Genomic DNA, 72,089 nt, shown 5'->3' on the forward strand with positions numbered 1-72,089 from the left:
AATTGTGAGGAAGCATGAGCAATCTCAAGGCTACAAGTCCATTTCCAAAGACCAGAATGTTCCTGTGTCTACCGTGCGCAGTGTCACTAAGAAGTTTAAAGCCCATGGCACTGTGGCTAACCTTCCTAGATGTGGACGGAAAAGAAAAATTGACAAGAGATTTCAACGCAAGATTGTGCGGATGTTGGATAAAGAACCTCGACTAACATCCAAACAAGTTCAAGCTGCCCTGCAGTCCGAGGGTACAACAGTGTCAACTCGTACTATCCGTCGGCATCTGAATGAAAAGGGACTGTATGGTAGGAGACCCAGGAAGACTCCACTTCTTACCCCGAGACATAAAAAAGCCAGGCTGGACTTTGCCAAAACTTACCTGAAAAAGCCTAAAACGTTTTGGAAGAATGTTCTCTGGTCAGATGAGACAAAAGTAGAGCTTTTTGGGCAAAGGCATCAACATAGAGTTTACAGGAGAAAGAAAGAGGCAATCAAAGAAAAGAACACGGTCCCTACAGTCAAACATGGCGGAGGTTCCTTTATATTTTGGGGATTCTTTGCTGCCTCTGGCACTGGACTGCTTGACCGTGTGCATCGCATTACGAAGTCTGAATACTACCAACAAACTTTGCATCATAATGTAGGGCCCAGTGTGAGAAAGCTGGGTCTCCCTCAGAGGTCATGGGTCTTCCAACAGGACAATGACCCAAAGCACACTTCAAAAAGCACTAGAAAATGGTTTGAGAGAAAGCACTGGAGACTTCTGAGGTGGCCAGCAATGAGTCCAGACCTGAATCCCATAGAACACCTGTGGAGAGATCTAAAAATGGCAGTTTGGAGAAGGCACCCTTCAAATATCAGACACCTGGAGCAGTTTGCCAAAGAAGAATGGTCTAAAATTCCAGCAGAGCATTTTTAAGAAACTCATTGATGGTTACCGGAAGCGGTTGGTCGCAGTTATTTTGGCTAAAGGTTGTGCAACAAAGTATTAGGCTGAGGGTGCCAATACTTTTGTCTGGCCCATTTTGGGAGTTTTGTGTGAAATGATCAATGTTTTGCTTTTTGCTTAATTCTCTTTTGTGTTTTTTCATTTAAGACAAATTAAATGAAGATAATAATACCAAAGAATTTGTGTTTGCTATCATTTTCAGGAAGAAACCGAGTATTATCTGACAGAATTGCAGGGGTGTCAATACTTTTGGCCACAACAGTATGTATATATCTATATATACCTGAGTTACGTATCCTACCCATACTGATTGGTGACACTTATAGACCCACGCTACAAGGAGAACTTTATATCTCTTATTCCAGAGGCAGACAGGTGTACTAAAATGTTGGAGGACCAGAGGGCCCTTCTTGCGGAATTATTAAAAAAATTCCCATATGAAAACGCTGACAGCAGAGGTCTCAGTTCATTGGCGAAGCAAGGAGTACAGGTGAGAGAGACACAACTCCAATCCAGCAGACGCAGTGGAATACTGGCAAAGTTCGAGGAGAGTTTTCTCAGACCATCCCATCGCCCTGACCCCGAGGCACGGGGGACTCCAACAAAGAGTGCAAAGTTTGGGAAAATGCTGAGGGAGTACCTTGCTGACCACACCAACGTCCTCTGTCATTCCTCTGTGCCTTATAATTATTGGTTATCCACGCTGAACACGTGGCATGAACTTGCTCTCTCTACTGCGCATGTGCGTGGTACTCATGGTCAAGGAACGCACAGCGCCTCGCTCTCTGGTGGTCAGTGGGCACACAGCGCCTCGCTCTCTGGCAGTATCACTTTTAGTGGCGGGAGCCAACGGGAACAGCCCTTTGCAGCGCCAGTGCTCTAAGGATGGAGCACACTGCTCAGCCTCCTATGCGCTGCTTGTCCACGCCAAAAATCTCTGCTGTCATGCCCGCTTTCTCTTAAGCTGGCCCCCTGCCTCTAGGTCACTGGGTCTGTACGTCTGCTACAGTTCGTCGCGGCGTCGGCGCTTTGGGTGCGTAGTGCACTGCCCCCCTTGCTGCTCACACGCTCACAGCTGGGGACTCACTCCTACTTTGCAATTTTTTCCTCAGCTTCCGGACAGGTTCCCTGTCTAAACATGCCCCCTCTTCCTGGGTAATGGGGTCTGTCCGTTCCCCTATTCCTTCCCCTGGGAAATAGGAGACGCAGCCTTGACAATTCTGGACCCGATGCAGCACATGTACCCGCAGCCCGGTCATCCTGACCCCGTACATATCTGGCCAATCAGTTCTTTAATGCAAGCATCATTACATCCAGAACAGTTTCATTTTGAAGGACTTTGTGGCTCATATCAATGCACAAGATGACACTAGTCATCCTAGTCTCCTAGTCTCCACCATCTATACTACCCAGTTGCACACAGTATGTTACCTGCCTCACTGAGAGACTGCTTTGAAACAACCACTAGGGAAGTGCTGCAAGATTCATATGGTGATGACATGGATGGTCTCACACACTGTATAACGGACTACATTAATTTCTGTGTAGACAACATGGTACCCACAAAAGTAGTGAGGTGCTTCTCTAACAATAAACCAGGGATCAGCCCCGGAATAAAGGCTCTTCTCAAAGAGAAGTTGGCCTTCAGATCAGGTGACAAGGGCAGGCTGAGAGAGGTGCAGAAAGATCTGAAGAATCTAATCAGGCAGGGAAAGGCTAATTATAAGACAAAGATTGAACTGAAATTGTCACAGAAAAGGATTCATGAAGTCTGGGAGGGTCTAAAGTCTATATCTGGGCATAGACAGACTGTTGCCAGGATGGTTGTAAATAAAGAGGGGCTTAATGAACTTAATCTATTCTTTAACAGATTTAATCACACACTGGCTGCTCCTGCCCCTGCATATCATTCACACCTCTCTGCTACAATAACCTCACCCCCTGCTGCAACTTGTCAACTGAGCCAGGGTCTGTTCTTCACAAGTACCCAGGTTGCAAAAGAACTGGATAAGATCAAAGTTTTGAAGGCTGCAGGTCCTGACGGTGTTGAGGTAGGGCTAAATTAACCCTTCACGGTTGAGCCAGTGATTTCCAAATTAATTCACAGGGCGTTGCTAGCAACTGGGAATGACCACACGGAGACGGGGGTCTCTGTACGGGAGGATCGAGGCAGATCACTGAGCCCCTTTACTGAATCTCACATTACATAGCATTCTGCTTAATTATGCAAAGTATACAGCTACCAATAGAATCGTAATACATGTAAGCCAATAGTATTGTAAGAGAATCAGAATATGTCCCTAGCTGCGTGACGTAGAATATAGAACAATAGCACATTCTTTTAGGGTCTCATCTCATATCTTATATCTTGTACAAGCTGGAACAGTCTGGTTTCATAACAGCCGTGAACTTTCATCTAGTTAAGTTACAAAATTTAACTCGTAAACAGCAAAATGGCGTCGCAAGCACAAAAATGGATCCCGGAGAACAAGATGTCCTGTACATCTGAATACTGTACTTCACAACCTCATCAGTGCAAGGCTAATCAAAACCTGCGGGCACCAGCTGAGTGAGATCATTACATATCTGTTCAATATGAGCCTGAGAATAGGTATAGTACCACAATTGTGGAAATTATCGTGTGTGGTACCAGTTCCGAAGAAACCTTATCCGAAAGACCTTAATGACTATAGACCTCTAGCATTGACATCACACCTGATGAAGGTACTAGAGAGATTGGTTCTCACACGTCTCCGTCCTCTAGTGAGCTCGGATATGGACCCTCTCCAGTTTGCCTACAGGCCGGGCATTGGTGTGGATGATGCCATTATCCACCTTCTAGATAGGACTCTCTCTCACCTGGAGAAACCTGGGAACACTGTGAGAATGTTCTTCGATTTCTCTAGCGCTTTTAATACCATACAGCCAGCTCTACTGAGAGACAAACTGGGCCTTGTTGGCGTGGACCTCCAACTCTCCACCTGGATCCTTAACTACCTCACGAACCGACCTCAGTTTGTAAAGGTTCAGGACAGTGTGTCAGACACAGTGATCTGCAATACAGGGGCACCTCAAGGTACAGTTCTTGCCCCTTTTCTCTTCACACTGTACACTGCGGATTTTAAGTGCAACTCATCTAGCTGCTACTTGCAGAAGTATTCTGATGACTCTGCAATAGTAGGCCTCATCTCAGGAGGAGATGAAAGAGAGTACAGAGATACTAACCAAGCTTTTGTGGAGTGGTGTGAGAGGAACCACCTTAGGATTAATTCCGTGAAGACCAAGGAATTGGTGGTGGACTTTCGCAAGGGAAAAAATCCACCAATAGTGGTGAACATTCAGGGAAATGACATTGAGATAGTCGACACCTATAAGTACCTTGGTGTGATCCTCAATAATAAGCTTGACTGGGCCCATCACTTGGATGCAGTGTACAGGAAGGGCCAAAGTAGGCTTTATCTGCTCTGAAGGCTGAGGGCCTTCGGAGTTAGAGGGGCACTCCTTGCATCCTTCTCCAACTCTGTTGTGGCATCAGTCATCTTCTTTGGTGTGGCGTGCTGGGGTAGTGGCATATCAACCAGGGACAGAAATAGGCTGGACAAACTGATTAGAAGGGTCAGCTCTGTCCTGGGATGCCCCCTTGATCCAGTTCAGGAAGTAGGCGACAGGAGGATACTGGCCAAGGTGAGCTACATGGTGCAGAATGATTCCCATCCCATGCATGAGACCGTGACAAAGATGTGCAGTACTGTCAGTGACCGGCTACTTCATCCTAAATGTGAGAGGGAGCACTATCGAAAGTCCTTCCTTCCTGCTGCAGTTAGGCTGTATAACCAGCACTGTCCAAAATGGAGAACGACCCAAACAGTGAACTGATAGATCCAAAGTTGTGATAGTCCGGTTACATCTTTTTTTTTTTTTTTTCGTATATGTACCTACCTACTGTCAGTGTAATGCCTTTATGCATCTGTATCTGTACTTGTTCCTGCCTTGCTGCTGTAATGCTCTGAATTTCCCCTTGGTGGGACGATTAAAGGATTATCTTATCTTATCTTAGTCTCATACTTCAAAATTTTGGTGGTAAATCAATTCCCCATTGTTAGGTTGTGTATGTTTTGACTTATGACTTTGGACGGCTCAGTCCACATACGCTTTCCAGACGCCAGCCATTTAACATTTCCACTGGCCATCCAGACTCTATACTTTGTCCTTCTTTTGGCTACCATTGCAAGGATTTATTTATTTCAGTAAACGAGATTTTTCTGATGAAGGTCCTATGCTGGACCGAAAACGTTTAAACCTTTCTGTCTGGATGCACAAAATAAAAGTGTCTGAATATTTCACATATTGACTGCAAAGATTTTTGTCATTTTTTGATTGATGGGTTGGATACCCGACTTGAGCACCAACAACCAAGCTATTCCTGAGTGCCGTGCTCTCTTTATAGGATTGATTTGACTTATGTAACATCAATTGGGTGATAATTATTCACACCTAATTGCTTCACAATATATTCATCTTTTTCTTCAAGGCTTCGGAATATAATGTTGTAAAAGTGAAAGCAAATTGGTGAAGAGAGTTTTAACTCAAATGTGAAACTAATTGTCATCTTTACTATTTCTCCATTCCGTGTGCGGCTAACCACCTCATTGATCTTATTGAGTTTCTTTGGCAGGAAAACAACAGTTCCATCAATACCATGTGTTTTTCCTATTAATTCATCATGCTGGTAAAGCAGAGGTGAGATTAGGGATCTAAATTACATTTGTGGACTGTAGTAAAAATGACACTGTGCAAGACCCACTAGGGTCTAGCTACCAATTTGACATACCATATATACTCGAGTATAAGCCGACCTGAGCATCACCCGAGGCCCCTAATTTCGTCACAAAAAACTAGGAAAACTTATTGACTTGAGTATAAGCCGAGGGTGGAAAATGCAGCAGCTACTGGTAAATTTCAAAAATAAAAATAGATACTAATAAAAGTAAAATGGTGGCCCCATAAGATGCTCCATATTAATATATGCCCCATATAATGCTGCACAAAGGTTAATGGTGGCCCTATAAGATGCTCCATATTAACCCCTTTCTGTCATATGATGTACTATCCCGTCCATGTGACCTGGGATTTAATTCCCATGGACGGGATAGTACGTCATAGCGATCAGCAGCGCTCACGGGGGGAGCGCCGCTGATAGTGGCCGGGTCTCAGCTGATTATCACAGCTGACACCCGGCACTATGTGCCAGAGGCGGTCACGGACTGCCCCCGGCACATTAACCCCTGGCACACTGCGATCAAACATGGGCATAGGGAAGAATCACGCAGGGAACAGTGCAGGCCCCTGGATCCAAGATGGCCGCGGGGGCCTTTGGGGTCCTGCAGGGAGGTGGATTTCTCAGTACCTGCTGAGATTAGGCGTTGAGAAAGCCTCCTGCAGTACATGTCAGATCGCTGATCTTACACAGTGCACTGCAAAGTGTCAGATCAGTGATCTGACACTTTACAGCAGAGGTCTCAAACTCGGCAGAGTAAATGTGCCGCACATAAAAAAAATTTGAGCTGGCGGGCGCCATTCCTTTCAAACTTAATACACCTCGTACACACACGGCTCCGCTCCATCCACCTCATACATACGTGGCTCCGCTCCGTACACCTCGTACACATGCGACTCCGCTCCGTACGCCTCGTTACTGTAGCCATTATAAAAGTGATCAGACCCATAGAAAACCTTGAAATAATCTTAAGCCAACCTGTTAATAATCATATCAAATTATAGATGCCGATACAGTTGAAAGCAGTAATGAAGGAGAGAGCATCATGTGATGCTCCCTCTCCCATCACTCGCCTCTGACTCAGCATGTACCAACAGGGGAGCTGATTTGAAGCTGAGAAGCTCTGCAGTATGCAGAAGCGAGAGCAGCAGGTAAGTACTGTGTGTGTGTGTCTGCTGTACTATTCTGTGTATGGGGGGACTGCACTATACTGTGTTGTGTATGTCTGCTGAACTATAGTGTGTATGGGGGGACTACACTATACTGTGTTGTGTATGTCTGCTGAACTATAGTGTGTATGGGGGGACTGCACTATACTTTGGTGTGTGTGTGTGTCTGCTGTACTATACTGTGTGTGGGGGGACTGCACTATAGTGTGTTGTCTGCACTATACTGTGTGTGGGGGGGCCTCCACTATACTGTGTTGTGTATGTCTGCTGCACTATAGTGTGTATGGAGGGACTGCACTATACTTTGGAGTGTGTATATCTGCTGTACAATACTGTGTGTGGGGTTGACTGCACTATACTGTGTTGTCTGCACTATACTGTGTGTAGGGGGCTGCACTATACTGTGTTGTGTATGTCTGCTGCACTATAATGTGTATGGGGGGACTGCACTATACTTTGGTGTGTGTTTGTCTGCTGTACTATACTGTGTGTGGGGGACTGCACTATACTGTGTTGTCTGCATTATACTGTGTGTGGGGAGAATGCACTATACTGTTTTTTTGTGTGTCTGCACTATTCTGTGTGTGTGGGGGGACTGCACTATACTGTGTGTTTGGGGGACTGCACTATACTTTGTATGTGTGGGGGCTGCATTAAACTGTGTGTGGGGGCTGCATTATACTGTGTGGGGGGCTGCATTATACTGTGTGTGGGGGCTGCACTATACTTTGTGTGTGTTTGTGGGGGGATGAATTATACTGTGTGTGTGGGGCTGCATTATACTCTGAGGGGGCTGCTTTATACTCTGGGGGTCTACATTATACTGTGTGTGTGGGGGGGCTGTATTATAATCTGAAAGGGCTGCATTATACTCTGAGGGAGCTGCATTATTCTCTGAAGGGGCTGCATAATACTGTGGGTGTGGGTTCTGCATTATACTGTGTGTGAGGGCTGCACTATGTGTGTGTGTGTGTTTGTGGGGGGCCGCATTATACTCTGAGGGGCTGCTTTATACTCTGAGGGGGGTTGCAGTATACTCTATCAAGGACCATGGGAGCGCATTTTACTATATGTACTATATGGGACCTGCATTATACAGTATCAAGGACTATCTGCACCAATCATTCTCCCTCAGCCAGAGTAAGGGTAGGTGCATACGGTCAGTAAATGATGTGGGTTGGATGCTGCGTACCTGTGCAGCATCCAGATGTTACAGCATAGCGGATGGGATTTCAAGAAACCCCATGCCTACTGTGCGTGCACCGATGCCCGCGGATCACCCAGAGATGGACATGTGGCGTGTCTCTCCAGTTCGCAGCATGTCTATTTATCTTGCAGAGACACAAGCCTCCGTAAGATAAATCTCACCCGTACAATGTATTTGATGGTTTAATTCCGCACAGTTCAATGGACACATTCAGAATCACCTGCATTCAATAGCTGGCAACACTATGGACGTAGCGGACATGCGCTGCATACAAATCGCTGCCAATTACTGAACGTGTGCAGATACCCTAAAAATTCCAGGAAACAAGCGTTGAATGACTTCAATATTGTCGATCGGGCTCGTTTAGCGGCCTGAACTCAGCGCAAGTAAATACAACAGAAATGTTTCTGAGTGATGGAGCGATATGTGAGCATTTGCAGACCCACTTTAAGCTTTTGCCAAGGGCCCCACTTTGTCTAAAACCGACCCTGCATGGCGGACGCATCCCTCAAAGATCAACCCAACCCACCTCGTCAAGGAATCTCTGAAAAGGGACATCTCATTTGGTGTAAAGTTCATTAATAAAACCTAGTTGAAAAAATGATTTTTAGCCCCAAATACATGAATTTTAAGGAAAAAATACCCATATCCCAACAGTAGAAAAGTGAAGGGTATATGTCAAAGACTGAAATAAAAAAAAAAGTTGAGAGTTAAAAAAAATTGGGGGCAATAAATATTATAATATGATTACACAGACAATATTTGTCACAGTAAGTACAGGTATAAATGTGAAACTATCACATTTTCTGCTTTTATTTTTAAGAAAGTTTTTTGCATTCAGGAAACTTTCTGATGTTCTATTCTCTTTAGATTTATTTGTGAGAATACTGACGATCTGCTGACAAAACCGTTCACTGGTGGTATTGATGATGATGGTAGTGATGACCTCACTGGTGGTAATGATGATGATGGTAGTGATGATCTCACTGGTGGTAATGATGATATTGTTGATGTTGTCCATCTTGAACTGTCCTCCCACCTCTCCTCCTGCTCCCTCTTTGACCGCTTACAATCAGGCTTCCGACTGCACCACTCAACTGAAACTGCCATAACTAAAGTCACCAACGACCTACTAACCGCCAAGAGCAAGCGACAATACTCAGTCCTTCTTCTCCTGGACCTGTCTTCTGCCTTCGACACTGTGGACCATTCCCTCCTGCTCCAGATTCTCTCATCTCTGGGCATCACAGGCTTGGCCCTATCCTGGATCTCATCATATCTAACAGACTGATCATTCTGTGTCTCCCTCTCCCACACCACCTCCTCACCTTTCCCATTCTCTGTCAGTGTTCCTCAAGGCTCAGTTCTAGGACCCCTACTCTTCTCCATCTACAACTTTGGCCTGGGACAGCTCATAGAATTCCACAGCTTGCAGTATCATCTCTATGCCGATGACACGCAGATCTACCTATCTGGACCTGACCTCACCTCCTTACTGACCAAAATCCCACAATGTCTGTCCGCTATTTCAGCTTTCTTCTCTGCTCGCTTTCTAAAACTGAACATGGACAAAACAGAATTCATAATCTTTCCCCCATCTCACTCTACCACTCCACCAGACTTATCCATCAATGTCAATGGTTGCTCACTTTCCCCAGTCCCGCATGCTCGGTGCCTCGGGGTGATCCTCGACTCTGCCCTCGCTTTCAAGCCACTTATCCAAACCCTAACCTCCTGCTGTCGCAATCTCAAAAATATTTCCCGGATCCGTGCATTCCTTGACCATGACACCGCAAAAACACTAGTGCATGCCCTTATCATCTCCGGCCTTGACTACTGCAACCTCCTACTCTCTGGCCTCCCCTCTAGCACTCTGGCACCACTCCAATCCATCCTACATTCTGCTGCACGACTAATCCACCTGTCTCCCCGTTATTCCCCAGCCTCTCCCCTATGCCAAGCCCTTCATTGGCTTCCTATTGTGCAGAGGCTCCAGTTCAAAACCCTATGATATACAAAGCCACCTACAGCCTGTCTCCTCCTTACATCTGTGACATGGTCTCCCGGTACCTACCAGCATGCAACCTTCGATCCTCTCAAGATCTCCTTCTCTACTACTCTCCTCTTATCTCTTCTTCCCACAACCGCATACAAGACTTCTCCTGTGCTTCCCCGATTCTCTGGAATTCCCTCCCCCTACACATCAGACTCTCGCCTACCATGGAAACCTTCAAAAAGAACCTGAAGACCCAGCTCTTCCGACAAACCTATAACCTGCAGTGACCCACAGTCTACTGATCCGCCGCACAACCAGCTCTACCCTCTCCTAGTGTATCCTCACCCAACCCTGTAGATTGTGAGCCCTTGCGGGCAGGGTCCTCTCTCCTTTTGTACTTATGTGTGTCTTGTACTGCTCATGTTTATTGTACTTGTCTATATTTGCCCCTTTTCACATGTAAAGCGCCATGGATAAATGGCGCTATAAATTGTATAATAATAATAATAATAATAATAATAATAATGTTGTCTATAAATCTTGATTGTATTCTTTCTTCGTCTCTTTCAGCCTTCCACTGACCTTACCCAGTCCACTATTTCCTCTTTTCTGATATTGAAGGGACGCTCTGTTTGTGAAAAACAGGAGAAGATAATGTAATTATTTCTTTGGGTGTAATGGAGGAGGCCAACTCAAAATTAGTAAAGGTACTGTCACACTAAGCGATATCGCTAGCAATATCGCTATAACTTGTGACGTTATAGCGATATTGCTAGCGATATCGCTGTGTGTGATACTTACCTACAACCCGCTCCCCCCCTGGTTATCGCTGATCGGCGAGAACGTTCAGGACCGCTTCTCGTCGTCAGCTTCCTGTTGTGATGACGAGCGACGCGTGGAGCCGGGCGGGAGGATGCAGGATCGCCTGGTGTGACAGGTAAGTAGCGACCCCCGTCCCCAGCGATGTCGCTGGTGAGATCTGCCAGTGTGGCAGCTCACTAGCGACCACTTAGCGATGCACCAGCGATCCTGACCGCGTCATATCGCTGGTCGGGATCGCTGGTACATCGCTAAGTGTGACAGTACCTTTAGGCCTCATTCAGATGTTTTGGGGTTGTTTTTGCATGCAAAGAGAAAATTTTCATCCATTTTTGGTCAATGTGTCCGCTTTTTCCATCACGGTACAATCGTTTTTTCCTCTATCCAAAAAATAAGTTCTCCTACCCTTTAAGCAGCAAAAAAAAAAATGCAGTTCATTTGCTTTTTTTTTTATAGACCCACATTATTGTACTTACCTGGGTCATCACTTATTATTTCTATCAGCTCATCTTCTTCCTGAACCTTTGTTTTGTTACTGAAAATAGGAAATAGAGAAAATCTTTAATCTCCTTATCATGCGCAGGAATTCTAGAAGGAAGCAATGTGCAGAATAATGCATTGTCCAACTCCAGGAAATGCACCCTATTAAGAGCGGTTATAGGAAGCTTCGCCCCCAGCAATTTGCCTCCAGCAGTTCGCCCCAGGTACATTTTGCCCCCAGCATTTGGCCCCCAGGATGTTTCGCCACCGCACATTTCACCCCCAGCGTTTCGCCCCTGGATGTTTTGCCCCCGGATGTTTCACCTACAGCATTTTGTCCCTGGATGGGTCGCCATCTGATGTTTCGCCCCTAGCATGTTGACCCCTGATGTTTCACCCTCAGCTTTTGGGGTCAACATGCAGGGAACAAAACATCTAGGGCTGAACATACCTGAGGGTAAAATATACAGGACCCCAATTGCTGGGGATTCCTGTGGCTGCCTTTTCAGCAGCTCACCCAGTGTCTCATCTGGCTGGCCTTAAAGGAGTATTATCACCCTAGAACACAAAAAAACTGACATACTTACCTGTCACAGCTGCAGCTCCTTGGGTATGGGGCGATATGTGCGGGGGTGAAATGTGCGGGGTCGAAACACCCTGGGGGCAAAATGCTGGGGGCGAAATGTGCGGGGGCGAACTGCTGGGGGCGAACTGCGGGGGGCGAAACATCCAAATCCCATATAACACAGTCCACATAGTATATAACACAGCCAAATAGTATATAACACAGTCCACATAGTATATAACACAGCCCACATAGTATATAACACAGCCCACATAGTAAATAACACAGCCCACATAGTAAATAACACAGCCCACATAGTATATAACAAAGCCACATAGAATATAACACAGCCCACATAATATATAACACAGCCCACATAGAATATAACACAGCCCACATAATATATAACACAGCCCACATAGTAAATAACACAGCCCACATAGTAAATAACACAGCCCACATAGTATATAACAAAGCCCACATAGTATATAACACAGCCCACATAGTATATAACAAAGCCACATAGAATATAACACAGCCCACATAATATATAACACAGCCCACATAGAATATAACACAGCCCACATAGTATATAACACAGCCCACATAGTAAATAACACAGCCCACATAGTAAATAACACAGCCCACATAGTATATAACAAAGCCACATAGAATATAACACAGCCCACATAATATATAACACAGCCCACATAGTATATAACACAGCCCACATAGTATATAACACAGCCCACATAGTATATAACACAGCCCACATAGTATATAACACAGCCCACATAGTATATAACAAAGCCACATAGAATATAACACAGCCCACATAATATATAACACAGCCCACATAGAATATAACACAGCCCACATAATATATAACACAGCCCACATAGTATATAACACAGCCCACATAGTATATAACACAGCCACATAGAATATAACACAGCCCACATAATATATAACACAGTCCACATCCCCCCCCCCCCCCCCGAGAATGGCCCCACAGTCCAGAACTCACTGATATATTAAAAAACTCCACAATTTTCACCTCTCCTCGTGCCATGCGCTGCTCCCGTCTGGCTCCTACATAAACATAAAAAGTACCAGCACAAAGTCAAGAAAATTTCATGTATATAAACTCAGATACATATCAGAAAATACAGAGAAAAAAATGAGTTTACCATATACAACGAAAAATAAGTATTTATTAATACAGAAGTTCATCAATTACATAAATAGTAAAATGTACAATAAAATATATCATATGTCAATTAGTATGTATGAATACACATGATCCACAAGACTGATGGCCACAGACTATGAGCAGAACATAATAGCAGGACAGAGCAAAAAATAACCTATGTCAAACCAATAGTAATAGAAAGAGTTAATGTAAACATCAGGCAGCTGATTCACTCAGTATCAGGAGGCTCATATAGCCAACCATGCAGTGCAATGGTATGCTGAACAAGTGCCCCTAAATCATAAACATCACCATGGTAGTGTGGGAGGAATGGCCCCCGTCGAGTGTCCGGACCGGAACCAAGGGAGCCGTCATCTGGGTTCCGGGGGAAACTGTCCCCGGGGCACAGAGTTCGAGGACAAGCTGTTGTGACAGACAGATGGGCTGGAGGAGGGAACAATATAAAGGAGGCGGGGAATCCCCGGGACGATGAGTGAGCAGACTGTGACAGAGGCAGCAGGAGACTGTGGGAGCGACTGCAAGATAGAGCGACCTACCAGTGCCAGGGAAGATGCCGACTGAGGACTCCAGAGGGACGGTGGCAGGGCGATCATCCGAGATTTGCTGCCCCGCTCCAGCCCGCGGATGCAGCCTACCCGCGGTCGCCCGCGGCCGCTGCCATCTCGCTCCACCCCGCGGCAGCGACCTGTTACCCGCCACCCGCAGTCGCCCTGCTCTCACCAGTGTTCGCGGCAAGTACAGTGCCGCCGCCGGCCACCACTGTCCCGCAGCGGTTCGCAGCAGGGGCCGAGCCTCTGCTGGCCGTGGACTCCCCGTCGCAGCTGTTAGCTGCGTGGGTGGTCTGTGATTCGCCACCCTACGTCGCTGCCACTTGCCCCAGTCTGGGAACTGCGGCCCATCCGTCCAAGGACTCAGCCGGGGCCTGTGGGGCTCCAGTGTCATCAGAGCGCTGGAGCGTGCGAAGACTACGCCAACGCCTCAGCAACTGGGCCCAGCGACTACTACGCCGAAAGACCACCATCCCGAATGGCGAGGGACGCCTGGACGGCTAAGTTGACTATATATTTACGGACCCGTAGTCAGCCATACCGCAGCCCGATAGTGACCGGCTATTGCCGGAAGTAGTCGTGTTCTACCCGTTTGTGTTTGCTTGTTTTAGAGCCCCTGCGAGGGCAACCCGTGTTACTGTGGCACCCCGGAGGCTTCAGTCGCCACAGAGGTACTGCACCTCCTCCTGAGGTGTGGTGCCCCACCATCCAGGTAAGGTGAGAACTCCTGACCACGCTGCAACACTCGCATCCCACACAACATGGTAGTTCAGCAAAGCCACATTGCGGCTCCTTGCTTAGAGGGTAGCAGAGCACCTTTGGTGGTTCCCTGCTTGGAACACGAAACGTGCTGGGAGGCGGGTGGAGTTTAGACTACATAAAGAGCAGGAAGAGTTAGTTAGTCAGTCAGTCAGTGAGAGAGAGAGTCACTCGGAGAGGAGTGAGGATTCCTGGAAGAGGGATGGAGGAAGGAGTGCTGCAGCTGCCTCAGTGATCTGAGCCAGCTGGCACAGGAAAGGAAAGAAGGAGAAAGACATTGGACTGAAACCTGACCTTCTATGAGAGAGAGGGATTAGTACAGAATGAAGGAGAAAAATGGAACAGAGAGGACGTTGGTTAGAGAAGAACCCTGCCTAGAAGTTCTAAACGCAAGGCCGGGGCCCGGTCCCCGAGGTTGTATGGATACTGAAGGCTCTGCAGCAGACACCGGTGGAGTAGTGAGCTACTCCCATCTAAGACTTGGGGGCACAACAGCAACTTGGATAGTGAGCTGGGACTCAGGAGTAAGGCGTCCCCGAAGCAGGCTACAGCTGTCTGCTGTACAAGTAGAGTTCTTGGGAACATCTGTCAGGAGGCACTCCAGTGTAACTCAGTACTAGGAGTACTTCAGTAAAAGGCGCTATAGAGGAGACATTCAGAAAGGTACATGTTGGCGGAGTGTTCGAAGGGAGCATCCTATCTTGCCTGGAGGTTGACTGAGCCCAGGACCCGGAGGACACAGCACGGAGGCAGGCATCTGTGTGAACTGCAGACTGTGAGTAAAGCTTTGGAACTACATGCCCTGGTGTCCTCCACTTATTCCCGCATCACTACACCCTGCAAAGCTACATCTGGGCAACGGCCTCTACACCGCCTGTGCCTCTCCTCCATTGCTACATCTACACTGCCCTGGGACTACGGCTCCACCTGTGGGGAGCTTCACCATCTTGGCTGCAACCCACCACCAGTCCCAGAGGATCTGCATGCAGCGTCGGTCTAACACCTCACTTGCCGAACACCACAGGTGGCGTCACAAACTATTCATAAACTTTATTTCATTGTTCATTCACCCCCTTTTTTGCCATGGAGCCCCAGGGCCACGGACCGGGTCACAGCTTCCGTGACACTCCCATTGAGATCAACGGGCCCGATACCGAGTACCCCGCTAGGCCCTGGTGTCGGCGCTCCATTACCGCTTTTGGTGATCAAGCCGTGACTGAGGAAAGTTCCCTCTAGTCTTATAAAAGTTATTATAGAAAGCACCAAATTGTCTCGCGACTCGTCACTGCATCCTGCGTACCTGCAATTACCACAGTATCAACAATAAATATATTTATGTATACATTACGTATGCAAAGACCGCTACATGACTAAGTAAAGAATGAAGAGGTTAATTACCCATAATGACTGCCCGTGCTGTGACCACGTTCCCCAACGCACGTTTCGCTTGATATTTCGTCGCTTCCTCAGGGGGCTCCTGTCTCAACGGCTGCACTGCCTGGCACACAGTGAGTGCGCGATGACGTCATCACACACCCGCAGTGTCAGAGGCAGAGGGGAATGATGGGAGAGGAGGCATCAGCTGACGCTCTCTCCTCCATCATTGCTTTGAACCGGAACCACCATGAGCACCGCAGGAAAGGCTATTAAATGCAAGGCCGCTATTGCCTGGGAACCATGCAAGCCCCTCAGCATTGAAGATATTGAAGTAGCTCCTCCAAAGGCTCATGAAGTCAGAATAAATCGTGCAGAGCTTGCGATGGCCAACACAGTAACATCTGCAAAAAATTAGAGTTTGCATTTGGAGCTCAATCAGGACTGATGGATGATGGTACAAGCAGATTTACCTGTAAAGGCAAAGCGATTTATCATTACGCATGCACAAGTACATTCACTGAATACACTGTGGTGTCTGACATTTACGTTGCCAAAGTGGATGCCCGTGCCCTTGTTGAAGTTTGTCTTATAGGCTGTGGATTTTCTACTGGATATGGTGCAGCTGTCAACACTGCTAAGGTGACCAAGCGCTCTAGTTGTGCTGTTTTTGGCTTGGGAGGAGTTGGTTTTTCATCAATTGTAGGATGCAAGGATGCAAGCGCTACACGAATCATTGGAGTAGGTTCACATAAGGATAAGTATCCAAAAGCCTTACAACTGGGAGCCACTGAGTGCCTAAACCCAAAGGTTTACGATAAACCCATTCATGAGGTCATTACTGAGCTAACTAATGGAGGAGTGGATTTTGCCGTTGAATGTGCAGGACGCACTGAAACCATGCTGACTGCTCTCCAGTGTACTTACTGTGGAAATGGTGTTGCTTGTTTGCTCATGAAGTCAAAAGAAATCGTGCAGAGCTTGCGATGGCCCACACAGTAACATCTGCAAAAAATTAGAGTTTGCATTTGGAGCTCAATCAGGACTGATGGATGATGGTACAAGCAGATTTACCTGTAAAGGGAAAGCGATTTATCATTACTAGTGTTGAGCTTTCCGATACCGCAAGTATTGGGTATCGGCCGATATTAGCTGTATCGGAATTCCGATACTGACTTCCGATACTTTTTTCGTATCGGATAACGGAATGGGAAGTTCCCATAATGCTATCAGCCCGCTCGCTTTGATTCAGCCAATGGGAATCCTCAGAAGTGTGGGCACATCCTGTTAGGCATGTAAACTATTGGCATGGCTGTGATTGGCTGCTGAAATGATGTCATGATGCACTATAAAAGCCGCCGCCATTTCTGGTCACTCGGCTGTGAATTCAGTTAGGGACAGGCTGCTGTTGAAGACTGTGAGGGACAGTTAGAAATAGCGATTCTCAAAACAATATTGTGCTTTACCCAGGCTACATAAACCACCACTGTAGCTTTCTTTTCCCTAGCAGCAGTGTTCACAGCTGTCTGCAAGGGCTGTGTGAGTGCAGCTCACGCTGTGGAGTGGGTCCTGCAGCCACGTCTGGTTGTAGGCCGCCCAGCGTGCCTCACTGCTGCCTCATACATATTTTTCTTTTTGAGCTGCTTATTTTTTAAAAATTCTATCTAGTGTGCTTCCATCCGTATCAATATACGTTGGTTGCAAACACTAGTAGTAGACAGCGGAGCCTTTCTGCAGCCTTTCAGTGCTAGTGCCCACTTAGCTGCACTATTCACGGCTGTCTGAGAGGTCTCTGACTGTGTGTGAGTGCAGCTCACGCAGAGTAGTGTGTCCTGCAGCTACGTCTGGTTGTAGGCTGCTCAGCGTGTCACTGCCTCACACATTTTTCTTTTATTGCAGCTCATTTTTTCTCCTATTAGTGTGCATCCATCCGTATCCATATATGGTGGTTGCAAACACTCTAGGAGTACACAGCGGAGCCTTTCTGCAGCCTGTCAGTGCTAGTGCCCACTTAGCTGCACTGTTCACGGCTGTCTGAGAGGTCTCTGACTGTGTGTGAGTGCAGCTCACGCTGAGTGGTGTGTCCGGCAGCTACGTCTGGTTGTAGGCTGCTCAGCGTGCGTCACTGCCTCGCACATATTTTTCTTTAATTGCAGCTCATTTTTTCTTCTCCTATTAGTGTGCATCCATCCATATCCATCTACATTGGTTGGTTGCGAACACTATATAGGAGTAGAGGAGCCTTTTTTCTGGCTTGTGCCCTTCAGCTGCAGCCAGATTAGTATTACCCAAATTTTTTGGAGCCTCATCTTTTGCATTGTAGGTTACCTGCCTGCATTGTAATAGCTCCAGAAAGTTGGTGATACTCTCACTTTCAAATCTTTGATCACATCATTTTAGTTTTTTTTCCCCCCAAAAAAAACAGCAAAGTTCACCAAACACTACAGTTGAAAGTTGTGTAGGCCACATTAGCTCCCATTAAAGTGTAGTCGATACACACACTTCATAAAATTAGTGTTTCTTATACCTGTAAACAGCTGTTCAGGAATAAGCACACTAAGGCCCCCCTTTGTACTTTTCTGCCTATCTTTCTCAGTCTAGCAAGATGAAGAAGGCAGGGAGTAAGGCACGTGGGCGTGGAGTTTCAGCAGGGAGAGGACGTGGGGATTCTGCAGGGAGAGGACGTGGGGATTCTGCAGGGAGAGGACGTGGGGAGTCTGTGCCTGCTGTTGGCACCAGTGAGTCAGCATCCCCCAGTTTTAGCAGGCAACAGTCCTTTAAGCGCAGCTTTGTAGGACCTCACCGTACCCCACTGCTGCGGGAGGAACAAATTGAAGCCGTTGTGGGATGGATGCCAGCTAACGCATCGACTTCAATTACTTCCACATCCTCTCAGGGCCAGAGCACCGAAGAGCAACCATCTGTCTCTTCACCACCTGCCAAAGTGCCCAGGCAGTCAGAGAGCACTGGACAGGAGCCATCACAGTCTCTACTTCTGTTCTTGGAATCTGTTGGTTTGGAAAGAGGGGACCAGCCAAGCAGCATTCCAGATTGTGAAGAAGAGGGAGTATGCAGTGATGCGCAACTTCTTTGTCCCTCTGAATCTGAAGAGGCGGGTGGGCCAGTGCCTATGGTCAGCACACCTCAGTACGCATCAGATGATGACGAGACACAGTTGCCACTTTCTGTTGCGTACGGTGCTGGCGAGACAACCCAGGAGAAGCAGGTGTTTGAAGAGGGGAGTGTAGATGATGAGGTCCTTGACCCATCATGGCGTGAGGAACAGGAAGGTGGTGGGAGCAACTCTGAGGAAGAGATTCCCCGAACGGCCAAAACCGGAGGGAGAGGGAGAGGGGCAGACTTGGTTGCCTGTAGCCTCCACTTCGGCACACGTTAGGAGCATTCCACTTTCAAAAGGCAAAACGGGCGCTCCCAAGACTTGCAGTGCGTGGTCCTTTTTTGACACAGTTGCAGATGACATTTGCTTTGTCAAATGCAAGCTGTGTCATCAGAGAGTCAAAAGAGGGAAAAATGTCAGCAACCTCAATACCACTAATATGTGGAAACATGTGCGGACCAAGCACGAGGTGGAGTTACACAGACACACTGAAGACGTAGGCCAACGTACAGCACCACCTACCACCTCTTCAGCTCGTGTTGGGGCCTCTTCCTCCAGCTCACACACAGCTGGTTCGGCTTCCTCACAGGATCGCCAAGGAAGAACCTCTGGCACTGTTGTCCGGAGACCCTGTGACATTCCACCCACAGCACCACATTCCAAGTCATCCTCACACTCCCAGGCCACTCGACAGCCATCGGTAGCACAGGCATGGGAGAAAGGTGACCATACTCGGCAAACCATCCCCGAGCACAGGCTATGAATGCTGGCATTGCCAAACTACTGGCACTTGAAATGCTGTCATTCATGCTGGTTTTGACTGACACCTTCCGGGACTTCATGGCATTGGCGGTCCCACAATACACCGTGCCCAGCCGCTTTTATTTCAGCAGGCGAGCCGTCCCTGACCTGCCGAAACATGTGGAGGCAAACATAAAATATGCGCTACTAAACGCCGTCAGTAGCAAGGTCCACCTGACCACCGATGCGTGGACCAGTAACCATGGACAGGGACACGATACCTTTCCCTCACTGCCCATTGGGTCAATGTTGCTGAGCCGGGTACAGATCTGGAGAGTGGCGCTGTACGTGTTCTGCCAACTCCATGGATTGCAGGAATCCAGTCTGTACACATTGACTCCTCCTCCTACTCAAGTTCCTCTGAAACAGCGCAGCAGGAGCCTGTTATGACTGATATGACCACAGCCGTCGCCAAACGTCAACAGGCCGTACTGAAATTAATTTCTTTGGGGAATCGAAGCCACACAGCGCAGGAGCTCTGGAATGCCATCAAGCAGGAGAGCGACGTGTGGTTTCTGCCAGCGAATCTCCAGCCGGGCTTGGTAGTGTGTGACAATGGCCGAAATCTGGTGGCAGCTCTTGGCCTTTGCAACCTCACTCACATCCCATGTCTGGCACATGTGCTCAACTTGGTCGTGCAGAGCTTTCTGAGCGACTATCCGGATCTTGATGCACTGCTGCACAAGGTCCGCATAGAGTGCGCTCACTTGCAGCGTTCCAGCACGGCAAGGTCGCGCCTTGCTGCTCTGCAGCGCCGATTACGCCTTCCGGAACATCGCATCATATGTGACTTACCCACCAGGTGGAATTCTACGTTACATATGTTGGAGCGGTTGTGTGAGCAGCAGGCAGCAGTCATAGAGTACCAGCTGCATCAGGCGAAAACAAGTCGCACTGTGCGCCGGTCACACTTCAGCACCACTGACTGGGCCTCTATGAAGGACATCTGCCTCGTTTTGCGTGCCTTCGATGATTCCACGCGGATGGCGAGTGCAGATGATGCACTAGTCAGCATGACTGTCCCCCTTATCTGTCTACTTCAAAAAACACTGCAAGCACTAAGGGATGAGGTTTTGGAAGAGGTGGAGGATAAGGAGTCCCAAATGCCATCTGCTACTGGACAGTCTGCGCTACGTGCTTCCTCACAAAGGCCTAGGCAGGGGACACTTTGTGAGGCGGATGAGGAGGATTCGATGGAGGAGGAAGACATCTCTCCAGAGGAGGGAGGTACACAAAGCTCTAGTCAGTATGTACAGCGAGGGTGGGGTGATGCAGAGCAGGCAGAGATCACGCCTCAAGCAGGGGACAGCGGTTCTTTGGCAGTTGGGAGTCTTCAGCACATGGTTGACTTCATGCTGCAGTGCCTGAGAAACGACCGTCGCATCGCCCACATTCTCTATACGGCTGATTATTGGGTGTACACCCTCCTAGATCCTCGCTACCGGGACAACTTGCAAACCCTCACACCAACGTTGAACCGGGAGTGTAAACTGCGGGAGTACCAAGACACACTGGTGCAGTCCATCATGTTTTCCATTCCACCCGACAGCAGTGGTGCTAGTGCTTTACAAAGCACCTCTGTGCGTCGAGCCAGTGGAGGAAACTCGGCACAAAGAGGGAGCAGAGGCAGCGCCTCAGCACAAGGCAAGACCACTATTGCCCAAATGTGGCAAAGTTTTGTGTGTCCGCCACAATTGTCTACACCATCACTGACGGCTCCAGTCAGCAGGAGGCAACGTTTCCATCAGATGGTGACAGACTACATGTCTTGCCCTGTGAGTGTACTCCCAGATGGCTCTTCCCCCTTCAAGTTTTGGGTCTCTAAGCTGGATACATGGCCAGAGCTTAGCCAGTATGCATTGGAGGTGCTGGCTTGCCCTGCTGCCAGTGTATTATCGGAACGCGTCTTTAGTGCCGCAGGTGGTGTACTAACAGACCGTCGCACGCGACTTTCTTCCGATAACGTTGACCGGCTTACTTTTCTGAAAATGAACAAGGCCTGGATATCCCCAGAATTTGCCAGTCCTCTTCCCGACTAAATAATTGGTTGGCAACTGTATCCAGGTCTCCTGTTGTGTTCATGTTTCTACCACCTGAACTATAATCCCTGGGCTTCAACACAGCCAGTTGTCGCTCAGATGTGTCGTCTGCACAGAGAAAAACACTAGCTCCTGTGTTATTGGGGTTCAGTAATGCCAGCTGCTCCCCTGCTGTGTGGACTGCAAAGTCTCCTGCTCCATCCACATTCAAACTACTACTGATTTTTAACCGTGCTTCACTTAGGCCTCTGGCTCCACTGTCTCTAGTATTTCCCCTGGCCTCCAACCCCGCCAGTTGCTGCTCTGAAGTGGCGTCTGCACAATCCACACTTCTTCCTGAATTACTGGGGCTCAGTCACGTCAGTTGATCCCCTGATGTGTGTCCGGCAAGGTCTCCTGGTCTGTCCACATTCCCATTACTAGTAGTATGAATGAGGACAGAGCAGGAGACCTTGCCGGACACACATCAGGGGATCAACTGACAGGACTGAGCCCAAGTAACACAGGAACAAGTGTGGATTGTGCAGACGCCACTTCAGAGCTGTCACTGGTGGGGTTGGAGGCCAGGGGAAATACTAGACACAGTGGAGCCTGAGGCCTAAGTGGAGCACGGTTACAATCAGTAGTAGTCTACAACCTCTATAAAACGTGCTGCAAGTTGGCCTCAGCCTGCTCCATGCTTCATCCTGGGCTCCAACAACGCCAGTTGGTGTTCAGAAGTGCCGTCTTCACAGAACAAAACACACTAGCTCCTGTGTTAGTGGGATTCAGTAATGCCAGCTGTTCCCCTGCTGTGTAGACGGCAAAGTCTCCTGCTCCATCCACATGCCAACAACATCAGACCTCAGCCTGCTCCATGCCTCATCCTGTGCTCCAACAACGCCAGTTGGTGTTCAGAAGTGCCGTTTTCACAGAGCAAAACACACTAGCTCCTGTGTTAGTGGGGTTCAGTAATGCCAGCTGTTCCCCTGCTGTGTAGACGGCAAAGTCTCCTGCTTCATCCACATGCCAACAACATCAGACCTCAGCCTGCTCCATGCCTCATCCTGTGCTCCAACAACGCCAGTTGGTGTTCAGAAGTGCCGTCTTCACAGAGCAAAACACACTAGCTCCTGTGTTAGTGGGGTTCAGTAATGCCAGCTGTTCCCCTGCTGTGTAGACGGCAAAGTCTCCTGCTCCATCCACATGCCAACAACATCAGACCTCAGCCTGCTCCATGCCTCATCCTGTGCTCCTACAACGCCAGTTGGTGTTCAGAAGTGCCGTCTTCACAGAGCAAAACACACTAGCTCCTGTGTTAGTGGGGTTCAGTAATGCCAGCTGTTCCCCTGCTGTGTGAATGGCAATGTCTCCTGCTGCCTCCAAACTCACACTGCAACGCATTTTCTCCTCGCTCCAAGTAGGCCTCAGCCTGCTCGGAGCATTGATCCTGGGCTACAACACAGCCAGTTGTAGCTTGGAAGTGCTGTCCGCACAGATTCAAACACTCGCTCCTGTGTCTGTGGTGTTCAGTAACGCCTGCTGTTCCCCTGCTATGTGGATGGCAAAGTCTCCTGCTGCCTCCAAAATCACACTACTACTGATTTTCCACCGTGCTCCACTTAGGCCTCTGGCTCTACTGTCTCTAGTATTTCCCCTGGCCTCCAACCCCGCCAGTCGCTGCTCTGAAGTGGCGTGTGCACAATCCACACTTGTTCCTGTGTTACTGTGGCTCAGGCACGTCAGTTGATTCACTGATGTGTGTCCGGCAATGTCTGCCGCTCTGTCCCCATTCCCATTACTAGTAGTCGGAATGTGGACAGAGCAGGAGACCTTGCCGGACACACATCAGTGGATCAACTGACGTGACTGAGCCCCAGTCACACAGGAACAAGTGTGGATTGTGCACACGCCACTTCAGAGCGGCGACTGGCGGGGTTGTAGGCCAGGGGAAATACTAGAGACAGTAGAACCAGAGGCCCAAGTAGAGCCCGGTTAAAATCAGTAGTTGTGTACAACCAATATAAAACTAGCTCGAAGTAGGCCTCAGCCTGCTGCATGATTGACCCCTGGGCTCCAACATCGCCAGTTGCAGCTCAGAAGTGTCTTTGGCACGGGTACTCCCTCCTGCTCAGCCTGGTTCCAGCACCGTCAGCTGGTTCCCGGCAGAGCCTTTGGCCTAGGTGCCTCCTTATTGGTATCCGAGTTCCAGCAACGTCTGCTGGTCCTTGGTAGTGCTTTTTAGCACAGGTACCTCCTGCTTAGAAACCGTGTTCCAGCACCGTCAGCTGGTCCACGGTTGTGCCATTGGCTCTTGTTCCTTCTGCTGCCCCTCTGAGTTCCAGCACCGTCAGCTGGTTCTCGGTAGTTCCATTGACTCTTGTAGCTTCTGCTACCCATCCGGGTTCCAGCACCGTCAGCTGGTTCTCGGCAGAGTCTTTGGCATGGGTACTCCCTCCTGCCCAGCATGGTTCCAGCACGCCTGTTTCCGGGTAGTGTCAATGTAACTTTGCCACCGATACGTTGTCCTGTCGTGTTGCGGTCGGGTTTGCCGAGTCTATGGTGCCTGCAGTTTTGGTGCTTTCTATGTTGGCTGCGGGTTCTGGTAATAAAGGCTGGTTCTGTAGTGCCAATAGGACAAGCACCCCCTGTTGGACTGTGGGTTTCGGAAACTGCGTCCTGCTCGCGGCCTTGCAACTTTGTTGATCATGGGTACCTTCTGCTACCCATCCGGGTTCCAGCACCGTCTGCTGGTTCCCGGCAGAGCCTTTGGCATTGTTGCCTCCTTGTCGGTATCCGAGTTCCAGCAACGTCTGCTGGTTCTTGGTAGTGCTTTTCAGCACAGGTAACTCCAGCTTAGAAACGGTGTTCCAGCACTGTCAGCTGGTACACGGTTGTGCCATTGGCTCTTGTTCCTTCTGCTGCCCCTCTGGGTTCCAGCACCGTCAGCTGGTTCTCGGTAGTTCCATTGACTCTTGTAGCTTCTGCTACCCATCCGGGTTCCAGCACCGTCAGCTGGTTCTCGGCAGTGTCTTTGGCACGGGTACTCCCTCCTGCCCAGCCTGGTTCCAGCACGCCTGTTTCCGGGTAGTGTCAACGTAACTTTGCCACCGATACGTTGTCCTGTCGTGTTACGGTCGGGTTTGCCGAGTCTATGGTGCCTGCAGTTTTGGTGCTTTCTATGTGGGCTGCGGGTTCTGGTAATAAAGGCTGGTTCTGTAGTGCCAATAGGACAAGCACCCCCTGTTGGACTGTGGGTTTCGGAAACTGCGTCCTGCTCGCGGCCTTGCAACTTTGTTGATCATGGGTACCTTCTGCTACCCATCCGGGTTCCAGCACCGTCTGCTGGTTCCCGGCAGAGCCTTTGGCATTGTTGCCTCCTAGTCGGTATCCGAGTTCCAGCAATGTCTGCTGGTTCTTGGTAGTGCTTTTCAGCACAGGTAACTCCTGCTTAGAAACCATGTCCCAGCACCGTCAGTTGGTCCACGGTTGTGCCATTGGCTCTTTTTTCCTTCTGCTGCCCCTCTGGGTTCCAGCACCGTCAGCTGGTTCTCGGTAGTTCCATTGACTCTTGTAGCTTCTGCTACCCATCCGGGTTCCAGCACCGTCAGCTGGTTCTCGGCAGTGTCTTTGGCACGGGTACTCCCTCCTGCCCAGCCTGGTTCCAGCATGCCTGCTGTTTCCGGGTAGTGTCAACGTAGCTTTGCCACCGATACGTTGTCCTGTCGTGTTGCGGTCGGGTTTGTCAAGTCTATGGTGCCTGCAGTTTTGGTGCTTTCTATGTGGGCTGCGGGTTCTGGTAATAAAGGCTGGTTCTGTAGTGCCAATAGGACAAGCACCCCCTGTTGGACTGTGGGTTTCGGAAACTGCGTCCTGCTCGCGGCCTTGCAACTTTGTTGATCATGGGTACCTTCTGCTACCAATCCGGGTTTCAGCACTGTCTGCTGGTTCCCGGCAGAGCCTTTGGCTTTGTTGCCTCCTTGTCGGTATCCGAGTTCCAGCAACGTCTGCTGGATCTTGGTAGTGCTTTTTAGCACATGTAACTCCTGCTTAGAAACCGTGTTCCAGCACCGTCAGCTGGTCCACGGTTGGGCCATTGGCTCTTGTTCCTTCTGCTGCCCCTCCTGGTTCCAGCACCGTCAGCTGGTTCCCGGCAGAGCCTTTGGCCTAGGTGCCTCCTTGTCGGTATCCGAGTTCCAGCAACGTCTGCTGGTCCTTGGTAGTGCTTTGGAGCACAGGTACCTCCTGCTTAGTAACGGTGTTCCAGCACCGTCAGCTGTTCCACGGTTGTCCCATTGGCTCTTGTTCCTTCTGCTACCCATCCGGGTTCCAGCACCGTCAGCTGGTTTTCGGCAGTGCCTTTGGCCTAGGTGCCTCCTTCTTGGTATCCGAGTTCCAGCAACGTCTGCTGGTCCTTGGTAGTGCTTTGGAGCACAGGTACCTCCTGCTTAGTAACTGTGTTCCAGCACAGTCAGCTGGTCCACGGTTGCGCCATTGGCTCTTGTTCATTCTGCTGCCACTCCGGGTTCCAGTACCGTCAGCTGGTTCTCGACAGTTCCTCAGCCTTCTTGTAACTTCTGCTACTTTTCCAAGTTCAAGCTTGTGGAAATGGTTTTTGATTCTCACTCTGGATCTCCATGAAAATGACCCTGAAGACAAATACCCTGAAGACCACACAGAAGAATACCTAAAAGATGACCCTGAATAAGATGACCAAGAGGACAAAGAACAGGAAGACAACCACCAAGATGCAGAACAACAAGAGACAGAAGACCAAGAAGCATAAAAACAAAAGCAGAAGAACATTAAGCATAAGACTAAAAATCTGAGCAAAGGATATTATCAAATTTATTAGCAGAAGAAGACTAAGCAGTGTATGGGGGTGTGTTATGAAAGAGTCACCGAAGGAGGAAAAAACAAAAATACAAGCTAAGTCCAGAAAAACTGGAGAGATTGGTAGCTATCGGATTGCAGACCCCTGATCCTATCCACAACAACTAACAGTAGCCGTGGGGGGTTCCTACGATGCCCTAGACCCCTCGATCACAGCCGGAGAACAAAATAGGCCTAAAGAAAGAAAGGTGAAATCTAAACTGCCCCAGAGCAGACCCCAAAGCAATAGGCAGCCCCCAACAAATAATGACGGTGAAGCAAGATGAAAACACTAACACAGATAGAAAGATAGGTTGAGCAAACGATGGGGCCTAAGCTAACTAAAAAGGACAGGATAGAAAAGCTGCTGTCTGCAATCCGTAAAAAACCCTACCAAAAACCCTACCAAAAAATGTCCCAACCGTCTGATAGGAAAAACAGGCCCTGAAGTCGCTATATCAGCACTCAGGTAAATTCTGAAGACAGAGCCAAGAGACCACCATAGTATCTTTTACGGTTTCTGACAAACGCTTCCGAAAGAGAGCTGCCAAGGCACCATCATTCCAGGTAGTAAGGACCGCCCACTTTTGGAATTTTTGACAGTACAACTCTGCAGAATCCCGACCCTGGCTCAATGCCAACAGGGCCTTTTCAGCCTGATCAATAGCATTAGGTTCATCATACAACAACCCCAAGGCTTGAAAAAATGCGTCCACATTAGTAAGAATAGGATCATCAGGTTTCAAAGAAATCCTGGGGATCGCCGCGCAGCAAAGAGATGACAATTTTAACCTGCTGCGCGGAGCTCCCCGACGAGTTAGGCTTCAAGGCAAAAAATAATTTACAATTATTCTTAAAATTCAAAAATTTAGACCGATCCCCAAAAACACATCAGGAGTAGGGTTCTTTGGTTCAGCAGCATGAGAATGAGCAAGATAGGTGGAAATTCCCCGCACTTCAGCAGTGAGCTGCTCCACACGATCAGACAATTGCTTCATCTCCATTGAGAAAGAAAAAAAAAAATTCCCCCTACGGCCTCAGAGACATAGAGGAAGAAATATACACAAAAAAAAAAAAAAAACATTCTGACAAACTCCCTTTTTTTTTTTACAATTCTTTCCTGCTATTGAGTACCCTAGGATCTGCGGTATGGCTGGTAATTCTGTTATGAATGAGTCACCGAAGGAGGAAAAAACAAAAATACAAGCTAAGTCCAGAAAAACCGGAGAGGTTGGTAGCTATCAGATTGCAGACCCCTGATCCTATCCACAACAACTAACAGTAGCCGTGGGGGGTTCCTACGATGCCCTAGACCCCTCGATCACAGCCAGAGAACTAAATAGGCCTAAAGAAAGAAAGGGGAAATCTAAACTGCCCCAGAGCAGACCCCAAAGCAATAGGCAGCCCCAACAAATAATGACGGTGAAGCAAGATGAAAACACTAACACAGATAGAAAGATAGGTTGAGCAAACGATGGGGCCCAAGCTAACTAAAAAGGACAGGATAGAAAAGCTGCTGTCTGCAATCCGTAAAAAACCCTACCAAAAAATGTCCCAACCGTCTGATAGGAAAAACAGGCCCTGAAGTCGCTATATCAGCACTCAGGTAAATTCTGAAGACAGAGCCAAGAGACAAAAATGGAACTCAGCACACCCCCGACCGGGGATGGCTGAACTCCAAAAAACAAGGTAAACAAAACAAAACTAATAAGTTCAATAGCAGAGCAAAAATTTATCTTTGGGAAGCAGGAATCAGACTGGTCTCCAAGAATCCAGCAGAGAAATCACCAGCGACTCAGAAGGGCGTCGGCTGCCTTATATCCAGTCAGAATTTCCTGTTACCCAGTCATCATCTACCAGATCAGGTGTTTGGTAATCAGCCTCACTACCTTCCTTCACCAGAAGAGGGAGTTCATCAGACAGCGACGGTGAAGGGGAAAATGAACTCACAACAGGGGTGTGTCCGTTCCTCCTCGTGGTGCCCCTGGAAAAGGCCTGCTGCTGCAGGACAAACTGAACGTGGACAAATCCTGTTGTAAATCTTTTGTGACAGGCTGAACGGAAGGTGTAATCTTCAAACTTTTATAGATAACAACTACAGGAATGCCTGACACAAATAAGAATATGATGAAGAAGAATAGGAAGAAGATGAAGAAGTAGAATATGAAGAAGAGTAATAGTTGAATAAGAAGAATATGAAGAATGTAAAAAAAAAAAAAGATGAAAAAAAAGAAGAAAAAGAAGAAGTTGATGAAAAAGATGCTGCTGCTGAGGATCATGAAGGAGAAAGTGTGGGAGAAGTAAAAAAGAAGGTAAAGAGCATGGAAGTAGTGAAACATACATATCTGACAAAAAATTAAAGACTTTAACATAGTCAATATCTTTGTAACTACGAACGTCTTTAAAAAAAATAAAAATCCTGCTATTCCATTTGATTGGGCTAAACCTCTATGGCTTTAATGTCTCCTACACCTCCCACAATACATTCTACATTATTATTAGTTGTTTTTCTTCATGTAGAATTAACCTACAAGGAAAGAAAGGGTTTTTTTTAATTCCGATATTTCTGTTCCATTGACTTGAATGGGACTTCCGGGATCGGAATCTGCGATACCCGATACTTTTTTTTAGATCGGCCGATCCATTCCGATACGATATTTTTCAGTATCGGGTGGTATAGCTCAACACTAATCATTACGCATGCACAAGTACATTTACTGAATACACAGTGGTGTCTGACATTTGCGCTGCCAAAGTGGATGTGTGGCGCCCCTGAGGCTCAGTCGCCACAGAGGTACTGCACCTTCTCCTAAGGTGTAGTGCCCCACCACCTAGGTAAGTAGGGAACTCCTTTCCACACTCCAACACCTGCACCCCACACACAGGATAGTTCAGCAGGACCACATTGCGGCTCCATGCTTAGAGGGTAGCAGCGCACCTTTCGTGGGTCCTTGCTTCGTAACACGAGATGTGCTGGGAGGTGGGTGGAGTTGAGATATATAAAAGGTTGGGAAGGTTTAGAATTACAGATCAGTCTGGAGGTTCAGTCTGACAGAGGGTCAGAAAGGAAGGAAAGGAGCCACTCGGGAGGAGTGGGGATCCCTGGAAGAAGGGATGGAGGAAGGAGTGCTGCAGCTGCCTCAGTGACCTGAGCCATCTGGCACGGAAAAGGAACAGAAGGAGAAAGATGTAGAACTGCAACCTAAGCTTCCATAAGAGAGAGAAGAAACAGTGCGGAACGAAGGAGTAGGAGAACAGAGAGGAGTTGTGGGTTGGAAGAGGAACCCTGCCTATAGGTTCTCAGCGCAAGGCCAGGGACCGGTCCCCGAGGTTGTATGGACACTTATGGTTCTGCAGCAGACACCGGTGGAGTAGTTGGCTGTAAATGCACTACTCCCATCTAAGACTTGGGGCACAACAGCAACTGAATAGAGAGCCAGGACTCCGGAGAAGGGAGTCCCCAAGAGAGGCTACAGCTGTCTGCCATACGAGTAGAGTTGTTAGGAACATCTGACAGGAGGAACTTCAGAGTACCACGGTGCTCGAGCTCTTCACACTAAAAGGCGCAATAGAGGAGTCGTTCAGGAAAGGTACATGTTGGCGGAGTGTTGGAGAGGATAATCCTGACTAGCCCGGGAGGTTGATTGAGTCTCTACCCCGGAGTCAGGCACCAGTGTGTACCATGAACTGTGAGTAAAGCTTTGGAACTGCAAGCCCTGGTGTCTTCCATTCATTTGTGCGCCAACACCGTCAGCACCGCTACATCTGGCTACCAACATTCCTCACACCGCCTACGCCTATACACTGTCCTGGGGTTACAGCTTCACCTGTGGGGAGCTACACCATCTATGCTGCAACACACCATCAGCCCCAGAGGATCTGCACGCAGCGTTGGCTTACCATCTTGCTTGCCAAACACCACAGGTGGCGTCACAAACTATCACATAAACTATATTACAAACCACCATTGATTTGGGCGCCCAGGGCCACGGACCGGGTCACAGCTGCTGTGACTTATCCCACTTACACTGGCCCGGTACTGAGTACCCCACAGCCCTTGGAGGGCGACCCAGATGCCCGTGCCCTTGTTGAAGTTTGTCTTATAGGCTGTGGATTTGCTACTGGATATGGTGCAGCTGTCAACACTGCTAAGGTGACCAAGCGCTCTAGTTGTGCTGTTTTTGGCTTGGGAGGAGTTGGTTGTTCAGCAATTGTAGGATGCAAGGATGCAAGCGCTACACGAATCATTGGCGTAGGTTCACATAAGGATAAGTATCCAAAAGCCCTACAACTGGGAGCCACTGAGTGCGTAAACCCAAAGGATTATGATAAATCCATCCATGAGGTCATTACAGAGCTAACTAACGGAGGAGTGGATTTTGCCATTGAATGTGCAGGACACACTGAATCCATGCTGACTGCTCTCCAGTGTACTTACTGTGGAAATGGTGTTGCTGTTGTGTTGGGTGTGGCATCTCCCAAGGACACACTTTGTTTGCATCCAGGTTTGCTTGTCACAGGGCGTACCTTGAAAGGATCTATATTTGGAGGCTACAAGGGTTCTGATATCCCAAAACTGGTTACAGATTATATGAACAAAAGGAACAATCTGGAACATTTAGTAAGCAAGAAGCTAGCCCTGGAAAAAATCAATGAAGCATTTGAACTGCTTAGCAGTGGGGCAGGAGCTCGGAGTATTGTGATATTCTAATCATACTGCAAGTGAAAATATGGAAGTAGACCATGGAGCTGTCCTTGTAGAAATGCACTTTACAGCTTCTGATTAATCATATCTTATATGCATACATTCTCCTATCTGATTGGTGTATGATTTTTTTGTTCACAGTGATAGAATCCACTTAAGAATTTCGGCATTTGCTTTGGTTCAACTTCTATACTAATGCAGACACCGGTATAGTTCAATGTGGCGGCGGTGGGGGGAGTCGCCACTAGCGGCAGGTGGGCCCCCCCGCCTCACGGGCCCCATAGCGGATGTGTGATGTGCCGCTACCCGGGGGCCCCTGGGTTAGCGGGGAACCTAGGCAGCTGCCTGGTCTGCCTGCCCCTAACGCCGTTACTGCTCCTGGGACTCGCCATGGTGGGAGGAAAGAGGATCAGGGTGAGGATTCTGTGGTCCAGACTCCTGGCTAGTGAGACTGGACCGTGTGGAAGACAGGTAGTGCTGGGAAATACTGGAAGCATTATCTGCCATTTAACCAACCACCCACTGATCTGGCTTTAAGAGTGGTGTCCTGCAACCCTCTGCAAAATGGGACAGGAACCTACGTCTCATGGATGATCATGTTTGTTGTGTTCCCAAAGCATGCATAGTTTCACTTGGCCAACGGCTTTGGCCTCTGCGTGCACCATCAGCAGCACGTAAACTTCTCTGTCCCTTACCCCACGCCTTGTGCTTTTTTAAATTACGTATATAATTTATGCATGCAAATTTTCTGGTATTAATAGGTAAAAGAAAATATGTTGCCTTGAAAAGGACTTTTGTTTTTAGCTTACAGCAGCAGTATACCTATGGAAGGCCTGTAAGGCAATAAATCCTGCCTGTATGCCTCTAATCCAAAACTACTTGAGAATGGCACTTGAGCACCCGCGATACTCAATCGAGTAACGAGTGTAACCAAGCACCACGATCAGTGGCGTAGCAACTGTTTGTGGCGCCCGGGGCGGTCGAAAAATTTGCCGCCCCTTTGGTCGTTGATAATACATAAGGGGATGGGGGCCCCACCTATAGCGTCAGACAGAGGGCCCCCACCAAACAGCGCCACACAGAGGGTCCCCACCAAACAGCGCCACACAGAGGACCCCCACCAAACAGCGCCACACAGAGGGCCCCCACCAAACAGCGTCACACAGAGGGCCCCCACCAAACAGCGCCACACAGAGGGCCCCCACCAAACAGCGCCACACAGAGGGCCCCCACCAAACAGCGTCACACAGAGGACCCCCACCAAACAGCGCCACACAGAGGGCCCCCACCAAACAGCGCCACACAGAGGGCCCCCACCAAACAGCGTCACACAGAGGACCCCCACCAAACAGCGCCACACAGAGGGCCCCCACCAAACAGCGCCACACAGAGGGCCCCCACCAAACAGCGTCACACAGAGGGCCCCCACCAAACAGCGCCACACAGAGGACCCCACCAAACACAGTCACACAGAGGGCCCCCACCTACAGCACCACACAGAGGGCCCCCACCACATAGCAAGTGCCAACCATGATGCTACCAAAGAAAGGAAACCAAAATAAATGTCTCACGAAGATAAACCCTGTATACCCGTCATTGCGAGGTGGTCACCTGCCCAGGACCCCCATGTATTAGCAAGAGCTGTGTGGATTAAAGATGTTTGTGTATTAATACCACAAATATCTGGCCGTCCCCAGTAAAGGTGGATTAACAGCGAAACCCTGTCTGCAATGAAACAATCCAATAAAATATCACAGAAGAAAATAATAAATCCAAAACCTGTTGGTCACGTTGCTGTACGTCCTGGTGTGCAGTAGCGTGACAGCGCAAACACCGGCACCAGGGCATCCAGAAAGCTCATCCAGCAATTTGACCATTCTGCATTTATAATGCTTTTGCTTAAATTCAGCTTACTTACAGATGTAGCAGAGCCATGTTTGTCATTTGGCATAACTCACTCATCTAATATATAAAGCTCAAAGTGTGTATGTATGTATGTATATATGTACAGTTGTGGCCAAAAGTATTGACACCCCTGCAATTCTGTCAGGTAATACTCAGTTTCTTCCTGAAAATGATTGCAAACACAAATTCTTTGGTATTATTATCTTCATTTAATTTGTCTTAAATTAAAAAACACGAAAGAGAATGAAGCAAAAAGCAAAACATTGATCATTTCACACAAAACTCCAAAAATGGGCCAGACAAAAGTATTGTCACCCTCAGCCTAATACTTGGTTGCACAACCTTTAGCCAAAATAACTGAGACCAACCGCTTCCGGTAACCATCAATAAGTTTCTTACAATGCTCTGCTGGAATTTTAGACCATTCTTCTTTGGCAAACTGCTCCAGGTCCCTGATATTTGAAGGGTGCCTTCTCCAAACTGCCATTTTTAGATATCTCCACAGGTGTTCTATGGGATTCAGGTCTGGACTCATTGCTGGCCATCTTAGAAGTCTCCAGTGCTTTCTCTCAAACCATTTTCTAGTGCTTTTTGAAGTGTGTGTTTTGGGTCATTGTCCTGCTGGAAGACCCATGACCTCTGAGGGAGACCCAGCTTTCTCACACTGGGCCCTACATTATGCTGCAAAATTTGTTGGTAGTCTTCAGACTTCATAATGCCATGCACACGGTCAAGCAGTCCAGTGCCAGAGGCAGCAAAGCAACCCCAAAATATCAGGGAACCTCCGCCATGCTTGACTGTAGGGACCGTGTTCTTTTCTTTGAATGCCTCTCTTTTTCTCCTGTAAACTCTATGTTTATGCCTTTGCCCAAAAAGCTCTACTTTTGTCTCATCTGACCAGAGAACATTCTTCCAAAACGTTTTAGGCTTTTTCAGGTAAGTTTTGGCAAACTCCAGCCTGGCTTTTTTAATGTCTCGAGGTAAGAAGTGGGGTCTTCCTGGGTCTCCTACCATACGGTCCCTTTTCATTCAGACGCCGACGGATAGTACGGGTTGACACTGTTGTACCCTCGGACTGCAGGGCAGCTTGAACTTGTTTGGATGTTAGTCGAGGTTCTTTATCCAACATCCGCACAATCTTGCGTTGAAATCTCTTGTCAATTTTTCTTTTCCGTCCACATCTAGGGAGATTAGCCACAGTGCCATGGGCTTTAAACTTCTTGATGACACTGCGCACGGTAGACACAGGAACATTCAGGTCTTTGGAGATGGACTTGTAGCCTTGAGATTGCTCATGCTTCCTCACAATTTGGTTTCTCAAGTCCTCAGACAGTTCTTTGGTCTTCTTTCTTTTCTCTATGCTCAATGTGGTACACACAAGGACACAGGACAGAGGTTGAGTCAACTTTAATCCATGTCAACTGGCTGCAAGTGTGATTTAGTTATTGCCAACACCTGTTAGGTGCCATGGGTAAGTTACAGGTGCTGTTAATTACACAAATTAGAGAAGCATCACATGATTTTTCGAACAGTGCCAATACTTTTGTCCACCCTCTTTTTTATGTTTGGTGTGGAATTATATCCAATTTGGCTTTAGGACAATTCTTTTTGTGTTTTTTCATTTAAGATAAATTAAACGAAGATAATAATACCAAAGAATTTGTGTTTGCAAAGATTTTCAGGAAGAAACTGAGTATTATCTGACAGAATTGCAGGGGTGTCAATACTTTTGGCCACAACTGTATGTATGTATGTATGTATGTGTGTATGTCCGGGATTGGCATCCGCACCGTCGCAGCTACAGCCACAAAATTTGGCACTGTCACACGTCTGGACCCCGAGAGCGTCTTAAGCTATGTTGTGCGGTGAAATTTTAACCCTGTGCGTTCCAATTCACCAAACAATTTTGCCCCTGCCTACATACTGGGGAAAAAGTGTGTGCGCGTCAAGCCCCGCCCCTCATTATGATGTCATAATGCCCCTATTTGCATCCTGGGGAAGCAGTGTGTGCGTATCAAGCCCCGCCCCTCATTATGATGTCACAATGGTTGCCATGGCGACGCTGATGTCATCATAGGTTGCAAGCCCTGCCTCCGCTCATTATGATGTCATAATGGTTGACTATGGGATGGAGGATGTGTGATGGGTATATGGGCACGGGACTATGGGATGGTGGATATGTATGATGGATATATGGGCACGGGACTATGGGATGGAGGATGTGTGATGGGTATATGGGCACTGGACTATGGGATGTTGGATATGTATGACGGGTATATGGGCACGGGACTATGGGATGGAGGATATGTATGACGGGTATATGAGCACGGGACTATGGGATGGAGGATGAGTGATGGGTATATGGGCACTGGACTATGGGATGGAGGATATGTATGACGATTATATGGGCACGGAACTATGGGATGGAGGATGTGTGATGGGTATATGGGCACTGGACTATGGGATGGTGGATATGTATGACGGGTATATGGGCACTCGACTATGAAATGGCGAATATGTATGATGGGTAAATGGGCACGGGACTATGGGATGGAGGATGTGTGATGGGTATATGGGCACGGGAATATGGGATGGAGGATATGTATGACGGGTATATGGGCACGGGACTATGAGATGGAGGATGTGTGATGGGTAAATGGGCACGGGACTATGGGATGGAGGATGTGTGATGGGTATAGGGGCACGGGACTATGGGATGGAGGATATGTATGACGGGTATATGGGCACGGGACTATGGGATGGAGGATGTGTGATGGGTATATGGGCACGGGACTATGGGTTGGAGGATGTGTAATGGGTATACGGGCACGGGACTATGGGATGGAGGATATGTATGACGGGTATATGGGCACGGGACTATGAGATGGAGGATGTGTGATGGGTAAATGGGCACGGGACTATGGGATGGAGGATGTGTGATGGGTATAGGGGCACGGGACTATGGGATGGAGGATATGTATGACGGGTATATGGGCATGGGACTATGAGATGGAGGATGTGTGATGGGTATATGGGCACGGGACTATGGGTTGGAGGATGTGTGATGGGTATATGGGCACGGGACTATGGGATGGAGGATATGTATGACGGGTATATGGGCACGGGACTATGGGATGGAGGATGTGTGATGGGTATATGGGCACTGGACTATGGGATGGAGGATATGTATGACGAGTATATGGGCACGGAACTATGGGATGGAGGATGTGTGATGTGTATATGGGCACTGGACTATGGGATGGAGGATATGTATGACGAGTATATGGGCACGGAACTATGGGATGGAGGATGTGTGATGGGTATATGGGCACTGGACTATGGGATGGAGGATATGTATGACGGGTATATGGGCACGGGACTATGAGATGAAGGATGTGTGATGGGTATATGGGCACTGGACTATGGGATGGAGAATATGTATGACAGGTATATGGGCACGGAACTATGGGATGGAGGATGTGTGATGGGTATATGGGCACGGGACTATGGCATGGCGGATAATTATAATTTGTTATAACTAACCACAGTTAGTAACTATGCCCGGGCAGCGCCGAGCTCTCCAGCCAGTTGTCACATAATAAGGCAATTGTTTTTGCATTGGGTCCTACTATATATCAAGCAATTGCATTGTGAGCAATTCCCTGGCAATCTTTCTTTTTTTCCCCTCAGTTCTCATCAGTTGTGTCAACCGCCTGCTGTACGACATGCACAAGGGGTGTAAAAAAGTCAAGTCGTAAGGGTACGTAAAATTCAGGCTCCTAAACTGGGCTACAAGATGTGGAATGGGAAAGTGCTTACAATGCAATTGCTTCACTGCTTGTACAGCATGCAGTTATATGACACACCCAACTCTGCTATATCTGTGCATAACCACATCACTATTATCAGCTCTGAGCTGCTGCTGCAGAACCTCTTGGCAGGGATCACACATACAGAGGGCATGCAGCCTGGTGAAGCAGTTTTTTCCATTAATAATAAAAAAAGAAAAAAAAAAAACTTCATGAGTTTTCTACTAGTTGCACATACTAATAGGATTAGCAGGGCTGCCCTGCTCTCCCCCCATGCCTGGGGCACAGATCCCTGCAGCAGAGCTTCCTGGCACTCTATAGCCCCTCACCCACACAGTGCCCCCAGCACAGCAGGGGGGCAGCTTACCTGCAGGGCAGGAGTGGGCATCAGCCTGGCAGAGGACTTGTTTCCCAGGCTGTACAGCTCCTGTCCCGGGCACATTCAGCATGAGTGAGAGCATGGAGCAAACCCTGCCCTGGATCCAGTGTATACACATCAGACTGGGCTGGCCTACAGCAATCCCAGCCACCCCCATAACTGGAGGAAGGAGGAGACCTCCAGCACTGCTGCACCATCCACAGCCAGGGAGACTGGGCGGAAATGAGTTCTCCCACAGAGGAGAGGAATTGCTGCGGCTGCTACCGCGCCGCCCCCACACACGTGCCGCCTGGGGCGGACCACCCCCCCTGCCCCCCCACGCTACGCCACTGACCGCGATGCTTGATCAAGTATTGAGCAGTGGCAAGCAGGCTTGCTCATCACTTCTAGATACACCTCTGGCTCATACTGTATATAGGGGGCTATGTGTGGTCTCATACTATATACAAAGTGCTATGTGAGGGCTCATATTGAATATAGAGAGGCTATGTGGGGGATCATACTATATATAGAGGCTATGTGGGGGCTCATACTATATATTGAGTGGCTATGTGTGGTCTCATACTATATACAAAGTGCTATGTGAGGGCTCATATTGAATATAGAGAGGCTATGTGGTGGCTCATATTATATATAGAGGCTATGTGGTGGCTCATACTATATATAGAGTGGCTATGTGGGGGCTCATACTATATAGAGGCTATGTGGGGGCTCATACTATATATAGAGTGGCTATGTGGTGGCTCATACTATATATAGAGAGGCTATGTGAGGGCTCATATTGAATATAGAGAGGCTATGTGGTGGCTCATACTATATATAGAGTGGCTATGTGTGGTCTCATACTATATACAAAGGGCTATGTGAGGGCTCATACTATATATAGAGAGGCTATGTGAGGGCTCATATTGAATATAAAGAGGCTATGTGAGGGCTCATATTGAATATAGAGAGGCTATGTGGTGGCTCATACTATATGTAGAGGCTATGTGGGGGCTCATACTATATATAGAGGCTATGTGGGGGCTCATACTATATAAAGAGTGGCTATGTGGGGGCTCATACTATATATAGAGGCTATGTGGGGGCTCATACTATATTTAGAGTGGCTATGTGGTGGCTTATACTATATGTAGAGGCTATGTGGGGCTAATACTATATATAGAGGCTATGTGGGGGCTCATACTATATATAGAGTGGCTATGTGGGGGCTCATACTATATATAGAGGCTATGTGGGGGCTCATACTATATATAGAGTGGCTATGTGGGGGCACATACTATATATAGAGGCTATGTGTGGTCTCATACTATATACAAAGGGCTATGTGAGGGCTCATACTATATATAGAGAGGCTATGTGAGGGCTCATATTGAATATAGAGAGGCTATGTGAGGGCTCATATTGAATGTAGAGAGGCTATTTGGGGGCTCATACTATATACAGAGTGGCTATGTGGAGGCTCATACTATATATAGAGGCTATGTGGGGGCTCATACTATATATAGAGAGGCTACGTGGGTTCTGACAACGTATATAGAGGGGCTATGTGAGGAATCATACTGTATGTAGGAAGCTAAGTGTGAGCTCTTACAGTATAAAGAGGTATAGAGGAGAGCTGTATATGGGCTCATATGGTATGTATGGGGTGTCAGCATATTTAATTCTGCTCAATATTAAGTTATAAAGTTATTATTACTATAAAATAATAATTGTAATTAATATGTTACAGTCTACCATGTAGCCCCTTGGGATAAGTAATAGCCCAACCCTGGTATATAGTAACATTATCCTACAGTAGCATGTGCACCTCCCCATCCAACCATCCATATAATCTAATCTTCTATAATACTGGGATATATGAGTTATTATTATTGATTTATCACTGTTCAAATCAGTAGGAACTACTCCGGAATTACAGTGTATGGTAACATTGTGGCATTTTATAAAAGTTTTAAGAAGCCAAGGTGGATAATTAGAGTCCATTTCATGTATATGGTAATGAATTGGTTGTATGGCCTGCTCTGGTCTCTTTAAACAGCTGCTGCTCCTGCTGATGATGTCACAGAATGGTGAGGTTTCTGGCTCTGCCCCCTTGCATTATGACATCACACACAAACATTGTGTAAAGAGCTGCAGAGCCAACATTCCATCAGACAGTTGCAGACGGTGGAGAGAGATAAGTCGGCGCTATGTCATCTCTTGTTGTGTCCTTCATTTTCTTCTATCATCTATTTCTCATTTATTTTTTATTCACTAAGGAGTCTTTATTCTCTATAATACAAGCAGGTCCAAAATAAATAGTGAACCCCTCATATTAGGAGATGTCCAAATTTTACAGCCTTTCTTCCAACAGTAAAGAGATACATAGGATGTGACGGGATTTATCTTCAAGTACAGAAATGACAATGATTTACCGATTATCCATCACATTTTACTGGTTTCTGACTTTCTTGCTCATCAGGTCCATAGATTAGTTATAATTAAGAGAATCCCCTCAGCCATAACTGGAACATGACGACTTCTTGATTTTTAGGCCATGTATTGTTATAGAATCATCCAAATCTGGGAGATTAAAGTTACATCCTGTAAATGGAACACATGTAACATGAAGATAATTATGTAATTGTCGGATGTTATAGAGACACATAGTAAAATACAGTCCAGGTCAAAAATATAAATCCAACCAATATTGGGAAATCCTGGTACAACACCGATGTATATACATATTAGCTCCATATGTAGTAAAACTATTCAAATATTCCCCCACATTGGTAGGATTCATATAGTTTGATCTCTAATATATTGGACAATGCACTACAGTGGAAGTGAGGTTGTTGGATCCGCACCCACTAGCTGCTACTTGCGATGTCACGGAATGTGGTAACTGTTGGCTCTGCCCACATTAGCTGTTCCTTGTTATGTCTTAGAGCAGCGTTCCCCAGCTCCAGTCCTCAAGAGCCACCAAGGATTCATGTTTTCAGGCTTTCCTTAGTATGGCCTACGTGATAATTGCAGTACCTGCACAGGCAAAAATTCCATCACCTGGGCAATACGAATGAAATCCTGAAAACATGAACCGTTGGTGGCTCTTGAGGACTGGAGTTGGGGAACACTGTCTTAGATTGATGGGATAGTTGATCCACCCCAAATAGCTGTGTCATATGATGTCACGGAAGATTATGGTTGTTGGCTTCATTCACATTAGCTCTTATTTTTCATTTCACGGAATGTTTTGGTTATTAGCTTTGCCCCCATAAGACACTACTTGTGATGTCACTAAATGTTTTGGTTGTTGGTTTCACCCCCATTACCTTCTACTAGTGATGTCACTGAATGAATAAAAGTAATAGAAATGTTAAGCTAGTCCTACCTGTATGCCTCAAATTAATGGTCTTGTTGTGGATAAATTTTACATTCTGTCTTTATACTAATGATCACCCCAAAGACTTATAATAACGCACAATTTCATCTGCTTTTTAGGTGGAAATTGGTCCCCTTACCTCTTGTCCTGTCTGCAGTTGTACAAGTTGCACCAACATGTCCGCCCCTGTCCACCCCTGAATGGAGAGATAGGAAGGATGACACTACAGCTACAGAGGTGACCGTATGATAGCCTAGCTTGACAATCCATTTCTCACGAAGACCCTTTCAGCTTTTCAGACATGGGTGGAGCACATGATCTCTGAAAATAGGGTCCCACAGCTGCACCCCAAAAGTTTGAGCATCACTCTTAGAAGAGTACATACCCTCAGAGCAGAAGGCGGCGAATCGCCCCTCACTGTGTCACTGAGGAGGATAGCATTCGCTAGGGATTACTCCGGAGTGGTGGTTGTGGTGGGATGCAGGTCTGGACAGCTGTCGTCATCCTAGTAGATAGATAAAAATTTATATATGTCTGTTTATGCTTTAAATAGAATCTGTCATCCCCCCGTGAGACGTCTATGGCCTATTAATATGGGCATACAGGTAATATAAATGTTAAGATACTCCTACCTGTATGCCTCATATTAATGGTCTTGTTGAGGATACATTTTAGATTCTGTCTTTATGCTAATGATCAGCCCAATGACTCATCATAACGCACAGCTTCATCAGCTTTGGAAGTGGAAATTGGTACCCTTACCACTTGGCCCGTGTGCAGTTGCACAAGTTGTACCAACAACATGTCCACCCCTGTCCACCCCTGAATGGAACCATAGGAAGGATGACACTACAGCTACAGAGGTGACCGTCTGATATCCTAGCTCGACTACCCACCTCTCCTGAAGACCCTTTCAGCTTTTGAGACTTGGGTGGAGGACATCATCTCTGAAAATATGGTCCCATAGCTGCACCCCAACAGTTTGAGCATTACTCTTAGAAGAGTACATACCCTCAGAGCAGAAGGGGGCGCGTAGCCATTCACTTTGTCAATGAGGAGGATAGCATTCGCCAGGGATTACTCCGGAGTGGTGGTTGTGGTGGGATGCAGGTCTGGACAGCTGTTGTCATCCTATTAGATAAATAAGAATTTATATATGTATGTTTTATGCTTTAAACTGAATCTTTCCCTCCCCACCCGAGACGTTATATGACTTATTAATATGGGCATACAGGTACTAGAAATGTTAAGCTAGTCCTACCTGCATACCTCATATGAATGGTCTTGTTGTGTATAAATTTTATATTCTGTCTTTATGCTAATGATCACCCCTATAACTCATCATAACGCACAGCTTCATCTGCTTTGGAGGTGGAAATTGGTCCTCTTACCTCTTGGCCCGTGTGCAGTTGCATCAACAACATGTCTGCCCTTGTTCACCCCTGAATGGAACCATAGGAAGGATGACACTACAGCTACAGAGGTGACCGTCTGATAGCCTAGCTCGACTACCCACCTCTCCTGAAGACCCTTTCAGCTTTTGAGACTTGGGTGGAGGACATCATCTCTGAAAATAGGGTCCCACAGCTGCACCCCAACAGTTTGAGCATCACTCTTAGAAGAGTACATACCCTCAGAGCAGAAGGAGGCGCGTAGCCATTCACTGTGTCACTGAGGAGGATAGCATTCGCCAGGGATTACTCCGGAGTGATTGTTGTGGTGGGATGCAGGTCTGGACAGCTGTCGTCATCCTATTAGATAGATAGATAATGATTAATATATGTACCTCATCGCCCGTGTGCAGTTGCACAAGTTGTACCAGCAACATGTCCTCCCCTGTCCGCCCCTGAATGGAACCATAGGAAGGATGACACTACAGCTACAGAGGTGACCGTCTGATAGCCAAGCTCGACTACCCACCTCTCCTGAAGACCCTTTCAGCTTTTGAGACTTGGGTGGAGGACATCATCTCTGAAAATAGGGTCCCACAGCTGCACCCCAACAGTTTGAGCATCACTCTTAGAAGAGTACATACCCTCAGAGCAGAAGGGGGCGCGTAGCCATTTACTGTGTCACTGAGGAGGATAGCATTCGCCAGGGATTACTCCGGAGTGGTTGTTGTGGTGGGATGCATGTCTGGACAGCTGTCATTATCCAATTAGATAGATAAGAATTTATATATGTCTGTTTATGCTTTAAATAGAATCTGTCACCCCCCCGCGAGACGTATATGGCCTATTAATATGAGCATACAGGTAATAGAAATGTTAAGCTAGTCCTACCTGTATGCCTCATATTAATGGTCTTGTTGTGGATAAATTTTAGATTCTGTCTTTATGCTAATGATCAGCCCAATGACTCATCATAACGCACAGCTTCATCAGCTTTGGAAGTGGAAATTGGTACCCTTAACTCTTGGCCCGTGTGTAGTTGCACAAGTTGTACCAACAACATGTCCGCCCCTGTCCACCCCTGAATGGAACCATAGGAAGGATGACACTACAGCTACAGAGGTGACCGTCTGATAGCCTAGCTCGACTACTCACCTCTCCTGAAGACCCTTTCAGCTTTTGAGACTTGGGTGGAGGACATCATCTCTGAAAATAGGGTCCCACAGCTGCACCCCAACAGTTTGAGCATCACTCTTAGAAGAGTACATACCTTCAGAGCAGAAGGGGGCGCGTAGCCCCTCACTGTGTCACTGAGGAGGATAGCATTCGCCAGGGATTACTCCGGAGTGGTTGTTGTGGTGGGATGCAGGTTTGGACAGCTGTCGTCATCCTGTTAGATAGATAGATAAGGATTAATATATGTACCTCATCGCCCGTGTGCAGTTGCACAAGTTGTAAAAACAACATGTCCACCCCTGTCCACCCCTGAATGGAACCATAGGAAGGATGACACTACAGCTACAGAGGTGACCGTCTGATAGCCTAGCTCGACTACCCACCTCTCCTGAAGACCCTTTCAGCTTTTGAGACTTGGGTGGAGGACATCATCTCTGAAAATAGGGTCCCACAGCTGCACCCCAACAGTTTGAGCATCACTCTTAGATGAGTACATACCCTCAGAGCAGAAGGGGGCGCGTAGCCCCTCACTGTGTCACTGAGGAGGATAGCATTCGCCAGGGATTACTCCGGAGTGGTGGTTGTGGTGGGATGCAGGTCTGGACAACTGTCGTCATCCTATTAGATAGATAGATAAGAATTAATATATGTACCTCATCGCCCGTGTGCAGTTGCACAAGTTGTACCAACAACATGTCCGCCCCTGTCCATCCCTGAATGGAACCATAGGAAGGATGACACTACAGCTACAGAGGTGACCGTCTGATAGCCTAGCTCGACTACTCACCTCTCCTGAAGACCCTTTCAGCTTTTGAGACTTGGGTGGAGGACATCATCTCTGAAAATAGGGTCCCACAGCTGCACCCCAACAGTTTGAGCATCACTCTTAGATAAGTACATACCCTCAGAGCAGAAGGGGGCGCATAGCCCCTCACTGTGTCACTGAGGAGCATAGCATTCGCCAGGGATTACTCCGGAGTGGTGGTTGTGGTGGGATGCAGGTCTGGACAACTGTCGTCATCCTATTAGATAGATAGATAAGAATTAATATATGTACCTCATCGCCCGTGTGCAGTTGCACAAGTTGTACCAACAACATGTCCGCCCCTGTCCATCCCTGAATGGAACCATAGGAAGGATGACACTACAGCTACAGAGGTGACCGTCTGATAGCCTAGCTCGACTACCCACCTCTCCTGAAGACCCTTTCAGCTTTTGAGTCTTGGGTGGAGGACATCATCTCTGAAAATAGGGTCCCACAGCTGCACCCCAACAGTTTGAGCATCACTCTTAGATAAGTACATACCCTCAGAGCAGAAGGGGGCGCATAGCCCCTCACTGTGTCACTGAGGAGCATAGCATTCGCCAGGGATTACTCCGGAGTGGTGGTTGTGGTGGGATGCAGGTCTGGACAGCTGTCGTCATCCTATTAGATAGATGAGAATTAATATATGTACCTCATCGCCCGTGTGCAGTTGCACAAGTTGTACCAACAACATGTCTGCCCCTGTCCACCCCTGAATGGAACCATAGGAAGGATGACACTACAGCTACAGAGGTGACCGTCTGATAGCCTAGCTCGACTACCCACCTCTCCTGAAGACCCTTTCAGCTTTTGAGTCTTGGGTGGAGGACATCATCTCTGAAAATAGGGTCCCACAGCTGCACCCCAACAGTTTGAGCATCACTCTTAGATAAGTACATACCCTCAGAGCAGAAGGGGGCGCGTAGCCCCTCACTGTGTCACTGAGGAGGATAGCATTCGCCAGGGATTACTCCGGAGTGGTGGTTGTGGTGGGATGCAGGTCTGGACAGCTGTCGTCATCCTATTAGATAGATAGATAAGGATTAATATATGTACCTCATCGTCCGTGTGCAGTTGCACAAGTCGTAAAAACAACATGTCCACCCCTGTCCACCCCTGAATGGAACCATAGGAAGGATGACACTACAGCTACAGAGGTGACCGTCTGATAGCCTAGCTCGACTACCCACCTCTCCTGAAGACCCTTTCAGCTTTTGAGACTTGGGTGGAGGACATCATCTCTGAAAATAGGGTCCCACAGCTGCACCCCAACAGTTTGAGCATCACTCTTAGATGAGTACATACCCTCAGAGCAGAAGGGGGCGCGTAGCCCCTCACTGTGTCACTGAGGAGGATAGCATTCGCCAGGGATTACTCCGGAGTGGTGGTTGTGGTGGGATGCAGATCTGGACAACTGTCGTCATCCTATTAGATAGATAGATAAGAATTAATATATGTACCTCATCGCCCGTGTGCAGTTGCACAAGTTGTACCAACAACATGTCCGCCCCTGTCCACCCCTGAATGGAACCATAGGAAGGATGACACTACAGCTACAGAGGTGACCGTCTGATAGCCTAGCTCGACTACCCACCTCTCCTGAAGACCCTTTCAGCTTTTGAGACTTGGGTGGAGGACATCATCTCTGAAAATAGGGTCCCACAGCTGCACCCCAACAGTTTGAGCATCACTCTTAGATGAGTACATACCCTCAGAGCAGAAGGGGGCGCGTAGCCTGTCACTGTGTCACTGAGGAGGATAGCATTCGCCAGGGATTACTCCGGAGTGGTGGTTGTGGTGGGATGCAGGTCTGGACAGCTGTCGTCATCCTATTAGATAGATAGATAGATAAGAATTAATATATGTCCCTCATCTCCCGTGTGCAGTTGCACAAGTTGTACCAACAACATGTCCGCCCCTGTCCACCCCTGAATGGAACCATAGGAAGGATGACACTACAGCTACAGAGGTGACCGTCTGATAGCCTAGCTCGACTACCCACCTCTCCTGAAAACCATTTCAGCTTTTGAGACTTGGGTGGAGGACATCATCTCTGAAAATAGGGTCCCACAGCTGCACCCCAACAGTTTGACCATCACTCTTAGATGAGTACATACCCTCAGAGCAGAAGGGGGCGCGTAGCCCCTCACTGTGTCACTGAGGAGCATAGCATTCGCCAGGGATTACTCCGGAGTGGTGGTTGTGGAGGGATGCAGGTCTGGACAGCTGTCGTCATCCTATTAGATAGATAGATAAGGATTAATATATGTAGCTCATCGCCCGTGTGCAGTTGCACAAGTTGTACCAACAACATGTCCGCCCCTGTCCACCCCTGAATGGAACCATAGGAAGGATGACACTACAGCTACAGAGGTGACCGTCTGATAGCCTAGCTCGACTACCCACCTCTCCTGAAGACCCTTTCAGCTTTTGAGACTTGGGTGGAGGACATCATCTCTGAAAATAGGGTCCCACAGCTGCACCCCAACAGTTTGAGCATCACTCTTAGATAAGTACATACCCTCAGAGCAGAAGGGGGCGCGTAGCCAGTCACTGTGTTACTGAGGAGGATAGCATTCGCCAGGGATTACTCCGGAGTGGTTGTTGTGGTGGGATGCAGGTTTGGACAGCTGTCGTCATCCTATTAGATAGATAGATAGATAGATAAGGATTAATATATGTACCTCATCGCCTGTGTGCAGTTGCACAAGTTGTAAAAACAACATGTCCACCCCTGTCCACCCCTGAATGGAACCATAGGAAGGATGACACTACAGCTACAGAGGTGACCGTCTGATAGCCTAGCTCGACTACCCACCTCTCCTGAAGACCCTTTCAGCTTTTGAGACTTGGGTGGAGGACATCATCTCTGAAAATAGGGTCCCACAGCTGCACCCCAACAGTTTGAGCATCACTCTTAGATGAGTACATACCCTCAGAGCAGAAGGGGGCGCGTAGCCATTTACTGTCTCACTGAGGAGGATAGCATTCGCCAGGGATTACTCCGGAGTGGTTGTTGTGGTGGGATGCAGGTCTGGACAGCTGTCATCATCCAATTAGATAGATAAGAATTTATATATGTCTGTTTATGCTTTAAATAGAATCTGTCACCCCCCCCGCGAGACGTATATGGCCTATTAATATGAGCATACAGGTAATAGAAATGTTAAGCTAGTCCTACCTGTATGCCTCATATTAATGGTCTTGTTGTGGATAAATTTTAGATTCTGTCTTTATGCTAATGATCAGCCCAATGACTCATCATAACGCACAGCTTCATCAGCTTTGGAAGTGGAAATTGGTACCCTTAACTCTTGGCCCGAGTGTAGTTGCACAAGTTGTACCAATAACATGTCCGCCCCTGTCCACCCCTGAATGGAACCATAGGAAGAATGACACTACAGCTACAGAGGTGACCGTCTGATAGCCTAGCTCGACTACCCACCTCTCCTGAAGACCCTTTCAGCTTTTGAGACTTGGGTGGAGGACATCATCTCTGAAAATAGGGTCCCACAGCTGCACCCCAACAGTTTGAGCATCACTCTTAGATGAGTACATACCTTCAGAGCAGAAGGGGGCGCGTAGCCCCTCACTGTGTCACTGAGGAGGATAGCATTCGCCAGGGATTACTCCGGAGTGGTGGTTGTGGTGGGATGCAGGTCTGGACAGCTGTCGTCATCCTATTAGATAGATAGATAAGAATTAATATATGTACCTCATCGCCCGTGTGCAGTTGCACAAGTTGTACCAACAACATGTCCGCCCCTGTCCACCCCTGAATGGAACAATAGGAAGGATGACAGTACAGCTACAGAGGTGACCGTCTGATAGCCTAGGTCGACTACTCATCTCTCCTGAAGACCCTTTCAGCTTTTGAGACTTGGGTGGAGGACATCATCTCTGAAAATAGGGTCCCACAGCTGCACCCCAACAGTTTGAGCATCACTCTTAGAAGAGTACATACCCTCAGAGCAGAAGGGGGCGCGTAGCCAGTCACTGTGTTACTGAGGAGGATAGCATTTGCCAGGGATTACTCCGGAGTGGTTGTTGTGGTGGGATGCAGGTTTGGACAGCTGTCGTCATCCTATTAGATAGATAGATAAGGATTAATATATGTACCTCATCGCCCGTGTGCAGTTGCACAAGTTGTAAAAACAACATGTCCACCCCTGTCCACCCCTGAATGGAACCATAGGAAGGATGACAATACAGCTACAGAGGTGACCGTCTGATAGCCTAGCTCGACTACCCACCTCTCCTGAAGACCCTTTCAGCTTTTGAGACTTGGGTGGAGGACATCATCTCTGAAAATAGGGTCCCACAGCTGCACCCCAACAGTTTGAGCATCACTCTTAGATGAGTACATACCCTCAGAGCAGAAGGGGGCGCGTAGCCTCTCACTGTGTCACTGAGGAGGATAGCAGTCGCCAGGGATTACTCCGGAGTGGTGGTTGTGGTGGGATGCAGGTCTGGACAGCTGTCGTCATCCCATTAGATAGATAGATAAGAATTAATATATGTACCTCATCGCCCGTGTGCAGTTGCACAAGTTGTACCAACAACATGTCCGCCCCTGTCCACCCCTGAATGGAACCATAGGAAGGATGACACTACAGCTACAGAGGTGACCGTCTGATAGCCTAGCTCGACTACCCACCTCTCCTGAAGACCCTTTCAGCTTTTGAGACTTGGGTGGAGGACATCATCTCTGAAAATAGGGTCCCACAGCTGCACCCCAACAGTTTGAGCATCACTCTTAGAAGAGTACATACCCTCAGAGCAGAAGGGGATGCGTAGCCAGTCACTGTGTTACTGAGGAGGATAGCATTCGCCAGGGATTACTCCGGAGTGGTTGTTGTGGTGGGATGCAGGTCTGGACAGCTGTCGTCATCCTATTAGATAGATAGATAGATAGATAGATAAGGATTAATATATGTACCTCATCGCCCGTGTGCAGTTGCACAAGTTGTAAAAACAACATGTCCACCCCTGTCCACCCCTGAATGGAACCATAGGAAGGATGACACTACAGCTACAGAGGTGACCGTCTGATAGCCTAGCTCGACTACCCACCTCTCCTGAAGACCCTTTCAACTTTTGAGACTTGGGTGGAGGACATCATCTCTGAAAATAGGGTCCCACAGCTGCACCCCAACAGTTTGAGCATCACTCTTAGATGAGTACATACCCTCAGAGCAGAAGGGGGCGCGTAGCCTCTCACTGTGTCACTGAGGAGGATAGTATTCGCCAGGGATTACTCCGGAGTGGTTGTTGTGGTGGGATGCAGGTCTGGACAGCTGTCGTCATCCAATTAGATAGATAAGAATTTATATATGTCTGTTTATGCTTTAAATAGAATCTGTCACCCCCCCCGCGAGACGTATATGGCCTATTAATATGAGCATACAGGTAATAGAAATGTTAAGCTAGTCCTACCTGTATGCCTCATATTAATGGTCTTGTTGTGGATAAATTTTAGATTCTGTCTTTATGCTAATGATCAGCAAAATGACTCATCATAACGCACAGCTTCATCAGCTTTGGAAGTGGAAATTGGTACCCTTAACTCTTGGCCCGAGTGTAGTTGCACAAGTTGTACCAATAACATGTCCGCCCCTGTCCACCCCTGAATGGAACCATAGGAAGAATGACACTACAGCTACAGAGGTGACCGTCTGATAGCCTAGCTCGACTACCCACCTCTCCTGAAGACCCTTTCAGCTTTTGAGACTTGGGTGGAGGACATCATCTCTGAAAATAGGGTCCCACAGCTGCACCCCAACAGTTTGAGCATCACTCTTAGATGAGTACATACCTTCAGAGCAGAAGGGGGCGCGTAGCCCCTCACTGTGTCACTGAGGAGGATAGCATTCGCCAGGGATTACTCCGGAGTGGTGGTTGTGGTGGGATGCAGGTCTGGACAGCTGTCGTCATCCTATTAGATAGATAGATAAGAATTAATATATGTACCTCATCGCCCGTGTGCAGTTGCACAAGTTGTACCAACAACATGTCCGCCCCTGTCCCCCCCTGAATGGAACAATAGGAAGGATGACAGTACAGCTACAGAGGTGACCGTCTGATAGCCTAGGTCGACTACTCATCTCTCCTGAAGACCCTTTCAGCTTTTGAGACTTGGGTGGAGGACATCATCTCTGAAAATAGGGTCCCACAGCTGCACCCCAACAGTTTGAGCATCACTCTTAGAAGAGTACATACCCTCAGAGCAGAAGGGGGCGCGTAGCCAGTCACTGTGTTACTGAGGAGGATAGCATTTGCCAGGGATTACTCCGGAGTGGTTGTTGTGGTGGGATGCAGGTTTGGACAGCTGTCGTCATCCTATTAGATAGATAGATAAGGATTAATATATGTACCTCATCGCCCGTGTGCAGTTGCACAAGTTGTAAAAACAACATGTCCACCCCTGTCCACCCCTGAATGGAACCATAGGAAGGATGACAATACAGCTACAGAGGTGACCGTCTGATAGCCTAGCTCGACTACCCACCTCTCCTGAAGACCCTTTCAGCTTTTGAGACTTGGGTGGAGGACATCATCTCTGAAAATAGGGTCCCACAGCTGCACCCCAACAGTTTGAGCATCACTCTTAGATGAGTACATACCCTCAGAGCAGAAGGGGGCGCGTAGCCTCTCACTGTGTCACTGAGGAGGATAGCAGTCGCCAGGGATTACTCCGGAGTGGTGGTTGTGGTGGGATGCAGGTCTGGACAGCTGTCGTCATCCCATTAGATAGATAGATAAGAATTAATATATGTACCTCATCGCCCGTGTGCAGTTGCACAAGTTGTACCAACAACATGTCCGCCCCTGTCCACCCCTGAATGGAACCATAGGAAGGATGACACTACAGCTACAGAGGTGACCGTCTGATAGCCTAGCTCGACTACCCACCTCTCCTGAAGACCCTTTCAGCTTTTGAGACTTGGGTGGAGGACATCATCTCTGAAAATAGGGTCCCACAGCTGCACCCCAACAGTTTGAGCATCACTCTTAGAAGAGTACATACCCTCAGAGCAGAAGGGGATGCGTAGCCAGTCACTGTGTTACTGAGGAGGATAGCATTCGCCAGGGATTACTCCGGAGTGGTTGTTGTGGTGGGATGCAGGTCTGGACAGCTGTCGTCATCCTATTAGATAGATAGATAGATAGATAGATAAGGATTAATATATGTACCTCATCGCCCGTGTGCAGTTGCACAAGTTGTAAAAACAACATGTCCACCCCTGTCCACCCCTGAATGGAACCATAGGAAGGATGACACTACAGCTACAGAGGTGACCGTCTGATAGCCTAGCTCGACTACCCACCTCTCCTGAAGACCCTTTCAACTTTTGAGACTTGGGTGGAGGACATCATCTCTGAAAATAGGGTCCCACAGCTGCACCCCAACAGTTTGAGCATCACTCTTAGATGAGTACATACCCTCAGAGCAGAAGGGGGCGCGTAGCCTCTCACTGTGTCACTGAGGAGGATAGTATTCGCCAGGGATTACTCCGGAGTGGTTGTTGTGGTGGGATGCAGGTCTGGACAGCTGTCGTCATCCAATTAGATAGATAAGAATTTATATATGTCTGTTTATGCTTTAAATAGAATCTGTCACCCCCCCCGCGAGACGTATATGGCCTATTAATATGAGCATACAGGTAATAGAAATGTTAAGCTAGTCCTACCTGTATGCCTCATATTAATGGTCTTGTTGTGGATAAATTTTAGATTCTGTCTTTATGCTAATGATCAGCAAAATGACTCATCATAACGCACAGCTTCATCAGCTTTGGAAGTGGAAATTGGTACCCTTAACTCTTGGCCCGTGTGCAGTTGCACAAGTTGTACCAACAACAGGTCCGCCCCTGTCCACCCCTGAATGGAACCATAGGAAGGATGACACTACAGCTACAGAGGTGACCGTCTGATAGCCTAGCTCGACTACCCACCTCTCCTGAAGACCCTTTCAGCTTTTGAGACTTGGGTGGAGGACATCATCTCTGAAAATAGGGTCCCACAGCTGCACCCCAACAGTTTTAGCATCACTCTTAGATGAGTACATACTCTCAGAGCAGAAGGGGGCGCGTAGCCTCTCACTGTGTCACTGAGGAGGATAGCATTCGCCAGGGATTACTCCGGATTGGTGGTTGTGGTGGGATGCAGGTCTGGACAGCTGTCGTCATCCAATTAGATAGATAGATAAGAATTAATATATGTACCTCATCGCCCATGTGCAGTTGCACAAGTTGTACCAACAACATGTCCGCCCCTGTCCACCCCTGAATGGAACCATAGGAAGGATGACACTACAGCTACAGAGGTGACCGTCTGATAGCCTAGCTCGACTACCCACCTCTCCTGAAGACCCTTTCAGCTTTTGAGACTTGGGTGGAGGACATCATCTCTGAAAATAGGGTCCCACAGCTGCACCCTAACAGTTTGAGCATCACTCTTAGATGAGTACATACCCTCAGAGCAGAAGGGGGTGCGTAGCCTCTCACTGTGTCACTGAGGAGGATAGCATTCGCCAGGGATTACTCCGGATTGGTGGTTGTGGTGGGATGCAGGTCTGGACAGCTGTCGTCATCCTATTAAATAGATAAGAATTAATATATGTCTGTTTATGCTTTAAATGGAATCTGTCACCCCCCCCCCGCGAGACATATAGGACCTATTAATATGGGCATACAGGTAATAGAAATGGTAAGCTAGTCCTACCTGTATGCCTCATATTAATGGTCTTGTTGTGGATAAGTTTTATATTCTGTCTTTATGATAATGCTTTGTTGTTTCTCTGATCCCACAAAATGACCTTATTTTCATTGTTCTGATTGGTTATAAGTGTTGTCTTTGTTTTGTCTGTTTTCTTTATTTGTTTGTTTTCTTTTCTGTTATTGGTACTGTAATTTTGCACTTTATGTATTTGACCAAAGGGTTAAACTAAATGACTCTAAAGAAAATAGATTTAATTAGCAAAATGTTTAGTGGGAATGTGTTATTAAGCTTTTAGGTTTTGGACATTGACCACTATCTGGTTATTATTAACCAATGTGTATATTATTGCCATTATTTATTATTATAGCTCCATTTTTTCCATCGTGCCATGGTGCTTTACATGTGAAAAGGGGTGTCCATAATAAACACAAGTACAACAATCTTAACCCCTTAATGTCCAATGACGGACATAGTCCATCATTGGACATCTCCCCCGCTTTGATGAGGGCTCCGGCGGTGAACAGCTGACATGTGCCTGCAATAGACGCAAGTGGAATCGCGATCCACCTTCGCCTATTAACTAGTTAAATGCTGCTGTCAAACACTGACAGCGGTATTTAACAAGCGCTCTGGCCGCGTGGTCAGAAATACGCGCACCGCTGTCCTCCGTCACGTGATAAGGGGGTCACAAATGCGTTGGAACAACAATCAGAGGTCTCCTGGACACCTCTATGGTTGTTGATGCCGGATTGCTATGAGCGCCACAATGTGGACAGCGCTCATAGCAATGCTGTATTTCTTCTACATGTAGGCGATCTGCTCACCGCCTAGATGTAGCAGTGGCGATCAAGCTTTGGCAGCTTCTAGCCTCCAATGGAGGCTATTGAAGCATGCTAAAAGTAAAAAAAAAATGTATTTAAAAAGATGAAAAAAAATAGAAAAATATAAAAGTTTAAATCATGCCCCATTCAAAATTAAACAATAAAAATAAAATTAAACATACACATATTTGATATCGCCACATTCAGAATCGCCCGATCTATCAATAAAAAAAAGGATTAACCTGATCGCTAAACGGTGTAGCGGGAAAAAAATAAAAAAAACAGAATTACTTTTTTTTGGTCGCTGTGACATTGCATTAAAATGCAATAACGGTCGATCAAAAGAAAATATCTCCGCAAAAGTGGTATCATTAAAAACGTCAGCCTTATCATCTCAAAAACATTCGTCAACAATAACCAGAAAATGTCCAATCCTTTTAATCATAGTTTAAAGTTTTGCAAGAATTTACTTTAAATTTTGTCACCCCTTGTATCATAAAATAATAAATCAAAAGAAACGACTTTTCTAATAGACTGGCATGTCCAGAAGAGATCCCTTATTAGCAGTCACCTCATTATCATAATAGGCAGGATTACAATGAGAGTTAATAGAATTCACCATTCACAGTAGGTAGTGTCACAGCTCACCTCTTCCCCCTTCCTGCACAATGACATCTGCATGTCACTAAACATGAGAACATGAATAGAAAACTCTGCCAAGGAAATAGAGTCCCTTATAATGTCTTATGATATATATACTGTACATGTATATGTCCAATGTCCATATCTTCAAACAGGCAAGAGAGCAGCTTCCATAAATGTACAGGAAACAGAATACAATGATCTGCAATCAGAAATACAGATTATACAAAAGATTATAACAATCTGATTTCAATTAGTTTAAAAATTTTATAAATGTATGTGACACATTCCCTTAAAGAAAAATAAGTAAAAAATATACCTAAAAAGATTATTGGATATTTTAAGAAATGTTTAATACGTTAGAGTAGAGTAGGGCCCTGCCAAAAGAGTCTACCTTGTCGTGGTGGCAGGCTTAAAAAACCTGTTGGTCAAAACAAAAGCTGATGGTTACGTTTGTGGTATCGTTACATGGGAACTATTAATGTGTGATTGGTGACGACGGGGCAGAAGAGTTTTTCCAAGAGTGGGCGATGGGACTGTGCAAAGTTCGAGGGGTGTAGGCGGGGCTTGGGGGTAGAGGCAGAACTGGGGTGGAGCCTGGGTGGAGTCTCAAGGGAGCCCGAAAATTTTGCCATTATGGGGCCCTGAAATTCCTTTTGGTAGCCCTGATCAGGAACATAGCTAGCTTTCATAATATGTGATAATGAAACTATCAAACTGGTGAGATACTCTCAAAGAAATGATAATTCCATTGTTTTACCCTTGATCTTAATATCTCTTGGTACATGTATCAGAGACACAATAACTGTTATTGCTTTGTGATAGTTCCTTCTCCCATTTTCCTTTATTTTCCCTTGTTTCACCATATTTTTCCTTTTCTCTTACTTCATGTTGTTTAACTCCATTTTATATAATAATTAGAACATTTTCAATAAAAACAGTTTGAGCAACAAATGGAATATCTGCTTAGTAAAAAAATGCTTTTGTGACTCCTTCGTGAACCTCATGTGCTAAAGAAGAGCCACGTCCAGCTGAACCACGGAGAAGGATGATAATGGACTTTATCTGGTCACTTCATGAACATTCTTGATGGTGCCCATCAGGACGTGGCCAGGTGGCATTGCTGCGATTTTTTTTCTCATGCCAAATTAGTATGAGAAAAAAATAGCAGATCTGCTCTGCCCAGGGGTATAACATTGGGTCTTGTGCTATCTGATAAAACATCAGATAGTTCTAGGCCATATTATATGGTTATGTGAACAAACTCTTATTGTAATAAACTATTTTTTTTTTTAACTTGGAACTTCTGTGATCATGTTGGCTTACTATCCAAAACAGGACCCCTCTATTACTGACACCTGTAGAAGGTCACTTACACACCTGCAGTAAACAGATTTCCCTTGTGTAATATTGTAAGAGGATAGTTGGATGCAGTGAAGAGCCGGAGGCAGAGAAGGGGTTAACAAGATTTACTACAACAGGTTATGGAAGTACAAGGAATACTCAGCGCAGGGAGATCAAATCAACAGTGGGAAAATGCAGAAACTCTGAGCGCAACAACAGGACTTCCACAAAAAACACAATATTTTGAAAAGGGTGATCGAAAAAGAGATAACTTATCGCTTGAAGATTTTGTTGGGGGAAGGCTGGAATATCTCCCGCCGACGTCATAGACCGTGGACAATGACTCTGGCTCTGTTATGGAGGAACGAAAAGCACTGTCTCCCCACTAGGAAATGTCATTGCAACATTTCACAACCCTAGCTGGCCATGTGGTTTGTGACACATAAGCAGACACATCTTGTTTCATTTATGAAGGATGGACTCTTAAAGTGAAAGAGCCTATTTTTACAGGGGCATCAGGCAGCATTAATCTTCTTAAAGGGACATTATTAAACAGTGGGTCTCCTATGTTGTTATTGCCTATGCAGTGAGTGGATGGACTGCCAAGAATTACGACACACCCCAATACCCCTTTCACGAGAGGTACAAGAGGGCTTCCTGAAAAAATGTTGCATTTAATGCAAGGCCTGCCCTGCCCCAAAGTTACATGCACCCCAATAAGCTTTTGAAGCCATGTACCGGAAGGGCACAGGAAAATCCACTTTACATTATTCATTTCGTACTCCAATACTATTTTTTTATACATTGACAGCAAAGCCTGTTGTTCTGCCTTCTTCCATGTATGACGCTGTGTGGATTCCAGCATACGGCTAAACCCTTCATCCACTCCCAGTAACAAGACTGTATTGGTTGCTTAAGTCCATATTTATTAGGATGATGTGAACAACAATGGTAAATGATAAAAGATGATATATTGGAGGAGATTGGTGAACACAATATGGATGAGATCGGAGATATAGAAGTGGATGATATCGGAGATATAGAAGTGGATGATTTTGGGTAAAAACTATAAATAAATAGACAGTGCAATATGTCAGTGCTGGCAGATAACATCACAGCAATAATACAAGGTGCTATCATAACAGTAAAGCAATGATACACAGCAGGCATTATTACAAATTGCTGTTACATCAGTAGGCATCACCACAGAGGCTGAACAATACAATACACAATGCAGTGAAAAGAGAAAAGAGATATATAAACAACTTAGGCTTCAAGCATTGTGCTAACTGAATAATGGGGCATCTGTCTAACATGCAGTGTAAAAGCTTTACAAGGAACTGAAAATACATTGCAACATCATGGGGCTGCATCATGGCCAGCCAACACAGATACACAACACATATCACATAGCTGCATTAAACCCTCACCGGAATCCGCTTGATATAAGCAGTGATTTTGCAGGGAGCTGGACACGTGTGAGCAGCTCTGGGATCTGAGGGAAAATGGCTACATCCTTCAGCACTGGAAGATGAAGGGGCGGTTCTGAACAGAATAACAATTAAGGGGAAGGAGCCCCTAACTCCAAGAATAGGAAAAAGAAGGGCAACTATGACATCTAATGGCCATAGCTGGAACAGCACTTAAGAAATGTCTTGCTGCACATGAATGGGCAGAGCGCTTTGCTGCCAAGTCATATGCACCTCAATAAGCCTTTGAACCCAGGTACTGGATGGGCACAGGAAAATCCACTTCACATTATTCATTTTGTACTCCCATATTCTTTTCTTAGGCATTGACTGCAAGGCCTGGCCCGCTGCCAAGTCATATGCACCCCAATAAGAATCTGAAACCACGTACTGGATAGTCACATGAAACAAAAGTTTCCATTATTATTTTAGTTTTTATTACCATAAAGTTTGTCCCTAAAGTGAATGCAAGACCTGGCCCTAATTTGCACTCACCACAATCCCCCTTGTAAGAAACATGGGGGAGGCTTTCATAAAAAATTCACATTACAAAGGAGCATTTCATCTATACTTGGAATGCCCATACACAAACATTTCCCCCTGGGGGTACATATCAACATAGCATGTAATTTTTTTTTTAGGGGCATCATAAACACCTTGCAAAACTGTAATGTGGTTTACTACACAGTTGCTGCTGGGAAGGTGCAGGTTTTCAGTAAAAATATGGCAGACGAATCACTGGATGAAGTGATCAGGAAAAAGGGCATGGTGATGACAGGAATGGGAACATACATGATTAATAACAGTAGTGGCTATGGGAGGTATGAGATCTAGGATACAGCCTACAATGATTCGTCGTTTAGCCACCATTAATTACCAGAATGGTTTTCATGCCCGTCAGAAGATCGGTGAAACAGATGCACGTGTGAGACTCGGCCTAAAAATTGCCCGTCCAAAATATGTTGCCAAAGATGCACGTGTCTGTATAAAGGGCAAAGTGCAACATGTTCGTGAGATGCTAAATTAGAGAAAGCAGGTTAGTGTTGGAGGAAAACCAAACAAACTGATGCTCGTGGAAAACTAAGTTTAAAGAGGAGTGCACCGTCCGTGACTACACTGGGTGCAGAATTATTAAGCAAATCAGTATTTTGATCACATCATCCTTATTATACATGTTGTCCTACTCCAAGCTGTATAGGCTTGAATGCCAACTGCCAATTATGTAAATCAGTTGATTTGCATCTCTGTAATGATGAGGGGTGTGGTCTAATGACATCAACACCCTATATAAGGTGTGCTTAATTATTAGGCAACTTCCTTTCCTTTGGCAAAATTGGTCCATAGAAAGATTTGACGGACTTTGAAAAGTCAAAAATTGTGAGATGTCTTGTAGAGGGATGCAGCAGTCTTGAAATTGCCAAACTTTTGAAGCGTGATCACCGAACAATCAAACGTTTCATGGCAAATATTCAACAGGGTCCCAAGAAGCGTGTTGATAAAAAAGGCGCAAAATAACTGCCCATGAATTGAGGAAAATCAAGCGTCAAGCTGCCAAGATGCCATTTGCCACCAGTTTTGCCATATTTCAGAGCTGCAACGTTACTGGAGTATCAAAAAGCTCAAGGTGTGCCATACTCACGGACATGACCAAGCTAAGGAAGGCTGAAAAACCACCACCTTTCAACAAAAAAGATAAAACGTCAAGACTGGGCCAAGAAATGTCTTAAGACTGATTTTTCTAAGGTTTTATGAGCTGATGAAATGAGAGCAACTCTTGATTGGCCAGATGGATGGGCCCGAGGTTGGATCAGTAAAGGGCAGAGAGCTCCACTCCGACTCAGACGCCAGCAAGGTGGAGGTGGGGTACTGGTATGGGCTGGTATCATCAAAGATGAACTTGTGGGACCTTTTCGGGTTGAGGATGGAGTGAAGCTCAACCCCCAGACCTACTGGCAGTTTCTGGAAGACACCTTCTTCAAGCAGTGGTACAGGAAGAAGTCTGTATCGTTCAAGAAAAACATGATTTTCATGCAGGACAATGCTCCATCACATGCATCCAAATACTCCACAGCGTGGCTGGCCAGTAAAGGTCTAAAAGAAGGAAAAATAATGACATGGCCCCCTTGTTCACCTGATCTGAACCCCATACACAACCTGTGGTCCCTCATAAAATGCGAGATCTACAGGGAGTGAAAGCATTACACCTCTCCGAACAGTGTCTGGGAGGCTGTGGTGGCTGCTGCACGCAATGTTGATCGTAAACAGATCAAGCAACTGACAGAATCTATGGATGGAAGGCTTTTGAGTGTCATCGTAAAGATAGGTGGCTATATTGGTCATGAATTTTTTTGTTTTGTTTTTGAATGTCAGAAATGTTTATTTCTAAATTTTGTGTTGCTCTGTTGGTTTACCTGGTGAAAATAAACACATGAGATGGGTATATATTTGGTTTTTATTAAGTTGCCTAATAATTCTGCACTGTAATAGTTACCTGCACAAACAGATATCCTCCTAAGATAGCCAAATCTAAAAAAAAACCACTCCAAATTCCAAAAATATTAAGCTTTGATATTTATGAGTCTTTTGGGTTGATTGAGAACATAGTTGTTATTCAATAATAAAAAGAATCCTCTCAAATACAACTTGCCTAATAATTCTGCACACGGTGTATAAACATACCCGTGGCATAAGCTTCTTTATCTTCACCCATACATATTACCAATAATATCCAAATGTACCAGTCGAAAATAATTTGTCCTAGTGTAACGAACACTAAGGAATGCCACTAAACGTACATAACCACGACCCTTGGTAACACCAGATTTCCTCTTTACAAATTATGGAAGATGATGGTATTGATGACAACTTTGAAATTTACCATATCCACACCAAGAAGATGAAGATCACAGCTGCAAAAAAATGTGCAAAAAAGTCCGTGAATGTTTGGAAAATCATTTTCTCTTGGGCAAAGTTTCCCTCTTACTAAAGTGGTACTGAATGATGCATACAAAGCTCTCATGTCTACTCAGCGTGAGATGCTTGAAAGATGATGTGTTCTGATTTGTCCATGTCCACTTTTTAAAGCGAGCAGAAAAGAAGGATGATACAGCCTGGAGACATGTGATTTTGGTCAGCAAGAAGGTGATGTCAGGTACAGATAGGTAGATGTGTGTGTCATCGGCGTAGTGATGATATTGCAAACCGTGACATTACATCAGCTGTCCCAGGCCAAAGGTTTAGATAGAGAAGAGTAGGGATCCTAGAAATGAGCCTTGGGGAACACCGAAAGACAGGTGTCGAGGTGAGGAGGTGGTGTGGGAGAGGGAGAAAATGAATGTCCCCCTAACAGTCTTGTTGTTTTTTAAAGACTCTGCCGATAACCCCTAAAAGGCCATTTTCACCACCGGCCATGCCGCATCAGCAAGGGTAGCAAAACTACCAGCCTTACCACCAGCATGATCAGGCACATGGCAGCAAAGCACCCGACTGTTGGTTGAACATCAGGCTCCATGAACAGTGTCTACGGGTGATACCACTGCTTCTTCCACTGTTGTGCGTGCAAGCCAATCCCCTGCCCATGGTGCATGCAAAGATGCCTCCTGCCCTGCATCTGTAGTTGCACACAAACTCAACTAGCACCATTAACAAGCACGTCCACGTCCTTGTCCCAACGCAGCATTCAGTCTTCCATACCCCAGTCCTTGGAATGCAAGCGTAATTACGCAGCCAACTCCACAGAACTTAATTCACACATTTCTCATCTGCTTGCACTTGAAATGTTGCATTTTAGGCTCATGGGAGACGGAAGCTTTCCGCAACCTGATGGTGGTGACCGTCACAAGGTACTTGGTCCCCACCCACCACAATTTCTCCCGGTCTGCCGTCATGACATTACACAAGCAAGCACGTGTCCCACAACATTACCCGGGCCCTCAACAATGCTGTTACAAGGAAAGTGCACCTAACCACAGACACCTGGACAAGTGCTTTTCGGCAGTGACAGTACATCTCGCTGATGGCACACTGGGTTACCGTAGAAGAAGTCATGACCCAGATGGACATTGGGAGTCCATGTCATAGATGTATGGAGGAGACAGGTTGTGGAAGGGTTTGTATGTCATAGTTAAGATTTTGAACTGTAGCCTATGGGCAATAGGAAGGCAGTGAAGGGCCCGGCAGAGGAGAGGCTGGGGAATAACAGAGGGACAGTTGGATTACTTTGGCAGCAGATAGGATAGATATGAGTGGTTCAAGAGTGCTAGAGGGGAGGCCAGCGAGTAGAAGGTTGCAATAGTTGAGGCGGGAGATCATGAGGGCGTGCACAAACATTCTGAAGTTTCTTGGAATGTACAGATCCAGGAAATGTTTTTGAGTTGTAGTGGACAGGAGGAGGCAAGGGCTTGGATTTGTAGCTTGAAAGAGAGGGCAGAGTCGAGGATCAAACCGAGGCCACGAACATGTGGGACTATTTGTCCCGGTGTGCCTTCCCGGCATTACACAGGTACGTGTCCCATAACATTACCCGTGCTCTCCATAATGCTGTTACTGGGAAAGTCCACCTAACAACAAACACGTGGACAAGTGCTTGTGGTCAGGGACGGTACATCTCACTGAGGCACACTGGATTAACATAGTGGAAGCCGGGACCCACTCCGACTTTGGTATCGTGCACATCCTCCCAACCCCGAGTATTGCGGATCCTACATCAATCTGGGTTGCCCACACAGTCTACAGCTCCTGCACCTCCTCCTCCTTCGCCACCTCTTCAGCTTCCATCTCCAAAAGTAGCACATCAGTCACAAGCTGGAAATACTGAGGCACTGCCTCATCCAAGCGGCAACAGGCTGTGCTGAAGCTAATATGCTTAGGTGACAAACCGCAAAATGATGAAGAGTTGTGGACAGCTGTAAAAGAGCAGGCAGATCTGTGGCTGATCCCAGCAAAGAGCAAACATATGAAAGGCATACTAGAGCACACAAATCACCACATTAACAGACAGAGCTATTTATCTGAAGTATTACGGTATATATTTCAGTCAAAAAACGGAGGTGCTTGCATGAAAAAAAGGGAATTAGACCTACCGTTAATTCTGTTTCCAGTAGTCCCTCAGGACAGCACCATGGAGGAAGTCCTCCCTTGACCTATAGCGGGACAGGATCACAGAGAGGTTAAAAGGTCCCTCCACCCTCCAGTGTTTTTTCAAAGTACCACCGAGGATGGATGGAAATGGTCCAAACGCGCCCTTACAAACGCATCTATAAGAGACCATTTAATAACTTCATCTTAGTCTGGAGCCATGGCGACCTGACGGACGAACGATCTGCCGGAAGATTGATTCCGTGCAAGCCTAAAGACAAACATAAGGGAGGGAATTAAGGGTGCTGTCCTAAGGGATTACTGGAAACAGAATTACCGGTAGGTCTAATTCCCTTTTTCCATTTCGTCCCTCTGGACAGCACCATGGAGAATACCAAAGGAAAGATCCCAGGGTGGGTACAGAAACCCAAGGACCAAAGTCCCAGGCAAGAACCAGGCCAGATATAGATATGATCTGCAAGATCAAAGAAATATACAGTAGATGTCTAAAGAAAAGCGCAAAGATAAACACCGTAGTGAGTGTCTGATCTATGTCTATAATCTCCAATTTCAGTATGAATGTGGTAAACAAGGTATGCAGCAGAAACAGAGTGAAACACACCCGCCGTACCCCCAATACCAATAACGAACAGCCGTGAATTATAGTTGTTGTGATAGATACTTAAAAAACACCGCAGCCACAGAATAGGTTTAAAAACCTTATTGCCCAGCAAAGTATGGTGATAGCCGCAGCCACAACACAATGAGGACTGTACAGACCAGTAATCCGCTGCATGTGGTTAACGACAAAAGGTTGTTCCTTCGTTGGTCCTCCTGGGCTAAGGTTAAACCCTGGTTAGAGATCAGCTTACCATAGTACAAGGAAATCTGCAAGACAGAGACCCTGGACTGCGGGAAGATCAAACCAATAAGTTAGTTCATGGATAATGGGCAGAGCATTGGGATGCACATACACTACTCATCCAGGAGATCACATCTATTCCGAACCCTTTGATGTCTAAACCCCCAAGTAAGGCCGGGGTCACACTAACCGACGCAAAACACAGTCCGTATTTTACATGTGTAATACGGATGAATTACCCCTAAATAGTGCTCCGTATGTCATCCGTAAGCAAGATGTCGTCGCGTATTTTGCGCATGTCAGCATCCGTATGTAATCCGTATGGCATCCGTATGCTGAGATTTTCTCGCCGGCTTGCAAAATGGACATATAATGAAGCCCTATGACAGGGTTTATAACAGAAACCAAAGAATAGATATAGACACATAGAATGCATATATATTATATATATATATATATATATATATATATATATATATACGCAGTGTGGGGTACAGCACGCAAGCATCCCATAAGCAAAGCATCACAGAAGATAAGCATCCAGCAAAACGGCAGTTATACATGGCATGGAATTAACATTCATCTTCTCTCTTCACACAGGTAATCAACTGAGCCACCCTGCATGTATTTACTCCATTCACTGCCAGCAAGCAGCCTGAATGATACAACTTCCCACCTCTGCTGCCTCTATTTCTCTGCTGTAATATATCCAAATGGTAATCAACTGAGCCACCCTGCATGTATTTACTCCATTCACTGCCAGCAAGCAGCCTGAATGATACAACTTCCCACCTCTGCTGCCTCTATTTCTCTGCTGTAATATATCCAAATGGTAATCAACTGAGCCACCCTGCATGTATTTACTCCATTCACTGCCAGCAAGCAGCCTGAATGATACAACTTCCCACCTCTGCTGCCTCTATTTCTCTGCTGTAATATATCCAAATGGTAATCAACTGAGCCACCCTGCATGTATTTACTCCATTCACTGCCAGCAAGCAGCCTGAATGATACAACTTCCCACCTCTGCTGCCTCTATTTCTCTGCTGTAATATATCCAAATGGTACAACTCCATACTTCTGCTGCTTGACCATTTTGCTGCATATTTAAATGTGCTTGCTAAAGCTTTGGTATAATTCATTTGTTGCACTGTATGTAATACTTACTGCTTTAGATCTGTGACTGGGGCCTTTCTAGATCTTATCAGGTGGAAGGTGCTATAGCATTTTGCCACATCTTGGTCTAGTGCCTTTGATCATCAAACCATCCCCTGGTGTGCTGGCCCCAGCTGCCAAATTATACCCAACCATCTCCCACAATCCCTCTCTCCTGACCCTGTAGTGTGGCCTATATATGTAGTAGTTGCTAAGGGGAAGCACGCAGTGTGGGGTACAGCACGCAAGCATCCCATAAGCAAAGCATCACAGAAGATAAGCATCCAGCAAAACGGCAGTTATACATGGCAGTTAGTCAGGGCAGGAGTCAGGTAACCCACACCTTGCCTTCCCCTTTAACCATGTGCTTTATTTTTATCCTCCTGTGTTCCCTTGCCATCCACATTCATCACCCTATCCCCCCTCCATCACGACTCATACACATCAGCCCCTCTATACTTCCCTCTCCCATGTACAGCTCCCACACACTCCTCACCTTCCTGAGAAACCTCAGCCCATCTTGCCCAAACACATCGCAGAAAAAAACTACTTACAATTCCAACAACTATTGGCTCTTTATCTTCCTTCTCCTACTGATTTCAGGGGACATCTCCCCCAACCCTGGTCCACCATCCCCCAACCTCGACCCCTACCCTACCTCATATCGAAACCACAATAATCTGACTAACATTACTTGCACTCCCTCATCTCAATCTTTTAATTGTGCCCTCTGGAATCCACGGTCTGCTTGTAACAAGCTTCCTTTCCTACACAACTACTTTCTGAACAACTCTCTTAATCTGTTGGCCCTCACTGAAACCTGGATTCAGGATTCTGACACTGTCTCTCCTGCTGCCATTTCCTACGGTGGCTTACAATTCTCTCACTCCCCGAGACCCACAAACAGACCTGGTGGTGGAGTTGGCATACTCCTGTCCCCACAATGCACTTTCCAGGTCATCCCCCCAGTCCCATCACTCTTATTCCCTTCTTTTGAGGTCCACACCATCAGGCTCTTCCGTCCCCTCTCCCTCAGGGTAGCGGTCATATACCGGCCCCCAGGCTCACCCACCCTCTTCCTTGACCACTTTTCAGCCTGGCTGCCACACTTCATGTCCTCAGAACTACCAACCCTCATCCTGGGAGACTTCAACATCCCCATTAACAGCCCTAATTCCACATCTGCATCCCAGCTTCTATCACTAACCACCTCTCTAGGCCTCTCACAGCTTTCAACCTCTGAGACACATAAGGACGGTAACACCCTTGATCTGGTCTTCTGCCGGCTCTGTTCAATCTCCCACCTAAACAACTCACCGCTTCCACTCTCTGACCACAACATTCTCTCCTTCACGCTCACAAATCCTCGCCCACCCCAGCTCATTCCTACCTACCACACAGTCAGAAATCTACAAGCTATTAACCCTCAGACACTTTCAGATTCCCTACACTCATCTCTGTCCCCAATCTCCTCTCTTTCCTGTCCTAATCTGGCTGTTCATCACTACAATGACACTCTTAGAAGCACCCTTGACCAAGTAGCTCCCCTCACCCTCAGAACCTCCAAACACAGAGTAAAAGAGCCCTGGCTCACATCGCAAACTCAACTTCTCCAGCGATGCTCCAGGAGTGCTGAACGCCTATGGAGAAAAACCCGCACACCAGAAGACTTCATCCACTTCAAATTTATGTTAAGAACCTATAACGCTGCCCTTCACCTTGCCAAACAGACCTACTTCACCACCCTGATCTCCTCACTAGCCAACAACCCCAAGAAACTTTTTGACACTTTTCACTCCCTCCTCAGGCCAAAAGCACAAGCCCCTATCACAGACATTTGTGCTGATGACCTGGCCTCCCACTTTACAGAAAAAATAGATAATATCCGTCAAGAAATCTGCTCCCAACCACCAAGTGCTGTGACTCCCATCCCTTCCTACATCTCCCCTGGCTCACTCTCCACATTTGATCCCATAACAGAAGAAGAAGTCTCCAGACTCCTCTCTTCTTCTCGTCCGCCTACATGCACTACCGACCCCATTCCCTCACATCTCCTCCAGTCTCTCTCTCCAGTCGTCACAACCCACCTAACTACAATCTTTAATCTCTCCCTCTCCTCGGGCATTTTCCCATCCTCCTTCAAACACGCCATCGTTACTCCACTACTAAAGAAACCTGCTCTCGACCCATCCTGCACAAACAACTACAGACCAGTCTCCAATCTCCCCTTCATCTCTAAACTTTTGGAACGCCTAGTTTACTCCCGCCTTACCCGTTACCTCTCCATTCACTCCCTTCTAGACCCTTCACAGTCCGGCTTCCGCCCCCTACATTCGACTGAAACTGCACTCATCAAAGTGACCAATGACCTTCTGACAGCAAAACGTAACAGTGACCACTCTCTGCTCATTCTTCTTGACCTATCTGCAGCTTTCGATACTGTTGACCACCATCTCCTACTCTCTAGGCTCCAGTCACTAGGCATTAAGGACACTGCACTCTCCTGGTTCTCTTCCTATCTCTCTGACCGCTCCTTCAGTGTTTTGTTCTCTGGCTCCACGTCATCTCCTCTTCCTCTTGCTGTCGGGGTACCTCAGGGCTCAGTCCTTGGCCCCCTTCTTTTCTCTCTCTACACGGCCCCAATTGGACAGACCATCAGCAGATTTGGCTTTCAGTACCATCTTTATGCTGATGACACACAACTATACACGTCTTCCCCCGACCTTACCCCTGCTGTACTACAGAACGCCAGTGACTGTCTGTCCACAGTCTCCAATATCATGTCCGCTCTCTATCTGAAACTCAACCTCTCCAAAACTAAACTTCTTCTGCTCCCGCCGTCTACTAACCTCCCTAAATCTGACATTTCCTTCTCCGTGGGTGGTACCACAATAACACCCCGGCAGCAGGTGCGCTGTCTGGGTGTTATGTTTGACACCAATCTCTCCTTTACATCCCATATACAATCCCTTGCCCGCTCTTGCCGCTTACACCTAAAGAACATCTCTAGAATCCGCCCTTTTCTCACTATGGAAACAACAAAAACCCTCACTGTTGCATTGATCCACTCTCGCCTGGATTACTGCAACGCTCTATTAATTGGCCTCCCCGTCACTCGACTATCCCCTCTCCAGTCCATACTCAATGCAGCAGCCAGGATCGTCCATCTGGGTAATCGGTACTCGGACGCTTCCGCTCTTCGCCAGTCCTTACATTGGCTGCCCATTCATTATAGGATCCAATTCAAAGTACTTGTTCTCACCCACAAAGCTCTCCACAGTGCGGCACCCCCTTACATCTCTTCTCTCATTTCTGTCTATCGGTCTAGCCAATCGCTGCGCTCTGCAAACGACTTTCGACTAACCTCTGCACTAATCCGTACCTCCCACTCCCGACTCCAAGACTTCTCCCGTGCTGCTCCTATCCTCTGGAATGCTCTACCCCAAGAAATCAGGACTATCCACAATTTGCATAGTTTTAGGCGCTCCCTCAAAACACACCTGTTCAGAGCGGCCTATCACATTCACTAATCAAAGTCATTCTCTGTGTAAGTGTGCGTGCGTAGCCCATTCACTATCTCCATCCATCCTTCACTCCTGCAAGATGGCTGGACCTTCATTGTAAATACACCATTGTAAATACACACCTGTACTCTGTATCTCCCTCACCTCATTGTAGATTGTACGCTCTCACGAGCAGGGTCGTCTTATTTCGTCTTATTTTGCTTTAATTATTGTATTGTTAGCGTTGTTACTTATGACTTGTGTTTTGAAACTGTTAAACTGTAAAGCGCTGCGGAATATGTTGGCGCTATATAAATAAAGATTATTATCATTATTATTATATATATATATATATATATATGTATTCTATGTGTATATATCTATTCATTCGTTTCTTTATTAAAACTGTCAGTGTGAGTTTACTGTAAAGCGCACTGAATTGTCGGCTTTGCTAAAAGACACCGGGTGTGTATTTCTCGCAAGTCACATGTGTGGTCCGTGCGTAATCCGTATTTTTTGCGCACCCATAGACTTGCATTGGCGTACTACGGCCGTAGTACGCTGACAATCTCAGCATGCTGCGATTGGCACGGAGCCTAGAATACGGATGAGTAATATACGCCTGGTGCGAGGGACCCCATAGAGAATCATTGGTCCGTGTCTAATGCGTGCTTTTAGAGCCTCTCACTCGGCCGTATTCCTCGCCAGTGTGACCCCGGCCTAAGGGTTGATTATTATTGAAGCTAAGGAAATATGCTATCTGCCAGGTAATATCTCCTGCCATTACCCACATAGGGCTTCTTATTAGAAGCACTGAAAGGGAAACGGGGATCACGCCTGTTTTACCTACAGTATGTTAGATACAGGGAGTCTGGACTCTGGAATCGATGAAAGTGGTGTTGGTGGGGGGGTTGTTGGTAAAAAACCTGTAATACGAGAGATTATTTCGAACTGCCTCTATACGAGTCATTAGTCCGGACATTATATATAAGTCAACTTATCTATCTATCTATCTATATATACACACATATATACACGCGTAGCCTAAAAGGCAATTTTCTCAGTGATATTTATACACCCAGACTGCCATGGTGGGAGTAACCATACCCTATAGCTAGAGAGAGTAGTTTTCTCCCCATCACAGAGGGGGATTACCTACTGTGAGGCAATGGGACTATGAGTTCTCAACTCTAAGCGTCCAGGTTACAGATTCTTTATCTCAGGAGCCCTGACTGCTGTAAGGACAGTGTGTGTGGTATCCTCTGCCACCTGACGCAGTGCTGCTGTTTCGCCACAAGGTAATGAAAAAAACAGTGTTTAAGAGCCGTGTTGCTCGAAACGCATATGGTCTCATTACACACCACCCCCTGTCATTGCTGTGCCATCTGAGATGTCTGTTTTGTCATTTTGAATTTTTTAAGGATCATCCAATAAAATTTTTTTTTTTTTACATTTTTAAATAAGCCTTGTGAGTGGGCTGGATCCACTTCTATTTTCCCTATTGCCTTGGAGGCTGTGCAGCAGTGAGGAAGCCGTGCTCCTTCTTGTGCTTGGAATTATATCTCGGGGGTGAGCTGAATGTTCTCTTTTGTTTTTACAAAGGCAATGATGCAGTTCCTGGTAAACATAATACAACAGACTTATGTGACAAAAATCTGTCTACTGGATGTTGATCAAGGCAACTAGTCTGATTGCCGTATGTGGAGCTGGGAAAGATTCTCTCCTTCCACCTCATGGGATTTACTGCTCCCAGGACCATAGTATGTCCTTTGTAGGATGAACCCAAAGATGTATATCTCCCTTTAAAGCTAATTATGCAAGAGACTTGCCCTTAGCACTCAAGGCAGTAGCTCCTTGAGAGTTCTGTTCCAGACGGAAGAAATGCTACTTTACTAGGCCAATTCAAGCATAGGTGGTTTTTTTTTTTTGGCTAAGCTCGGATGCCAAGAATGAAGCAAGAAAAGTTGGATCTGGGTCCAAACTGAAGGACTCTGGGCCTGAGATAAAACGTGAAGTGGTAGGCCAACAAAACAGGGTGCGGCCACACAACAAGGCCCAAGTCAGATGGTCTAAGCCAGAGGCCCACAGCCAGCGGCACAAAGCCACAACACCCGAAGTACTATGAGGCACCATGATGTACCATGAAGCACTATGAAACACTAGTGATACACCCTGAGGCACAGGGGCACCAAAGCACTATGATGCCATATGATGCACCAAAGCATTATGACGCAATATGATGTATAGAGACGCTATGAAGCACTATGATGCCATATGAAAAAAGGCACTTATGAAGCGCTATGATGCAATATGATGCACAAAGGCACCCTGAAACACTGATGCAATATGATGCAAAAAGGTACTATGTTGCAATATGAAGTAATATGATGAGGGGCATGAGGCCTATGAAGCACTATGATGCAATATGAAGCAATATGAAGTAATATGATGAGGGGCATGAGGCCTATGAAGCACTATGATGCAATATGAAGCAATATGAAGTAATATGATGAGGGGCACTGTGAAACATTATGCTGCAAAATACACAGAGGCCTATGAAGCACTATGATGCCTAAAGGCAATATGATGCACTATAATGCGATATGATGCAGCGTTGCTGTGAAACACTCTGATGCAATATGATGTCGAATTACTGAGAAGTACTATGGTTCAATATGCAGAGGCACTATGAAGCACTATGCCATATGGTGCAACCTGATGTACTCAATATAATGTCTAGAGGCAGTATGACAGAGGTATTATGATGCAATCTGGTGCAACGTGATGCACTCCATATAATGCATAGAGGCACTATGATGTAATTATGTACAGAGGCATTATGATGCCATCTGATGCCCCGGGCACTATGGATGCAATATGATGCACTATGATGTAATATGATGCAGAGGCATCCTGAAGCAATATGATCCATAGAGGCACTCAATATAAAGCATTGAAGCATTATAATGCAATATGAAGCATAGAGGCACTCAATATAGCGCATAGAGGCAATATGATGCATAGAGATACTCAATGTGATGCTATGTTGAAATGATATGCACAGAGACACGTCCATATAAAGCATAAAAGCACTATAATGCGATATGAAGCATAGAGGCACTCAATGCATAGAAGCAACCTGATGCATAGAGATACTCAATGTAATGCGTAGAGGCAGTATGATGCAATATGATGTCCAGAGGCACTCCATATAAAGTATAAAAGCACTATAATGCAATATGAAGCATAGAGGCACTCAATGCAAAGAAGCAACATGATGCATAGAGATACTCAGTGCCATGCATAGAGGCACTATGCAATATGATGGACAGAGGCCCTCAATATAAAACATAAAAGCACTCTAATGCGATATGAAGCATAGAGGCACCCAATATATTGCATAGAAGCCATATGGTGCAGAGAAACACTCAATGTAATGCATAGAGGCAGTCTGATGCAATATGATGTACAGAGGCCCACAATATAAAGCATGGAAACGCTATAATGCAATCTAAAGCATAGATGCTCAATATAATCCGTAGACCCAACCGTTGCTCTCAATCCTGTTGAGTGGTGTGATTTTCTTTCTTTTCCTTTCCCTCTGTGTCTCTACGGCTAGGGCCATGAGCTGCCACTCTGAACGGAACATCTCATTTGTCAGCCTGACCCCACCCGAAGGAGCTAATTACTGAGCTGCAGCTGGAGGGCCTTCATGGAGACACTGTGCTGCATTAACCCCCTGTGTCCTCCTATGGATAGAGTAGTTAAGTCGAACCATGAGATGTAACCTGGACATATGGCCTTATTATAGCCTAGAGGTGCAAGGCTTAGCTGCATATATGTGAACAAATACCTCATCACCTGAGCAGCTTTCAGCACAAAGGCATGAGACTAGCATCCGTCCAGAGGCCTAGGCCATCAACAGCATTCCACCGTGCACTTACCTGTGCTGGCTCCATACCTGCTAGAAAACAGGGGGAGCTGGTAATGCCGAGTGCCCACCATGGAGGGAAGCGGCGTCCCGTCAGGCATGCTGCATTACTGCCAATGATTTCTTCTCCTGTGCCCCACGAGATCCAGGCAACTCGCCCGTTGCCTGTCTCGTTCTGCACAACCACGTTCTACAGCGGAACGCACGCCGACCTGCTCTGGCATTACCGGAGGAGCGACGCCTTCTTCTCCCCCGATTTCCGTAAGTAGCAGTGGCTTGCAGGCCGGCGTCAGAGCCGAGAGCCTCGAAAGTGGGAGGAAGCGGCTCTACCCAGGAGCCTCGTCCGCACCCTGGTCTCTGTGGCTGAGGGAC

General features: G+C 46.8%; 1 protein-coding gene across 1 annotated transcript; it reads left to right on the plus strand.

Moving 5' to 3' along the window:
• Positions 1–6,850: 6,850 nt before the first annotated feature.
• On the plus strand, positions 6,851–31,370 carry LOC141088172 (NADP-dependent alcohol dehydrogenase-like). Its single transcript, XM_073574095.1, has 6 exons — positions 6,851–6,871; positions 10,663–10,748; positions 16,228–16,769; positions 16,885–16,940; positions 29,346–29,420; positions 30,723–31,370. The coding sequence occupies exons 1-6, from the start codon at positions 6,851–6,853 to the stop codon at positions 31,368–31,370; spliced, it is 1,428 nt and encodes a 475-aa protein (XP_073430196.1).
• Positions 31,371–72,089: the final 40,719 nt, after the last annotated feature.

The sequence above is a fragment of the Dendrobates tinctorius genome, unplaced genomic scaffold (genome assembly GCF_039654945.1).
Source record: "Dendrobates tinctorius isolate UK_male_01 unplaced genomic scaffold, ASM3965494v1 ptg000038l, whole genome shotgun sequence".
NCBI classification, from domain to species: Eukaryota; Metazoa; Chordata; class Amphibia; order Anura; family Dendrobatidae; genus Dendrobates; species Dendrobates tinctorius.

What these genes read in the sequence shown, in the direction of transcription:
- LOC141088172 (XM_073574095.1), top strand. Translation starts at nt 6,851, where the DNA reads ATGCAGAAGCGAGAGCAGCAG. An exon ending in GAAAAACAGGAGAAGATAAT is followed by an intron (nt 10,749 to 16,227) that starts GTAATTATTTCT and finishes TAAATCGTGCAG; the next exon opens with AGCTTGCGATGGCCAACACA. An exon ending in TTTGCGCTGCCAAAGTGGAT is followed by an intron (nt 29,421 to 30,722) that starts GTGTGGCGCCCC and finishes CAGCCCTTGGAG; the next exon opens with GGCGACCCAGATGCCCGTGC.